We start from the raw sequence: 72,089 nt of genomic DNA, 5'->3' as shown, positions 1-72,089 counted from the left end.
ACAACTGGGATTTACAGTAATTCAATTGAGAAGTTAATGGTGATATGCCAGCAAATCCAACATGTTCACAAAATGCTTCCTGAACTACAAATGTTTATATGTTTGTTTGAAATCTATATTTGAGCATGTAACTCTAATGCAGATTATGCCAAATAAGTGCAGTGATCACTGTATTGTACAAATGGAATGGGAGTTATTATCTGTTGTTATATAAATGGGTAATGGTGTTTTGAACTTGGAAGTTAATTTAGGGAAGAATAGATTACAATGGAATGTTTCTATTGTTGAAAATTTGAAAAACCTTTTTTAAAAGTAATCAATGAGAAATATGAAAATACATTGTTTTCTACAAAGAAATGTGTCCCTTTGTTAATGCTAATATATGGAATCTTTTCTTCAACTAAAAATGTTCAGTATAAACATAAACATGTGTTTGACACACAGATGTTAAACCAGAGCAGATTGAGGAGATCTAGTATAAGGGCAATAATAATAACAGATTCCCTTGTAAAACATAAAGAAAGTAAGAAGTTTAAAATGAAATATACCAACTGGTTAAAAAATCATAAGGCATCAATTTTGCAGAGCGACTCAGAACTAATGGTAAATCCACTAACTATGAGGAATACTGTGGAATTATGTCAAATTCTTAAAAATATGAGCAATAACCAGCAGGTGAATCAATTAAATTCAATAAGGGAATTGATTGGGTTGTGCATTTTTCCCAACTATATGCTGGGGGAGAAGAGTCAAATTGTTTTGATGAGCAAAAAATGTCTGGTCACTTGAATTCCATGAGGACGATATTCAAGTATTAATTGTACAAAGTAAAAACTCTTGTACCTCGGTCCAGACAGGCTTTCTAATGAAACACTTAAAAGTGCTCCGGAACTTTGGGCTGATATTGTATATCAGATTTGTTTTTTGTACCGTGGTGCAAAAACGAATTCACCATCATGGAAAATGATCGGCCTATCACGTTACTGGACATGCCAGGGAAGATATTGCTTCCCTTGTGTGACAGGAGTTGAATAAATGGGCAATTCAAAAAGGTAGGGTGGATCCCTGCATGGTAGATTTCGTTAAAGGTTCTGGCACTTCCTTAAATGGTTATATTTTAAATTTGTTCAACATGAGAGCAATTGGTAAAAAAGAGAAGATTTATTTGGCTTTCATAGTTTTTGACTTCGCATTTCACAGTGTTGATGGTTCTATTTTACAGTCAAAATTATCAAAGTGGTCGTTCCCAGCTTATTTGATAGAAATGTATACAAGAATTCCATACAGACATGTGTATGTTTGTCCCATTGAACCAACAAGACAGGTTATCTTATTCTATGCCGACATATCAGGGCATTAAACAGGGTTTTATGTTAGCTCTGTGACAGGAAACCCCCTCGGTCCCGACACTCAGGCAATATTAAGGCTCATTTACGGGCTACGTTCCCTATCCATGGTTTCCCTTCTCGTTTACACTCTCAGTGTATTGCGCCACGTACATCTCACTCCATGAGAATCCGCTGTTTAGCAGGTGAACGGCGTTGGAAGTTACCATGAAGACGCGGCCCTTCCACGTTCATTCAGTCACGTGTCGTTTCACGTTAAGCCTTGGTGCACCCTGTAACATGACTAATGTTTCCTACTTATGCCCCGCCCCTCCTTCAATCCCTGCTTCTGAATTTGTTTTCTACAGCCATTGCTACCTCGTTTGGAACTACTTTCTTGTTACATACTCGGCTACGCTCCACGGATTCGTGTTGTCCTGCTCCTTGTCTGTCTGTTCGCAATATCCAGTTTACGACCTTGGAACCCTTTTTGATCCGCTACGCTTGCTGATTCTGTACCTCTCTCTGCCTGCACGGACATCGACCCAGAACTCTTGACCATTCTACTTGCTCAGCATGCAGCTCTTGCACTCATCTATAACCCTCCCCGCACAAACTTACCTTGTGACTCTTTCCACCGTGTGTGCCTGGACTGCTTTCAGGAAACTATTAGGCGTCCTCGTGCTGGCGGGTGTTAGGAGGATCATTTCTTCGCTGGAACTTGGACTGCTTCTGGGAACTCTGCTAGGCGTCCTCGTGCTGGCGGGTATTAGGATCATTTCTTTGCTGGACATTGGACTGCTTCCTGGGAACTCTGCTAGGCGTCCTCGTGCCGGTGGGTGTTAGGAGGAGCATTCTTCACCTCATTGGTAGAAGGACGGTGTAACAGAGGATAGGTTCTTCCCTCTCTTGGACATATGGTAAGGTGTTGTCTTGCTTGTTTTGTTTTGTCATACTGCTAATTTCCTCAGTTAATTCAACCCAATTATTATCCTGTTATCCATTTCATAGTATACGCCTGTTACTTATCTCAGGAACATAGATCTTAATACTGGAACATTACCTGCTACCTAAAGGTACTTTTCCTTGATTTTGTCCTGTCAGTTGTTCATGTGCATGCGTTGGTATTAATCTTGACCTTCCTTTGCAGGTCAGTGGTGTCGCGTGTCGGCCATCCATCTTTGGGTCAATTAACTCTTCAGGCAATTGTGTTTGCATCCCTGAGGGGTACATTGGCAGAAAGAACTTGTCGGCTTCACGACGGGTTCAACTGCCGGAGCAGAACTCCAACCAGGAATCCTACAGAGTTCTGACATATTCAGAAGCCTCTTTCTGAATGGACGTTTCCACAGACCCGTTGACCACTCTGGCCCAGATAGTAGCAGACCTAAGGGCTGATATGACAGCCGCTCATGAAGCCATGCAACAAAATCTTCTCGAATTTTGCGCCAGTATGCAACCCACTGGGGCAAGCACCTTGGGGACTGCAGCTCCCTCAGCTTCTGCCTCAAGCAGTCCTCCCAATAGACAGGAGGGGACCCCTGTGTTTATGGCTGCTCAGTTCCCTCTTGCTCCACCGGAACGTTTTCATGGTGACCCTAAACATTACCGTACCTTCATCAATTAGTGTAAACTACACTTTTTGTGCCGACCTTCCTCATTTCCAGAATCTACCACCAAATTAGCTTTCATTCTGTCCTGCTTAGGTGGTACAGCAGCAGTTTGGGTCAATCCGTTCCTGGAACAGGAAAGTCCATTGCTGCATGATTGTGATGCATTAATCATGGTCATGTCATGGGTATTTGATGCCAGATACAAAACCCAAGCTAATGATCTGGAGCTCTTGTCTTTGCAGCAAAGGGACACCCCTTTGCTGGCTTATCTTGCTCATTTCAATCAATTGGTCAAAGAGACAGGGTGGCCTGATGGAAATAAGGCCGCTTTGTTTTATAAGGGTTTGTCGGACACGTTGAAAGACGTCCTAGCCACGGTTAAGGTGGTGCCCTCCACTTTCCCTGAATTATTTGACCTTGTTTTGCAATTAGACGCCCCGGAGGTCGGAAAGGAAGGGGGAGAAAAGAGGCGTATTTCTCCCTCCGCCTCCTGTTCATGTACCATCCGCAGTGGAGGGGGAACCCATGCAGATCGGGGCAATTCGGGGTCCTTTGTCCTCTGAGGAAAGAGAACAACGCAAGAAGAACAATTTATGTTTCTATTGCAGTTCCGCTGAGCATTTCCTAAGAGAATTCCTGAAAAAACCAAAGAAGCAGGGAAACGCCAAAGCCCGGCAACAGAGGGGAACGCCTTTGCCGAGCAAGAATCATCAGGGTTCCTGCTTATCAGTACCTTTTGTTTTACATGCTAAATTGACAGTTCAGTCTGGGAATTCATTGTCGGTTCAGGCTGTTTTGGGCTCTACCGGGAACTACGTTGATGCACAATATGTACAAGACTGCAACATCCCGGTCACCAGCAAGGACCATCCTGAGCTTGTCAGCGCTGTGGATGGTACCACATTGTTATCAGGACCGGTCACGGAACGTACCATCACGTTTGTCATGACCCTCGCCTCAGGGCATGTGGAGGAGATACATTTTGATGTTATTGCGGCACATCAATTCAAACTCATTCTAGGCTTGCTATGGTTGGTGCTGCATAACCCCTTGGTGGACTGGCCATCCGGTGTAGTCAGGTTCACATCTAGTCATTGTGGAAATCATTGTTTTGCTTCCAATGCGCAATGACCAGTCCATGTTTTCCGTTGTTGGATGCAGCTACAGTGATCGGGTGTTGCCTCTGTTCCTCTACCCAAGGAATACGAAAGGTTTTGGGACGTCTTTGATAAGGTAGAGGCAGATAAGTTACCACTGCATCGCCCTGACGACTGCCCCATCGATCTTGTGGAAGGGGCCAGGATTCCCTCAGGGAGGGTTTATTCCCTGACACAAAAAGAGAATGTGGTTCTGAAAGAATATCTGGACAAAGCCCTGAAAAATGGTTTTATACGTCCATCTCATTCTCCAGCTGCTTCTCTCCTCTTCTTTGTGCCCAAGAAGGAGGGGGATCGGCGTCCATGTATTGATTATCGGTAGCTCAATGCTGTGACCATACGTAATCAATATTTGATACCTCTCATTTAGTTTTTGCTAGATCAATTGGGTACCTTAGAATACTTCACAAAATTGGATCTCAGGGGTGCTTACAATCTCGTCAGGATGAAGGAAGGGATGAGTGGAAAAAAGCCTTTAAGACCAAATATGGCCTGTTTGAGTACTTGGTTATGCCATTTGGACTTTGTAATGCCCCGGCCACCCTCCAGAGGTTCATAAATGATGTACTGAGCAACATGCTTGATAGATATGTAGTTTTTTATCTGGATGATATCCTGATATATTCTCCATCATACCAAGAACATGTCCAGCATGTACCTACTGTCCTACAACGTTTAAGAGAAAACTGTCTGTATGCTAAACTTGACAAATGTTTGTTCCATGTTAAAGAAGTGGAGTTTCTAGGATATGACATCACTAACATGGGGATCAAGATGAGCGATGTCAAAGTGAAGGCTGTGTTGGAGTGGCCAGCACCTATCTCAGTTAAAGCCTTGCAGTCGTTCCTTGGTTTCGCAAACTTTTACCAGCGGTCATTTTTAGAAACCGTCACTCCATTGATGGCATTAACCAGTAATAAATGTCAGTTTATATGGAGTAAGCAGGCCCAACTAGCTTTTGAGGCCTTGAAGGTGGCCTTCACTACCGCACCAGTCTTACAACACCCTTTTCCCGGACTTCCATTTCATGTGGAGGCTGATGCCTCGGAAGTTGCGGTTGGGGCGATACTCTCTCAAGTGTGCAACGATACTGGTTTGTTACATCCAGTAGCTTATCACTCAAGGAAACTAACACAGTACGAGCAGAATTATACAGTCACTGAACGTGAACTCCTAGCAGTTAGGGACGCGTTCGTGGTCTGGAGAGATCATCTCCTCGGGACTGTTTCTCCCATACAGGTGTACACTGATCATCAGAATCTACTTGCATTACAGTCATTGAAATGCACCACAGCCCGTCATGCCAGATGGCACGAATTCTTCTCCATGTACAATTTTGTGTTAACTTACCGTCCCGGGCAGTTGAACTCTAAGGCTGATGCCCATTCACAGGTTCACGGTTCTCCCTCCCGGTCATGGAATGGCACCTTGCTACTTGATAACCAGGTGGTCTGTTCTTGCACCCTGCAACTTACATTGAAAACATTAATACAGGAGTGGGTGACTAAGGACCCTAAGGAAATCCAGGAATACAACATGGAGGTAATCAAGAAACTACAATATGTCCATGGCCGTGTCTACTTTCCTGATTCGGTTACAAGACATGTGGCCTTACAATGGTGTCACGATTCTTTGGTGGCCGCACATCCTGGCCAACGTAAAACCCTAGAATTACTACAACGTTGGTGCTGGTGGCCCTCTATGCACAAAGACGTATCCGCCTACATATCCTCATGTTCTATATGTGCCCAGTGTAAAAGTACTACAACCAAAGTGATGGGTCTCTTGCAGCCGCTTCCTATTCCTGAACGTCAGTGGTCCATGATTTCAATGGATTTCATTGTGGAACTCCCTCCGGTCATGGGGTATGATACCATTTGGGTGGTCATTGATTACTTTACCAAATTAGGTTTGTTTATTCCTTGTAAGGGAATACCTACCGCTCCTGCCTTGGGGGACCTGTTTCTACACAACGTCTTCTGCCTATTCAGTCTTCCGGATGTGATAGTATAAGACCAGGGGATGCAGTTCACCTCCCGTTTTTGGAAACACCTTACCACTTCTATTGGTATTCAAGACCGCTATTCTAGTGCATATCATCCCCAAACTGATGGTCAGACTGAACGTCTTAATGCTACTTTAGAACAATATCTGCATTGTCTGACCCTTCAATACCAGTAAACCTGGTTCTCGGTTCTTGTTCATGCTGAATTCGCCTGCAACAACTCCCTCCATGCATCCACTGGTACCACACCCTTTCATGCTTTGTACAGCCAAAATCCACGGACCATTCCCATGGACCTAGTCCCAGACAGCACCAACCATGCTGTTCATGCCTGCCTTCGGGACCTCTCTGCTGTGCATAAAGCAGTCGGTGTTCATATGACAGAGGCCCAGGATAGATCTAAAGCTTATGCTGACCGTCACCGCCAGGAGGCTCCTAAATATTCCATTGATTCAAAGGTGTGGTTGTCCGCTAGAAACCTCTGTATTCTGGGTCGTAAATGCCTATTGCCTCGCTTTTTGGGGCCATTTCTGGTACAGGCATTGATTAATCCTGTGGTGGTCAGGTTGGAGTTGGCTAAGTCTTGGAAAATACATCCTGTATTTCACGTGTCATTACCAAGCCTTGTGTGGACTCCACTAGATTGCCTGTTCGCCCTTCACCTGTTATGGTTCAGGGTTCTGAGGAGTACGAAGTTAATGCCATTCTGGACTCCAAGGTATCCAAGGGCACTAGGCTGTTTCTGGTGGACTGGAAAGGGTATGGTCCGGCAGATCGGACCTGGAACCCGCTTCTAATATCCATGCCCCGCTTCTCATGTCCTGATTTCTTGCTTCAAGTAGGGGGGTGGCATCATTAGGGGAGTATGCTGTCAGGAAACCGCCTCGTTCCCGACACTCGTTTACACTTTCAGTGTATTGCACCACGTACATCTCACTCCATGAGAATCCGCCGTTTAGCAGGGAAACGGCGTTGGAAGTTACCATGGAGACACGGCCCTTCCACGTTCAATCAGTCACTTGTCTTTTCACGTTAAGCCTTGGTGCACCCTGTAACATGACTAATCTTTCCTACTTATGCCCCGCCGCTCCTTCAATCCCGGCTTCTGAATTTGTTTTCTACACCCATTGCTACCTCGTTTGGAACTACTTTCTTGTTACCTACTCGGCTAAGCTCCACGGATTCGGCTTGTCCTGCTCCTTGTCTGTTTGTTTGCAATATCCAGTTTACAACCTTGGAACCCTTTTTGACCCGCTACGTCTGCTGATTCTGTACCTCTCACTGCCTGCACAGACATTGACCCGGAACTCTTGACCATTCTACTTGCTCAGCGTGCGGCTCTTTCACTCATCTATAACCGTCCCCGCACAAACGTACCTTGTGACTCTTTCCACCGTGTGAGCCTGGACTGCTTTCAGGAAACTATTAGGCGTCCTCGTGCCGGCGGGTGTTAGGAGGATCATTTCTTCGCTGGAACTTGGACTGCTTCTAGGAACTCTGCTATGCGTCCTCGTGCCGGCGGGTGTTAGGAGGATAATTTCTTCGCTGGAACTTGGACTGCTTCCTGGGAACTCAGCTAGGCGTCCTCGTGCCGGCGGGTGTTAGGAGGAGCATTCTTCACCTCATTGGTACAAGGACGGTGTAACAGAGGATAGGTTCTTCCCTCTCCATTCATCCCAAGTCTACTTCACCCTGCAGTACCCACTCTTGGACATATGGTAAGGTGTTGTCTTGCTTGTCTTGGTTTGTCATACTGCTAATTTCCTCGGTTAATTCAACCCAATTATTATCCTGTTATCCATTTCATGGGATACGCCTGTTACTTATCTCAGGAAGGTAGATCTTAATATTGGAACATTACCTGCTACCTAAAGGTACTTTTCCTTGATTTTGTCCTGTCAGTTGTTCATGTGCATACATTGGTATTAATCTTGACCTTCCTTTGCAGGTCAGCGGTATCCTGTGGCGTCCATCCATCTTTAGGTCAATTAACTCCTCAGGCGATAGTGTTTGCATCCCTGAGGGGTACATTGGCAGAAAGAACTCATCGGCTACACGACGGGTTCAACTGCCGGGGCAGAACTCCAACCAGGAATCCTACAGAGTTCTGACACTCTGTTGTTGTTCAGTTTATTTCAGATATCCATGATTCTTTGAGCAAAGCCAGGTGTTCCCAGTGTTATAGAGGGTTTGCCGATAAACCATCTGTTGATGACTTTGTGCTAATGGACCAAACCCTGATAGGGCTTCAACGCCAATTGAATGAATTCGTGAGATATGCAGATGAAAATGTTCCCTCTATTGATGTTGCTAAAATTAAGATTTTAATTTTTAATCCTTATTGGAGGCGAAGTTTAAAACAGTATAGTTGGTTTCCACCTCGGAAGTGATAGAGAGAATGGACGTCTTTGTTTATCTTGGATTTAATATTACTGGCACTGCAAACTTGTTTTTTCCTGTTGATAAGCTAAAAAATAAAGCTAGGTGTTTGGCCTCCCAAACATGTCTTATGAACAGGAAATACGGTAAGTTTTCTTTGATGCCAATAGTTCGGTTTTATAAACTAAAGGCTGTGCCTGCCTTGGTTTATGGTGCTGAAACTTTATTTGTGATTGATTTTGCCCTCTGGGAATCCCTAGAGGGAATGTTTTTGAGGAAAATGTTATTCTCAAATGGGGTCCTGACAAAAATCAGATTTTAGCTGGGTCTGTTATCAATGCTTCACCCGCACAGCACCATCATATCTATCTGATTCCATAATAATTTCCACCTCTACACGACCTATCAGGATGCGTTACACCAACCAAATACATACCCCCCACATCAACAAAGCCAGAGCTGGAGGGTTAGGCTTCCCATACATAGCCGCCAAGCTGTGGAACTCTCTACTATCTGACACCAGAGCTGAAAACTCCCTCTTTGCTTTCTGGAAAAAAAGCTCAAAACCATTATTTTCACCTAACCCACTACTCCAGCTGCTCCCCACCCTGCCGGCCCTGAAAAGAAAATTCCAAATGTTAACGCAACTGTAACGAAGAAATAATTTCTGTAACTAGTGCCACAATGCCTACAGACTGCTGTGCGCTTAACAAATGTGAATAAATAAATAATAAATTCAGCCGATGATTGAATGGACAATGTTAACCTTGTTTCGGAAAAGTATTCTTGAAGCTCAAGAGTCTGTGTATAATCTTTAATATTGAACAATGAAGGAGAAAACTGATAATTGTCTGGAATTGTGGATTCAATCTGTTTTAACACTGTTAAATAGGCTTGATGGGACCGTAGATATTTTAATAAGTGATCCACTGCAAGTAAATAAAGAATTGTATTGGATGCACTGGATTGGCACTTGTGCAGCAGTGAAGCAATATAGATTTGTTTATCTTTTAAATAATGAAGTGAAAGCTTTTAATGTGACTCCTAACTATTTAATGAAGTGTCCTTGCCTAAGGCTGCAAGTCACATTTCTTAGATTTAGATTTCATTCATGTTTAATTAATGAAGTTTTAGGTGCTCATACTGCTATTCCAAGAAATCTGCGCTTTTGTAGATTCTGTAATCAAATGGATTTGGCCAAAATGTGTTTTCAAAATGCTTTATATCTGGAGCCTTTCTTTGAACATGTCACTTCTGTGTCCACGAAGCAATGGTGATTTATGTTATTGAATGCATCCGAGACGTCTTTGATCATTTCCATCGTAAGATTTTTAGATATGATTTTTAATGTTATTCTACTGTAGTGGACATGTTAATGCTGTGATTTGTGTGATATGTTAATTTAATATTTTATGTGTAATGTTGAAATATATTGTTTCGTGAAAGATTTGTTTATCAAGTCAAACACAAAAGACACACGCCTTACTAATGTGTTCTTCATTTTGTCCAGGTAATGTTGCCATGAATTCATATGATTGCCAAACACTACACTGTAATGCCACTCATCTAAGCATTATTAGAGGGAGGAGTGGCTGCAGAATATATTCATTAATCATGAGTCTACCTCCGCCCTTCTGGCCAGCCATAATGGCCCTTTTGAGTTTATTGCTTACCAACTCAAATCATCGTACTAGGTGATCTTAATCTGGGTCTCCATGACCCCAACAACTGTGCTGTACTCGACTCAACAACTTGCTTACCAGTACTGGCTTTACACAATATATCAATGAGCCAACACACTCCAAGGGTAGAATCCGCGACTGGATATCTGGCCTTAACTGTGTAATAAATATGGACTCAAACCAACCGTGTGTTTGGACAGACCACCATCTAGTCACATTCAGCATTTCTGCTAAAATCACCTGCACTAAACCTGACATGCTATCTCTACTAGAAACAAGAGAGACATAACTTGCGAAAAATTGCTCCCGCTTATCCTCCCCATCCTCAATGAACACGCCTCGACCTACACCGACCCAACTGTCATGGTAGATTTGTTTAACCAGACCTTACTAAAAGCCCTAGACCAAATCGCACCCATTAAACTCAGGAAACCTAAACCTAGGGCCCACCTCAACTCCTGGTTTACACCACAGTTGAGAGTCCTTCGCAAAGATAAACGGAATCTAGAAGCACGTTGGTAAAGTAACCCCACTGAAATGAACAAAGCAAGTTTAGCATTAGCCACCTTGAACTATAAAGAAGCCATACTTCAGGCGAAAAAAGATACGTATAACAAGCGCATTGAACAAGCTAAATCGAACACCAAAGAGTTATTCACAATTCTAAAAGAACTTGAATTCCCGGTCACCCCTCCTGATACCTGTACAAAAGACAGCTCCTGGTGCACCAATATACAAAAGGCACTCCTTGGTAAAATAGCTACCCTCCAAACTAAAATTAACAAAACAAAAAAATCAGCCTGCAGATCAACCCTCAAGATAATTCTCACCAGACCAGCACCAACACCAACTTCCATGCCCTGAAACCATTTACCTTTGCGCCCCTCACCATCTCTGAAGTTAAAAATATTATCAACAACCTCAAACCTTCTAATTGCCAAGGCGACTATTATTAAGGAGGCTGCTTATAACTTACCAACATTCATCACTGCATTCATAAACTCCTCTTTCAGCTCTGGGATTGTCCCAGATAACCTTAAGGATGCCTGGGTCATCCCACTTCTTAAAAAACCTTCCTTGGATGCTAAAATACCTACCAACTACAGGCCTATCACTACAGTGCCCTACTGATTAAAATTTCTTGATCGAGCGGCCTATCTGCAGATCCAAGACTACTTAGAAACTAACAAACTCTTGGGACTTAGACAATCTGGGTTCCGCCCGCGTCATGGAACTGAAACTGCATTGATTGATCTTAAAAGTCAGATAGAGGAATTCAAAGACAAGGGTAAACTAGCACTTCTTCTCCTACTTGACCTCCCCGCGGCATTTGTCCTAGTCAATCACCAAATCCTCTACCGACACCTCAAATCTACGGCCCATTTCTCAGACAGAGGTACGGCCTGGATTAGCTCCTTTCTGGACAGTAGGTCCATGAGGGTTTTCTCCCCGTCCACTTCTGCTGGGCCGGCCCCTGTCACATGTGGAGTACCACAAGGATTGTGCATTTCACCTACACTTTACAATGTGTTCACAAAGCCACTTTTCGATATCTTGGATAATCTGGTTGTCATCTACACTAACTATGCAGATGATACCCAGATACTCATACCTATTACTGGCAATCATTCAGCTGACACACGCGCCATTAATTCCATTTATCAAGTCATCCAAGCATAGATGGCGCAACATGAACTCTGTCTAAATGACGAAAAGACAGAGATTCTTATTCTAGGCACCCAGCAAAGACTCAACAAACTGGATCTATCATTTAACTCTTTCGTAATGATGGTACCATCATTAAAGTCACAAAGGACACCAAAACTTTAGGCATCTACATTGACTCCACCCTGTCTCCCTCTAGATAAACTAATGCAGTATCTTCTGCAGCAGTTTACACATGCAAGCTCATCACAGCCTGCCGCCCCTTCTTATCTCCAGTCAACTGCACCATAATAGCCAGGACACTAGTAATGTCCAAATTAGATTATTGCAACGCCCTCTATTTTGGCATCAACCATGGGAACCTCAATAAGTTACAGATTATTCAGAACAATGCTATCAGAGCTGCTCTAAATATACCCAGGAATCATCATATCTCCGACACGAGAAAAAGTCTCTGCTGGTTATCAGTTTCTCAACAAGTATCCCTAAAAACTCTTGCTCTCACTCATAAATGCATAGCCAACCAAGCACCATCCTACCTCGCCAACAGATTTACTATCCAAACCCCTAATAAGACCCCTCAGAAGAGCACAGTCTAATTACCTAGCTATACCCCATTTCAACTTGCAGCGATCAGGGGGGTCTAGCTTCCCTGTCCTGGCAGCAAAATTATGGAACTCAATACCAAACCCTCTCAGAGTGGAACCATCCTTCCCAGCGTTCAAAAGGCAAGCCAAAGCATGGTTGTCTGACCCCATTCATCCTTGATTTAGACTGATTCCCTTACCCTCTTGCCCAGATCCACTGTCTTTGGCCTGCTATACACTCGTAAATTCTAATGTGTATTTATATGTAAATGCTACCTGTATATTAACTGTAATTGCTCCCTGTATATTAACTGTAATTGCCTATTATGCCTGTATATAATCTGAAAATGCCTCCCTACATATTAACTGTAATTGTTGCATTTGTCTGTACATAATGTGTAAATGCCTCCTTGTATATTAACTGTATCTTCCTACTATGCCTGTATCCCAAATTATGCACCCGGAGGTCCTCGGCCAGGTGCGCTTTATAAATAAATAAAATACAAATACAAATACAACTGTGGACATTATCTATTCAAAATATACCTACCTCAATGTAATTTATGGAAGCAGCCTCAGCATGACCAAATGTAATGTTAAACTGTCTCAGGCCTACACTTTAGGCTTTTCACAGATACGTGCCTGCCACATTGTAATGTCATAGGCCTCAATGTTGCTAACCTCCTAAGGATGAAATCCAGACCCAGCCATGTCTGTCATGTGTTTGACTCTGCAAGTCTTTCATGAAATCTCACAATTACTTTATTACTTTCTTCAACTGAACATATTTGATCAAATTCAGAAGGATAGAAGGTTGAGTAGTGCATAGCCAGATTCAAACTTGGGACCTCCACATTGCACAAATAGGGCACTGAAGCAGGTAAAATACATTTTAAAGTAATGTTTAACCAGATTGGGGTCTTGGAATATCAACTTATGAGTGTCCTGTGCCTGGAGTAATGTCATCTGCTGTGTGAAGGTAAGGAGGCTACCCTTTGCTCCGTATTGTAAATTCAATTGAAAGAAAGGCTGAGCCTTCTTCACATAGTAGGCAGCGCCATTAATAAATAGTCAACACGAGATAAAGTTATAGTAAACGTGTATTTTTATGCCCTTTGTGAGACACGTGTTTCGGCAATTTCTTTGCCTTTTTCATTTATATGTTATAGTGAATTATAATGGCAACATAAATAGTGGTTGTGCAAAATACAGATAAAAACCAAGAGTTGAAAATTGAAGTGAGTTGCATCAGAAAATACATTTTTACAATTTATACATATACGTTGGTACCACAGAGATTTGGGAGGGGGGAAAGGGGTGAATGCTTTAAGGAAACAGAGAAGAGAAGCAAAATAAAAATGGGAAAAATAAAAGAACACAAATTATATATATTGGTCATAAATAGAAAGGTATTATTTGGTTGTCTTAATTTCAGTGCACCCAGAAAAAGCCGATCCACATCTCCCTAGACTTGACAGGTCTCCTCTGGCTCCGACTCAAACACTAGGTTCACTGAACTTAGCATCGTTTACAAAGCCTTTAATGGCACAGGCAATTTATTTATTCATGTATTGCATTTTTGTAACGCCTCAACCCATAGGTATCACAGCGTTTGTTCCAACATATATGAAGACAGAGTAAATATGACACTTCGCACCATGGGGAGACCAAAGTCAGAGAGAGCAGTGTGGACGTGGCGCAGGCTTGAAACATCTTCGAAAACTATCCCTCACTACATTCCTCCCCAGACCCTTAGATCAGATCATGCAAACCTTGTTGCACAACCTAGCTTTGAACAAAAAAAAACATGATGATACCGTGTACATACCTATACAAACTTCTGAATCCCCATATGAAAATCCTTCTATGCCTGCATATCTTTCAAGCTACACCTGAAACTATCCTCTTCAAAGAAGCCCCTGGGACGCACACCTGCTAAATTTGATCCATCCCTTACAAAGAGAGACTGGCCCCTCCACCAGCTCACAGGATCCTGCAAAAGCCATGGCTGCCAAGAAGACCATAGAGTTAAGACTAGAAGAACTATAAATGCGTTAACTCCCCCAATGAGAGGGCCTTCCACAGTATCTGGATATTACCCACTTTTGCCGAATTGCATTAAGCCAAATTTCTTTTTTAGCTGCATTTTACCACTTTTTTCATGGAAATGTATAGGTGGTTGGGTTGGGTAACGTATTTGGGAAGCGGTGTGTGAGAAGAGGGGTAAAGGGCGAAGGTCCTTCTGTTCCGATAACACCCCTGTTGTTCTGGTAAAAAAAAAAAAAGTGAAACCGGCAACATACAATTTGGCTAAAAGCAATTCGGTAAAAAAAAAAAATAGTCAGAAAATCATCTGCCCCTTTCTCTGCACACCCAACTTTGCCAAGTGATCTTAAGTCGTCATATCAGCATGAACTATAACACCCACGAAGGAGAATGCATACACATACTGAACGGCACATTTGAGCTCGCTTTGAAAGGAAATAGTTTGCTAGCTCTTCATGCAGTACACAAGGTCAAAAACAAGTCGAACTGATCGCAGAAACAATGATTTTCGGCCTGTATTACATGTTTTAGCCGACATTGAATGGAACCATGGGAGACTTGCACATTTTGCTCTTACGAATGCACTCTGGGGCGTCCGGCACTCACGTGGCACAGTACAAAGCACAGAATAAATAAAATAATATAAATACGAATGGGTTTCTCACAAGCGTTTCACGATGGGCGGTTACGCGATTATTGCAGGTTCTCAACATGCCTGTCAGCGCTGCGTTTTTAGCAGGATTTCCTCCTAGAGCGCGAGAAGAAAGGCCTATGCTAATTGGCGCCGAGTGCGCGAGCACCCGGTGATTCACTCCATCAAGAATGCAAAGTCTCAACGAGACCCAGCGACATTTGATTGCGCAACCAGACGTGGAACTGAACACCCGGCTGAGAAGGCAAATGTCAAAAGATAAATACTTCCTATTTAAGTACTTTGATATCACAAAATGGAGGCTAAAACAATCAGTTCAAAACATGCCGGGCAAGAAATCTAAAATAGGCTAAAACGATTTCATTTTTGGATGCCTGGCCTTTTGTTCACATGGCATCAATGAACGAGTGTATGAAATCATGGAAAGTGATGGAAGGATGTTTCGAAGGGCAAATTGAGTAGGTGCACTTTGTCACACTGTAATAAGGTAGGCCAAGAAATTGCTATATAAGAAGGTATATATATGTATATATATATATATATATATATATATATATGTTTTAAATATATATATATATATATATTTTGTGTGGTTCATTTTTAATGAACAAACTATATGTATGCTTATAATTTCTTCATGCTGAGGCTCCCAGGATTACATTGGGCTGGTATAAGTGAAGTGAAATATAAGTACAAGTTATTTATGCAGTGTATTCCTGTTTCACTAACTCCTAAATCCTGAAATCCACAGAAAAGAGAGACAAAAGATCTGCAAGCTAACCATGGTGATCCATTTGGTAGATCGGTCAACCTTAAGGCGTAACCCTGCAAAATGTTATGGGAGATGAAAGAAATAACATACGCATCATCAAGGGTAAAGTGGGAAATAAAAAAAAGTAATGAGAAAGTTTTAACTAGAAGCTAGCAAATAACGAAAAGAAGCAATAGAACCCCATCAAGGATGAAAATAAGCATAACCCGCTAGAGGGTTTAGAGTGAATGTCCACTAGAAAAGGTTAATTTAAGTAGCTCTTTAAAGTATGCAGTAGTAGCTGTATGTTGAGCAAAATAAAAGTCTATGCATATTCAGGAGCTGGACAATGGGCCTCACTACGAGTTCGGTGGTAAGGCGAGTTGCCGCCAAACTCGTAACACTGTTCCAACGCCTGTTATCCCGGTGCTACTGGGGCATTACAAGTCCCGGCGGCCCAGGATGACAGACAGGGGAAAGTGTAAATCCCCATTCCTGTGGAGACCCATAAGACTTCATGGGAATGGGGACACGGAAGCACTGGCACTGTTGCTAATGGTGCCGGTGCTTCAATGAACACCATGCCAGCAGGGGCCGGTGCCCCCGGCAGGTCAGACCCGCTGTGAGCAATGGCCCCTGCAGGCATAGTTTTAGTCTGGTGGTCCAGAAAGGGGGCTGGTACGTTGCTAACGGCACCCTTATTCCAGACCGCCAGACTTAGAATGAGGCCAAGTGTCTTGAGAATGTCTAAACGTTAATGGTAGCTGTTGGGAACACCTAGCAAAATTGACTTTGTCATTAGACATGCTTCTCTTCAAAAGGAGCTCCATGCAGAAAACAGCTAATTCATTCAAATTCCATGGACCCAGTGGTCAGTTATGCGTGCAGGTGATGTTAAGGAGGGAATGAATGCTCCAGACGGGGGAACTTGCTGTTGGTAGCTAAATGAGGATGGCAGACTAATGGATGAGTGCAGAGGTTGATCCCGGGAAATGCTACATAGGATCCAGAGAATCTCTGATCTGTTACCTGTGCACAGCTTTATCTGGATGGGTTCCATAAATGTTGAAATATAATACAATATGCTAGCAAACTGATATAGGTCAACACCAACGTCAGATTATAAAGAGCCTAAAACAGACAGGCAGATAAACCAACCATACAACTGTGCAGTAGTATTATGATATAAGATATACCTTTGGGAACTTCAGAACTCCAATGGGCCCTTCAATGGACTCAGACAAGAGAAAGTCGCCCTGTGTTGCCAACTCACCCTAAGGCAACGCTAAATGCCAAAGAAGGTTTCAACGTCGCACCCTAACACAACATCTTGCCACTTCATCATAATACTCAAACATTCTATGCCCATCATAACAACCTGAAACCTCAGAGCCCATATCCTGCCTACACATTGTTTATGGGCCATCATAAATACTCACACTTCAATAACTGTCAAACACTTCATCCGGGTAATAAACAAACAAACCAACCAAACATTCTGGAGCAGCTCTTCCAAACCATGCTTGCTTGACCACCTCGGATACAGACCAAATTCCACTGGACCTAAAACATAATTGCCCTACACAAATAATCTGGGTTCTTCCTATCAGCACAAATCAACACAGCACAATACATCACAGCACTAAAGCAATCTTTCCCTAGTCCCTCTGATCACAGTAAATCAACCTAACTGAGCACTGTATAGGGTCTAAAGTGCCAAGAGGCCATAAAATGGCAAAGTTGCACTATAAAAGACACAACAAAGCAATATAATACACTAACAAAAAACATTGTTGAAGGGACATTATGGTTAAGTTGTACTATTACAAACCTCTCCCCTTTTCTGCAAAAACTATGCTAATGGAATGGTCTGGTTACAGTAGCCCACTAAAAACCTATCAACTTCAGTGAAAACACATTGGTGAAGGGACGTTATGCTTCAGTTGCCCTTAGAACAACCTAGCAACTTCAGTGCAAAAACTCTTGTTACAGGAACGTTACAGCTACTTTGCACTAACACCAAACTATCCATACTATGCTTCCAAGTAAAACCGAAAACCCCCAGAAATTTGCTAGTTATGGTAAGCTAAGCAACCATAACTCGCGCCACCACTGTGCACTGCTAAGACTAACACCCATGACATCAAAGATGACGTCACAAATGTCATTGATGACATCACTAATGCTTCTGTTGATGAGGACCCTTCTTCCTGGCTGGGACAGGAATCATTGGAATAGTCCCATACTATTCTCGGTGGCATACATGAGAAAAGCACCTTGGCAGTGGGAAAAAGCGCTGCACTGCTTTCATCATCTTCAGTTGATGGTACACAGAGGAACAAGGCATGGAACCCAAACAGAAGGCTCCAAAGTGCATGACCACATCATGTACAGTTGCAGAGGTGGCCATACGTCGACATTCTGCAAGCACTCCGCCGAAACAGCACACTTTGACACTGCACCACACAGCTTCCACTCCCTCCAAATCTTAATTGGCACAAAAGACTTTTTGGAGGGCATACAGGAACAGATCTTCCACAAAGGCATCACCCATGATGAAAACTGTGTGAAAACTGTGTGTCTTGCCATGTTTGCCAGCAGCACTACACAAAGTAATGAAAAAAATATTGCTGCCCTTTCCTGTGAAGCACACCCTGAGCACCTGATTGGACAATCCCCACAGTCCCATTTCCATTGGCCAGCAAGATGAGGAGCGCAGAATGTGGCACGTTCTCTTCCACAAGAACCGCGAGGGCCGCGCCCCAGTGAAGCAGGAGGAGTCCTTCTCCCTATTGCTGCCCTTTCCTGTGAGGTACACCCTGAGCACCTGATTGGACAATGCCCACAGTTCCATTTCCATTGCCCAGCATGGTGAGAAGCACAGAATGTGGCACTTACGCTTCCCCAAGTACAGCGAGGGCCGCGCCCCAGTAAAGCAGGAGGCCTCCTTCTTCCCTGTGCACTATTTCTTGTCCATCACTACCTCATTAGGGACTGTTAAATAGGCACAAACCCATCCACCAATGGGATTCAAGATGTTAGCACCTTACACTGTCACTTCTGTACAACACTTCATATGTACCGTTGCACACTAAGCCTCCAAGTGGCTTGTCATTGCAAAGCACGTCCAGTAGAAAGTTCAGTAAAATAATGCAAAATATGTGCATCAACATTCATCCATGTGAGGACCCATCACCACAAACAGGAGGTACGAATATTATTTCAGCAAAATGTGTACAACTATGTTATAAGTACCTTTGTGCATGGTATGTGCCTCTGAGCGTCCATTACGTCCATAAAAATGTTACTGTTTTTTTTCTCCCATCCACTGCCATGAAGTGACACGTCAATTGCATATGCTTGCAACATTTCCATTTACCCATATCAACCACTGTTATATCGCAACAGGAACTCTCTTGTTTCCTTTCCGACAATAGTATGATTTTTTTCCCCCACTAACCCATTTCTTACAGAAATTGTAAAAATGTGGCTTCAAAACAAGAAATGAATGTGTGGAATCAGAAAAAAAATATAATATTACGGCTGTTACACCAAGCAAAGGAAAATACACTGACAAATGCTTGTAAAGATTACCAGAATCTTTATTACAAAACTGAACAGTATTCAACAAAGTACACAAATAGCTATTTGGCCATCAATACATCACAGAGACCACCAGCAGGGTTAAATGTGAGCGGTGAACAGAATTTCCTAGCTGGACATCGACGCATTTATACCATTTGTAAAAATGATGTCCAGCCTCTTACAGGTTAATAATACACTGGTCTAGGGTCGCGCCAGGTTCATTTTCCTGATTTACATATCTCGTGCATGCGGTTTACTTTTGAATACATTTACTAACGCACTCCATTCTTCTTTAATTTAATGTTACACTCTTTACATACTGTTTTAATACATACCAAACAAATGTTTCACATATTATATTCGGATAGCATTATTGTTCTTGTATACTTGTAGTTTAACATTGCTGATTCAAGTAATCCCCTGCTCCCGAGGTCAACAAAGGACAAGGTCTACATGACCCTAACATGTAGCCTGAAGGCAGGTTGGACATTAACTCTCCTACAGAGGTTGGAGAGGTTAAGGCAAGAACAAGGGCACACGAGACAGCCATTTTAGATTACAGGGTGACTTTGTACAAAAACCCCAAAATGGCGGTTCTAACCTAAAATGGAGGCTTGATTCAAGATGGCGGCTTACATCAATTTCTAAGGTCAAGACCTTGCCGTAGAGAGTCATTTGCGTACAATATTAAGCAACTTGGCATAGGCCAATATACGTACAATCGCTACAATAGGAGGCATAATTTACTATCCAGTTGGACAAATGTATATTAGCAACGTAAAGCAGATCTGAAAACCTCACTGTCTCCACAGCTGTGGTTCTCTGTAGGCTGAACTATTTCAACAGCCTTGGTCAAAATGTGCCTCCTTCTACTCTACACCCTTGCAACTCATGCAGGAGAGGACTGTGCACTTGTCCTTGCCCTCAAGCCCAGGGATGGTATCTCCCAGGGACTGAAATGTCTGCACTCGCTCCCAGTACCTGCAAACAATACGGTGAAAACCCTCTTCGTAATGCACAAGGCCTTATGGGCCTTGGGGCTTCAATACCTGCAACTGTCACTTCGTAAATATGTGCTTGCTTGAGCTCTTCCATCATTCGCCTCCAACTCCCTCAGGATCACTCACTTCTGCAAACAACTACTTGGTGATAGATCTCTTTCTTTGGCTGGCAATAGCCTCCCTGGCTCCCTGAAACTTGAGGAGAACCATCACCGGTTCCAGAAGCAACAGAAAATCTTTCTCTTTGCCTCTGCTTTTGCTTCTCCTCTCCCCTGCTGACTTACTGCCTGAAACTGATTCTGCACTTGTTACCTGGCCACCCTCTGATGTAGCCCCATGTCTACCTCCCCCTGCCAGTTGCACCTCTGCACTGCCTTTCTGGCAAAACCCTCACTTGGGGACAGTTTGCTGTATCCCTAACAGTTCCACCACCTCAAAATGTCTGCACTTATCCTTGCACTTGCCACCAACGGGCCGTATTGTCACTTCTTGTCATTTTTTATTGTTCCCATGTACTGCACTTTCACCTCTCCCTCCTCATGCACTTGGGTTATCTGAGTGGCAACTAGCCTAGTAGGTTTGTTGTCTCTGTCTCCCCCTCTGTTCCCCCTTCCTTGCCTCGTTGCACCTTGCCCAGCTAGTGTATAGGCGCACTGTAAATGGCATATCATAGAATTTGATCATATCATATCATACCCACATTGCATTCATGACAACAGGATGCCTGCCACTTACCTTGTGCACTTCATCGTTTTTTTCTGCAGTACCGCACTTACGACAATTGTTAATAAAAATATTGCACAAAAGAACCACTGAATGCATGTTACCAACTTATTTAATTTAGTTTAGTTTAGTTCTTTATTTATACCACGTGCCGAACCCCGGGGTAACTGGGTGCCAAACAAGATACAAACAGCATACAAACAGGATGCCTGCCCCTTACCTTGCACATTTCCACCATAGGCTTCTGCACGTCTTTGTACAAAGGGACCTTCTGCCAAAGTCTTTGCTTACACACCACAACCACAAACCTTACTGAGCAATGCCTTAGTCTTCACAGTCCCATTTCCATGGCTCCCATCCTGCAAATAGCTGGATATGGCACATGTAAATCTGAAACTACTGCAGAATCCACAGAGTTTTTGTGCTAGGGAGATTTGGGGGGAGTATGAAACAGGGTAGGGGTTTGGGTCTTTTGTAATGTGTCTGAAAAGATGTGTTATTTATTTACTTTTTTTGTCCTGTTTTTGGTATGTATGTGCTTGCATACAATTTTTCTTTTTATCTCTTTTGATGTGTTTCTGTTTGCTTTTCCTCCTGACATTTTTACCGACTGAAGGTGAACGCTTCTCTTACAGTTCTACCTGATTCTCTGCAACTCTTTGTGCATAGTGGCAAACAAAACAGCATTGCCAATAGAGGTAAAGAAAATGCCATTTCCTTGAAACCACTTCAAATCTTGCTTGTTAATGCTGTCATAGTCGGTGCAGAACATCCCAGCACTGCGCACAAAGTCACACATGGTTCTGTTTATGAAACACATCCCGCCCGACCTCTGGCTGTGACAAATTACACTGGCATGGCCCCATGCTCCTCTTGTTGGTATGGCTGAGAAAATCAACTTGGCAGTGGGAAAAATCTGCATCACTGCTGTCATCAACTTCTTGAGGTGACGGAGCAAACATGAGCATGACATGTACCCCAAATGTAGTCCTCCATGATGCACGATGACTACATCAACAGTACCGACAGGGGCCACACATGTACAAAGGAGAACCATAGCACCGAAACCCCACTCATAGACTGTGCCCCAAAAAGCCTCCACTCCTTCAAACTGAAAGTTAGCAACAAAGCCTCTTTCCACAGCATACCTGTGCAAATCTTGCGCAAAGGTATCACCCACGATGAGCACTCTGCATCTCTCCATCTCTACCAACCTCACTGCATCGACTTTTGGGGAATGATATCACCCCCCCCTTCCTGTCAATCACACCCTCGACACCTTATTGGTTAAATCCCACAGCTCCATTTCCATGCACACCATCCATAAAAGGGCAGGATGTGGCACATGTGCGTTTCCAGCTACAATGAGTTCCATGCCCAAATAAAGCAGGGACAGTCCTTTTTCCCTTTCCACTCCAGCCATGCATGCAAGGTACTGGGCCCTCACCACAGAAAACACACCATAGTGCACACTATGTTTAAATGCTGATGTCATGTGCACTGCACTCCCCATCTGCAATTGAGCCTGCCAGCTTTCACCCTGGGCACATATTTGCATGCATGGCTGCATAACGTTGCGTTGGGTGTGCAGAATGGTATGTAGGAGGCTGTGTACATTAGCCATAGTTTACATGGTTTCTGCTGAGCACATCCTTTCATGCTGCAATATCTTAAAGCACTCCCTAAAGCAAGGGGCTTATAAGGGCCAAACCATAGGAAATGTACATGGTGGCATGTGGCTCCCTATTGTGCAACAGGGGCAATGATGTACACCATATGCTAATGTACACATAGCAGCTCACTTCTGATGGTCTACCAAGTCTACAATGACCCCCACAACCATTGTGTAAAAGTCACCAACTTCAAATGCATGCAGAGTGACAACTGAATGGCTGCATTATGCTGTGGTGGCTGTGATGAAGGCCAAGCCTGTTGGGTGCAGGTGTGGTGAACGGTATGTAGGAGGCTGTGTACATTGGCCATATTTTACATATGTGCTGCTGAGCACGCCCTTTCATGCTACAATATCTTACAGCACTCCCTAAAGCAAGGTTTTTATAAGGGCCGAAACATAGCAAACTCAAATGGTGACATGTGGCTCCCTAGTGTGCAAAAGGGGCAATGATGTGTACCATATGCTAATGTACGCATAGCAGCTCACTTTTGCTGCTCTATGAAGTCTACAATGTCCTCCACAATCATTGCGTAACAGTCACCAACCTGATATGCATGCAGAGTGACAAGTGCATAGCTGCATTATATTCTGGTGGCTTTGATGAAGGCCTAGGCTGTTGGGTGTATGGCCTACTGCCTATGGACTTCAACCATGCAATCAACAGTCTAGGCTTTGCCCACACCAACCCTAACATAACAAAGACATGCAGGCGAACATGTAGGCATGTGTCACAATTCAGAAAGGTAAAATAGGCACCAGCACTTCTACCCAACCTCTTAACCCTAAATCAGGGAAGCAAGCACACATGTTCCACTTACCCTAATGCACAAGCATACCACAGTGTTTGGCACCATTACCCTCTTCCAATCAGAAAGCCTTGTAATAATGCCAACCAAACAACGCAATCTTCACAACATTGGTCCTGCTCCCCACACTCTACTAAATGCATACAACCAATACTGCATAGTGCACTGCAACACTTACTAATCTGTGCTATGCAGACTACGCAGGCATATATGAGAACCAGTACAACCGTAAGTTCGTCTATATGTACACTATTCCAATAGTGCAGCCAGTGGACACACTGCAGGACTGCTCACTGCAGCATCTCCACCCATACACTGACAACTGTACGATGTGCTAACAATCACCACACCCATGCAACCAAAAATGTCTGCAATGCAGCCAAATCAAACACACAAAGGAACAATGTGGCACCTACTTTCACCCAGTGGACATTGCTTTTCAACCAGTGGACATATTCGTCTGTGCAAGGGCTGCAGCCATGCATCGAAAGGGGCTACGGACTTACCACACACAACACCCCATAGTACACGCAATGTTTAAAGGTTCATGTCATGTGGAATGCACTCTCCTTCTGCAATTCAGCCTGACACCACTCAACACAGAAAGAGATTGCAGCTGGAGCTATAATGCCACAACAAAGGCTGCCTGCAATCACCACACAAGGTTGTTGCCTGCTGAGGTAACCGTGAACTGGCGTAGTATGCACGGAGACCTCTGCCACATCATCGTCTTCTTCTATTGAGATATATCACATGAAGCACTTCTCACTCCCCCACCCTTTCCATCCCTTCTTCCCACCACCAGATGCCGTAAACTATGTTTTCCAGGCCCTTTCGCAACCTCATTGTCCTCAATACAAAATGCCAGCGTTATCGACAACTATTGATGCATAACACGGCACTGCACACTGCAGTGCACTCAAAATGTTGTACGTGCGGGGACAGGGAAATTGGACGCCGGGGCAGGGGCAGATATGACTACTTTTAGCTGCCACACTATTTCATACAAGAAGCCCAGCCATTAACACAATGCCTTAGGGGCTTGGCATACACAGCACAACACCATACTCTGATACACCATGGCAGTGATTCTCAAAAAGCTTTGACGCAAAGCACTTCTCTCCAGCCAACCACCGTCCACGTCCAAAGTTCTTCGACAGCACGGCGTACTGCAAGCCAATGAGCCTGCTGTTTGCGGAGCGAACAGGGAAATGGGTCTGCGGAGCGGAGCCAGATATCACTAATTTTTTTAGATGTACATTTCAGTTCTTTGAAACAAAAGTACTATTTAGATTTCCACCAAACACACAAAAGCACTCTTTCTGACCCAAGCCCCCGCTCCTGCCACAAATTTGGTGCAAATCCATCCAGCTTTTCGGCCTGTAGCCGTGCACAAAGTCTTTCACCATTCCGTCTATGGAAAAAAGAAAAAATGTGAAACCCCCTTAACTTCGCCCCCCTGCACAAAACCTCACAAATTCAGAGCAGGCTATATACTTCTTTTGCAAGGTTTGGTGAGGATTCCTCAAGGGTGGGCAAAGTTATAAGGTGCTGAAAAAGTGGTCTTCATATCAGTTTAGCAACTCAAAAGGTGCATGTGACTGCTTTTGCAAGGCTTGTAGATGGCTTTCAGTGGCTATCCCACACCAGAAGGTGACAATGTTTTTCTGGTTTATGGCTAATGATTCATCTCTTCTGCAAGGTACTCTGGGAATTGTAGAGCTGTTGGCCTCCTCTCTCTCCTATCACTGAAGGTAATGAAACTCTTGCTTCTTTGGTGAGATTATGCCCCTCTATTCAGGTCACGTGACTTGGACTCTGGCAGAACAAATGTTGTTTGTGAGTCATGATCCCCTGAAAGACATTTGCTTAAGTGAAAATAACAGGAGGTATATGTCTCTTTTCCTGGCTACACAAAAGTCTGACACCCTGAGTGGGTGTTCTTGCTACACTGGGATTGACACAGACATGAAAATGAAAATGATTCATGTATAATTAATTTTGCACCTAAATTGCATCTAAATTACCCACTGCATGTATTGTATGTATTTATTTTGACAGCATATTTCAGCCGACCCAAAGCCTGACACCAGCAGGTGCAATTCCAATTGTTGACCTGATGTCCAAACTAAGAATCACAGAAGGTAAGACACCTCAAGGTACAACAGAATTCTATTCAATCTCTTTCAATGGGTTACACTGATTTAATATCAAAACTCAAAACTAATATTTGTAGAAGCATTTATAACTGCCATTCAAAAGGACATGGACATGAGTCAAGCAAAAGTAGCGGACCTTCTTCACTCAATACTTGATCCAATCATAAAGGAAAACAAACGTCTATCTAGACTATTTGAATCAATCGATGCTGAGACTAACACAATACATTAGGCTGATCGCTTGATGGATCCTTTTGAAGTCTCAGGACGCACCTCATCAATAAAAAATATACCACATAAAAACATCACTGATCAACATCTTGGTAACACTATGCCATCAGCGGGGACGGACATAATCCCTGATGTAACCAAATTGCCTAAAAAGAAAGGAACAACTGAAATTGCTCCTTCACCTGACATGGGCACTACTCAAGTCCCATGTGAGAAATCACCTCAACAATTGTGCTCTATCTTTGTTAAAGGAACCACAACATCCAAACTCAAGCCTGTAAAAACCTCATTGAACTTCAAACAAGATCAAAAAGCAAATACTAAAAAAAAGAATTCAAAATAAAAAGGAACTGAACAACCAGAATAAAATTGAAGTGCTACCAGAGACGTGCTCAAAAGCAATTGACAGTTAAAAGCAGACAAAAGAAAGATCAAGGAGCACTGAATATTGAGCCTTCAATGAAATCGCCACGAATTAACCAACACACGAGAATACCATCAGAATCGACTTGTGATGACCCTCAACATAACAGAAAGAATCCTGAAGACCAAAACTCATTAGACAATCATAACCAGGCATCAGTTACGAAAAAAGATCATGAGTTGAAACAGTCTGTTGATGAAAATAATATATTGTCGATAGATTTGCTGGATCTTTCGACTTATTCTATTGATACAGCACCATGGGTGTCATTACGACCCTGGCGTTAAGGGTTTAACGGCGCCGTAAAAGGTGTCGGCGCCGTTAAACCCTTAACGCCTGATTACAAGGTCCCTTTGTGGGACCCGACCTTAACGGTTGGTTTTACCAGCCGTTAAAGTAGGGTGCCGCAAAGGGACCTCGGTGCTAATTACGGGACCGCAATTTATGGTACCGTACTTAGCACCTTCCCCAGCCCCATTGAGCCCTATGGGGCAAAAATGGGAATGGGGAAGGGCCATGGTGAAATGGGGAAATACCACCCCGCCAACCTTGGAATGGGGCGGTATTTCCCCATTCCACCATGGCGGACTCGTTACATCACCGGCACCAACCATGGTGCTAATAGCGCCATGGTTTAGCGCCGGGGTTGTAATGAGGGCCCATGTCAAATAAGACTTGGAAGATGACAAAGAGGCGAATGTCAGTGCCTCTTCAACTTGTACAAACAATGAAGATGGGATACCAGCACTCGATACTAGACCACACTGGAAAGGTGTACCTAAAGGTCCTCTTCGCGTTCATATAGAAAAACTCACACCAAATCTCCAACTCAACAAGGAAGTCTTAAAATCTAACAAATTGACCTCTGAGCTAATGAGAAGAAAAAAGAGCGAGTGATAATTAATGAGAAAACTTCAATCAATGGCATAGAGAGAAAATCTACTTTCTCTAATCAGATCAGAGAAACGGATACTGAGCCAGATGTGAAATCAAGTGATGACACATACCGAATTTCACCACTCAAACTACCATTACCTCTGAAAAGCAATAATGAGCACAAATTAGGAAGAAGATCAACCAACTTTAATGAATATGAGGGTGGCCTCCTACTAGAAAGAATTAGCACAGAAGAGGATGGACTCATCATGAATCGGGCTAATGTTATAAGATTACTACATCATGTACCCTCACTTCGATCACTAACCTCTTGTGACCTAGCAAGAGTTGAATTCCCTGAAGATAACTCACTTGATTGAGTACTCATCTATCCAATGACTCCAATGATCACTCAATCATTGAAACAAGACATTTCTCAACTGGGATCTTTAGGCTTTGATCTTACTGAGCCAAAAGTTGTCTATGGCTCATTAAACACCTTGCATTCTCCTTCGGAGTCAAATCCAAAATCTGTGTACAAGTCAAATTTCACACATAACAGCAAGTGGTCCTCACGAACCAATGGAATGGATGAAAGAACAACATTCACTGACATCTATGACAGACGTCCACCTAGAAACGAGTGGCACGACAGGTCTCGTCGACAACCAGATCGTCATACATCACATACAGAAAAAACTGGTCATCATAGGCATCCTAGCAGGCGGGACGAACCAATGACACCTACATATGGGAGAGCCAATCGCCATGATAGATCAGTAAGTAAGCAAGATCAAAGGATGTCAACAAAAGGAAATGAAGAAAACTGGAAGTTACTTATGGGCCTAGTGGCTGATAAGATCAAGATGCCATCGGACGGGCCTTTACCAGTTGTAAAGCCCCTTACAATCGCCTCATGGAATACAAGGGGCTTTACTCATCTATTCCAAAGAGAAAGCAACCGAATTGAAAATCACGACATATTTTGCCTTCAAATCTCCCCTGTTGTTGAAGGTTATTCCAGTCATCTAAATCTTGGCATCAAGGGAGATACTGGCAGGCCAATGTCAGGACTACTCATTCTGGTCAAAAATCACCTAGACTATACAATAGTAGAAGAAATAAGACCATCCTCACTAATCCAGATCATGGTGGGTACCCTAAAAATCATACTACGAAAACAAAGAAACCGCTCATTGTCTTCAATTTATACTGGAATCCAGCATCTATTGCAAGCTTGAGCTTCTCAGAACAAATTGAGAAGTGGATTGTCCATTATAGACAGAAATGGCTAGATCCATGGTTCATCATCTGTGGAGATCTGAATTCCAAATGTTGGGACGAGAAAAAAGGGATCATCATACTTAACACTGCATCTGCCACACCTGCTGAGAAAAGAGGCTATCAGTGGAACATCACAATGGACGCTAACAACCTGAATATACTTAATGGAAACACTGATGGGGCTACACCAGCAAACATCATGAGAAAAGGTCAAAGTGGTGGTCAAATCTTGGACTATATATACATTTCAACTCATATGATTTCAGCAGAAAATCAGATGATTGTTCAACAAATGGTTACGAGTGATCATAATCTGCTTCCAGCATAATTGTTACCAGTTCTCAATAATGCAGATCATACAAGTATGACCGCTGTGGAAGTCAGCATGGGAAGAAATCGGATTAAAGTTCAATCCTCTAAATTACCCTCATTGACTCAAAAATTAAGCAATCTTGTGAAATGTCTGCACTCAACAGGAGGGATGAAACCAGTGAATTACCTCAGTCTGTTTAGAACATTCGATAAAAAATCAAACTCAATGTCATTTAAGAACATCTCCCATCGTCATGTCCATGATGACCAAATCAGACTCTAAAAAAAACTGGAGACAACATTTGAATGACTTGAATCGACATTACTCAACAGCTGCCATAATAAAGAGGAAAACAATTTATCAATACTATTGTAACTGGTTACGATGATATAAAAAAGCATTACAATGCAATGATGCGGAAAGAATGCTAGACATCATGAAATCCTCAAATACAGCAGAAATGTGGAGACAGATAAATCAGCTGGAGATGGATCAAGACTCACTCTTGATGACACCAGTTCCTCCTGCCACGTAGATCTCCCACTTCAATTTAACCTTCAATCAGGCATCAGATAACATGATACCAACAAGAAATAACGAAGAATGGACTCTACTAGATATATAAGTAGAAGCAATCGAATCTGTCATTAAGAGCTTAGCTAGATTAAGAGCATCCTGATGGTTTAAGCAATATGGCCCTTAAAGAAAACCCAGAACAATTGTCCAACTTTCTTTCTATTTTATTCAACTATATCGTGAAAGTACAGAAGATACCCACCTCATGGAAAGAGTCCATAATCATACCCATCTACAAGAAGGGCAATCGAGCAAATCAGCTAATTATCACCCTATAGTGTTGCTGGACGCTCCGGGTAAGATTTTTGGAACTCTTATATTAAAATCACTACGAGCATGGGCTACATCATCTGGTCATGTAAACCCATGGCAACCAGGTTTTGTAAGAGGAATTGGGACCGCATTAAACATCTTTATACTGAACTTGCTTAAAAGTCGCATGGAGAGAAGGAAAAGTGCAAAGATACTTATCGATCTTATGCAAGCATTTGACAGTATTTCGCATACTCGATTATGGACCAAATTGACGGGTTTCCGTCTTCCATTATAGACCCAATTAAAGAGTTCCATCAAAATACCACTCTGCAAGTTCGGCTGAACAAAACTGGTCTGCTGACTGTACCCATTCCTACTAACAAAGGTGTAAAGCAACGGTGTCCAGTGGCCTTCGGAATATTCAATCTATTCATTTCAGACATAGACTCTGCAACTGAAGATGTAAGATGCTTTCCTCCATCCATAGCAAACACCAAAGTTGGACGGCTTGTTTATGCTGACGATGGTCTTCAGAGACAGCTAAATGCTCTACACCTATACTTGACCAAAAATTGACTTATAATTAACCCAAATAAAATCTGCTATACTACCTCTCGGCGCTCAAAAGGGACAGCTCACATCGAAAACTATGCAATGGTCCCTATAAGGAACAAAAATCCAAATAGTTCAATCGTTTGTATATCTAGGAGTATGTCTGAACTCCATCTCAAAATGATGCAATCTGGGAAAAAAACATCAGTAACATTGGCTGTGGTGAAATTCTCAATCGCCATTCAAAAGAAACTAACATCACTGAATGAATCATGAATCATTTTTTCAAAGGAAATGTGCTTTATTTCATTTTGTTACCTTTTATTAATGAAATTGTGAGTAAAGTTTGTCAATTGTATAACCATAAATCACATTAAATAAATAAAAAAATAAAAAAAATATATCAGGTATCAGGCGGCAACATTGGATACCCTGAGCAGGTGCATTTGTCATAAGACAAGACTTTGTAATTGAGAGCTTGGTGCATAGCACTAGGTCAGAATGGGGAAATGAAAGAGCAAGAAAAGAAGTGCAAACTAAAATATACAACATACATATAGTGCCTTTATTTTTACAATATGTGTGCCAGATTCATTCGAACAGACATTTAAAAGTAATTCCAACTAGGTAGGAAATGCATTTTATGTTTATCTGATGCTCCTTTTCTCTAGTTCAGAGTTGTTTTTACATTGACATAACTCAATTTGGAAAGCTGTAACATGTAAACTAACATTTGTCTGCACAAAGGAGTCTTATTTCTTTTGACAAAAACAATGCTACATGGATTAGTACTTGCAAAGCGATTGGGCCGTGGCTGTGCACTGATGCTTTGTGAGAAGCCTCCATCCCAAGACAACATCCAGGAATACTCACCTTGGTGGGCACCATTCTTGCTAATTGACCCCACTGCAATAGACACAGAAAACCCATCTCCGGGTCTCTCCGATCATAGAACTGTGCATTGTCTCAGTTTGTTCAGAATCCAATACACTGCCTCGCAATGCATTGTGACTTGCTTGGATCCTCTGGCTCCCTATTATGTTTGTGACCATCCTAATCCCAAAAAGACATACGCAGGTATTTTGAATTTTGCTTCTTTCGAATTTTCTTTTTCTGTAAAGTTTAGCAATTCTCATTTAATTACACCCATCTCTTTCTTTTGATAGGAGCTTTCCCCTCAAATGCCTCCTTGGCCTCCCCTCACAATGTTCAAACTTTCCCCCAGGATATAGGATAGGAGATGTCAGATGGATTAGCAGAAAACCATTGAACGATAGTGCTAGAAAGTCCTACTGAGGACGACTAAGACAGGCGTATCTTGTGATCCACCATGTCAAATGCTCCAGAAAAGTCTAATAAAATAAGTAATGATGAGGCATTTGTCACGGGCCTGCCTTCCTGGCGCTTGTGGTCCTCTTGGAGATTACGCCGCCATTGAACTTTTCGGCACGTTTCATTACGCTTTCATGTTAAAGGTCTAGTGTTTTGCTTTCCCTTCCTTCACTTCCTACTTTAGCGCGCTCTTTCTTCGCTCTGTGCGTAGCAACCCCATTTTCTCGCTTTTTGCCTTGGGTTAATGCTGCCTAGTTTTCCGCTAGCAGTTGATACTGCCTTCTCTCCTTGTCTCTCCCTCCTTTCTGGCTTTCGTCCCCCTCTGAACTGTTTTACCCTCCGCACTGCGGTCTTAGTCCTTCCCGTCCTCTGTGGCTCTGTTTTCCTGTTTTCGCTTGGCTGCCCCGCTTTGCTTTTCTCCGTTGTTGCCTTCTTCTACTACTACGTGCTACTACCTTGGATCATTCCTAGGCTCAGTTATTCGGCGCCTATTTTCACTGGTTACTCTCTGTTGCTCTGCGATCCTCTTCGATATCCATCGGATCCACATCGGTCCATCCGAGAGTTTTTTTTAGCCTTTGGCTTTTTTCCTCTTCACTTGGCGTTCTCAGGAGACGGTCCTGTGTTCGCCGGCTTTTGTCGGCTTCACAGTGGCTTCCTATGGGGGACGACCATACCTCTATCAAACGAAAAAGACCAACAGACGAAAGAGAGGCAAAGGACCTGAGATCACATCAAGGGATTCAGGTGAGGAGGAGGGGGAGATGACAGACACTGAAGATATAATTATCGACAAACCTCACACAGTTGACAGCATTGCAATGGCAAGGACAGAGAAGAGAATCAGTGACATAAAAAAGAGCAGATTTGCTAGAATGAAAAGGTCACAATCCTTATTGAACCATAGGCAGAATAGAATTGGCATCAAGAAATGATACAATTTGAGAAAATTATACTCATTGTAGAATTTTAAAAGGACATGGCAGCAAGGATACCTGCCCAACACTGGGAACAGTAGAAGAATAAAAAGGTGTCGTTGGTATAGGAATGAAAGTAGTGTGGTTATAAATGGAAGGGAAAAACAGAAGAGAAAGATTAAAAGCAGTATTTAAGTATGGAACTAAGAATGGATAGACAATTGGTATAAGGACTGATGGAAAGGAGTAAGAAGGAGCAGCCGTCAGGTGGGAGCACTTTGGGAGTGTAGTAGTGCCTTTCTTTGTCGGATAGTAAATAAAAGATGATAGAGGCAGAGGACAGAGTGAGGCAGAAGGACTATCAGTAACAACAGAAGGAGAAGAAGGGAACTGCAGCATTTCAATCTTAGAAGTAAAATAAGAAGCACAATCAGCAGCAGAAAGAGTAGATGGAGAGGAATGATCTGGAATAGGAAGATACAACACTTTATTGACAATACAAAACAACCGGTGAGGATGCACATAACAATAAGATTTACATAGTATTGTTTCTAAATCTGGAATATAGAATCATCATAAATATAATAAATAGAAGAAAGAGCCTCATGATCAGATGGGGTTTCTAATTTCTTCCATGCAAACTCCACATGTCAAAGAAAACAAGTGCTCAAAGTGCAGGGCTAAGCCAATGCTTGTGTGGTTATGGTAAGGATCAAAAGACCTAGAAGGATAAAGAGGGTCAGGTGTAGTGCATATAGTAGGGCAAAAGGTAGAAGAAGCTTGATCAACAAAGAAGGAAGGGAAATAGACAGAAGTAGGAGGGAAAGAGGAAGAATTGAAATAAAGTTCAGGAACTCAAAAGCACAGCGATCTTGATGTGAGAAGGTAGTAGACGCTTAGGAACTAGACAACTGTTTTCCAGAAGTCAGAAAAATGGACAACAGAAGGAGAACTTGATCTGCAGAAAGGATGGTATACGCTGAGACACCTAAAGGGGTGCTCAAAGTTACAAAAAATAGAATCAAGATAAGATCCAGAGAAATGAGATGGAGGAGTAAGAGTTTTGAAGAGCCAAAACGAATCAAATAAAGGTGAAAGGGAAGAGAGGTGTGAGAAGAGTGGAGATGAAGATTCATATCTCCCAGTAGTAGATTAGTAAGTAGGGCATCCAAATCATCATAGAGCATGGAGAGTGGTCCAGGTGCCGTGTAAACAATGAGAAACGTCACTGAAAAAGGTTCGGACAATCTATCATAATAAAGTTCAAAAAAAGCAAACTAAGGAAGGAAGTGATTTAATGAAGGGAACATGAACATGGATAACAGTACAGCCACCTTTGCCACACAAATTAGGGGAATGAGAAAAGGGCATTGAAATAGACACAGGGCGTAGCAGCATTTAGAGAGATCCAAATTGGAAGAAATTGAAGAAAACATTCCAAAGTAAAGTAAGCATCGTTACACCAGGAACAAACATACCAGGGAGCTACTGAAAAAGTAGGGATTGGGGAAATAGTGATAGGAGGAAAGGAGTTATTCGTAGGATTGTGAGTCTGCTCTGAGTACCTGTGGTAATAAGACGTGCAGCAAACTGGGGAAGAGCCCGTTAAAGCAATACATTAAGTGAGAGGAAAATACATAAGCAAAGTGAGAATAAGAAAAACATAGAGATGATGCAGATTATCCAAAATGTGCAGTCATAGGCCAGGTGTCACAGGCCTAAACTGCCTATGAAATTCGTTTTGAAAAGAAGCAGAATCCTTAGTGAAAATAAGAGAAGAAAAGGCAAGAAAGTTTGCCAAAACATAGTGTAACACAGGTATGAAAGCAGGATATAACAATCCAGAAATGTAAGCTGGACCGGGCTTCCCAGTGCAAAAAGCTGAAAGCAGGGCTATCAACATTGCCCTTTAATGTTCTGCCTTCAGTGGAGAGAAGCTGCCTGTGACGCTAGCTGGATACACAGCTTGGACACTGATGAGCCCTAGAGAACATTGCTGAATTAGAGATGGAGAACTGGTGCTATGTGGCCTTCCCACAGGTGGTATGTGATGGATGGTCTAGGAGGAAAGAAGTTTGTTAAACTCAGTGTCATGTGTCAAGTCACATGACTGGGCTGCCACACTAAATGTGGTTGGGGCCAGTGCCACTAGCTGTATACACGACCGCGAAACTGATGAGACCTGGAGCAAAATGCTGTCACAAAGATAGAGAGCTGGTGCAGTAAAGCCTCCCCATAGGTGATACCTGAGGGAGGGTCCAGGGGGAAAGTACTATTCAAAAGTCAGTGTCAAGTTGCAAGTCATATCACTGGCCTGCCGCAACTGATGGATACACAGCTGGGAGACGTATCAGCCCTTCAGCACAATGCTGACACAGAGAGTAGGTAGAAGGGAAGGTGGAGATGGTGAGTGACTGGGAGTCAGAGTTATATTTATGGCTTGTTTACCTTATATAGTGTTGTGGGATGTAGTATGTGACTTCAAGTGTTTGAACAACACAAGTGACATCTGCAGAGAGAAAAATAATAAGAGGAGGAAACATTGCAAGTCAGTGCCCATTTTTTAAAGCGAGTGAACAAGTGTGGCATATGCTCTCTGGTGACACACTGAAGGAGCGAATGGAGCCAGGAATCCCTAAGAGCGGCTTATGAGAGAGTCATGCTCGCTTAACTTTGGTCGGAGGGAGCACCAGACGTTGAGAGAGGCAAGTGATAAACCAGTCTGTGTCTTCAAATGGGTGAATTAGACATGTGCCATCAAGTGAAACTTAGGAGGATGAGAAAGAGGAGCCATGAAGAAGATTATGTGAGAGTCACGTGCACCTGATATGTGGAGGTAGGTGACATACTAGTCAGTGGGCCTCATTATGAATGCGTCAGAAAGGCAACAACGGCACCGGTAGTGCTACCAGCGGCGTTGTTACCTCTCTGCCACATTACGAGTTCTGCTCGCCGGTGCCGGACTGCACGCATGGTCTGACCACACGTGCAGAACTCGTGATTGCACCGGCAACGGTGACGGTGCAACCATGCTCCCGACCCAAATTCTGCCCTGATGGGGCAGAATGGGGATCGGGAGGCCGGCCATACCGGCACTCGCAAATGGGCAATTACCGGCCCATTTATCGCGTAATGGGACGGTAATGGCCCATTCGTGGGTGCCGAGGCCGGTAGCGAGTTTGGCGGTAGCCGCGCCCCCAAACCTATAATGTGGCCCAATGTCTCTTGAAATGAATGGACAAGAGAGACACATGCCATAGTATGACACCTGGTAAGAGGAGCATGAGGAGCCAAAAATCCCAGAGACCAGCTTGAAGGAGAGTCACGTTGGCCTGATTTTGGTGGGAGGGACCTGAAGAGATTTGAGAAGGTGTGTGACACACCAATCAGTGTGTATCTTTTGAGGTGAGTGTATGAGACAAGTGCCATTGGGTGGCACTTGGGAGGAGGATCAGCATGAGACGGGAATCACTGAAGGCAGCTTGTAAGAGAGAAACACTCACCTGGTTTTGGTGGGACACCAGAGATTCCTAGAGGTGGGTGACATAAGAGTGATTGAGTGAACAACACATTTGGATGAACATGCCAGAACCTAAACGAGCCAAAGGACGGGAGAGAATTGCTGCTGGCATTTGTTTTATTTCAGTAGCAGCACTCGCTCTGTAAACTAGAGAGGACAGAATTGCACATGGTTACTTGATGATCTCATACAACTCATGTTCTACACCCCCATGCAACAGTACAAGTGAATTCATGAGTATTGCACCATGCTGACGAACATCCACTCAGACAGACAGAAAAGGATGCACTTTTGTTTCCGTCCACTATCTCAGGGGAAGAAAAGAGAGGTATGCAGAGATTATCTACCAGAGATCTGGGAAGAATAACACCGGAAGAGTTGAACAGCAAGAGGTGAGTGAAAAACCAGAAATGCCCATTTCGCTCGCAGGCCAGTTTCACTGAATCCCGTTTCACTGCAGTTTTTAACCCACATTTTGCAACAAAAAAGTTGATCATGGTTCAGGTAAGGTATTTAGAAAGGTGTGTGTTTGTGTGTAGGGAGCATGAAGGGGGGCTGAGGTCTCCCCCCACATTGTTTGCAGTAAAATGTGGTTTAAAAACAGTGAAACAGGATTTGTTGAAAGTCCTGCAAGCACATAACACAGAACCAAACAACCCAGTTCTCTACTTCTAACGACCCTGCCACTGATAAGTCAGACATGAATGATGATGAGTTGGATGATGATAAAGACAAGGATTGTGATCCATCAGGGCCTAGACAGGGATGTTCATTACTTCTGGATAACAGTGATACTCAGGAGGATGAAGGGAATGACTTTATATGCAGGGACTGTAATATTAATAGGAGCTCAACTCCCACCTGCAAATAGTCTCTTTGGTAAGCAGTCTTCCTGACACTAATCAGAAAGATCACCCATCATCATGTGCATCCAGATCATCACTCCAACACCAACAACATAAGGTTAATCATGCCCAGATTAGCCCACACTCTTTGTTGTTACTAGCCTACAATGAAATTCAAATGTGTGGAAGTACTTCACTCAGAATAAACAGCAACACAATCTGGCCACCTCCACACTCTGCCAGAAATCTTTAAGCCATTGGAGGTCAGGGGAAATGTGGGTAGACCACCTATGCTGTTCAATATGCTGTGGCACCAACATAGGAGCAAGTCAAAGAGCCTGAGGGGAATCCCTCCCCAAATCCTCATCCAAGCAGCCTACCATCAGCCCAGACAGTTTCCCCTGAAAATATTGTAGCAGTATTAGTGCTTGGGAGTGTGACTCAAGATTCTTCCCCCTATAGCATATACCAATATCAGTGTTACCCCATTGTGTCATGCCCGTTTTGTCGAAAGGTTTGAGAGTGAACACAAATACAACATCTGGGGGTCTGTCCAGGGCAATTGCTATTAGTTAAGATTCCTTCATAACCTTTCAACCCTTAGTGTTGCATTTGTCACCCGAATGGTATGGTATGGTATGCCCAAAATGGCTTTAGAGCCTGCTCTGTCTAGAAACACAAGCTACACCTCACTACTGCCCAATGAGTCTGAAACATGTCTGTGGTCTTACGCAAAACATATGTTACTTATCAGTGTGGACTGAACTGACCCTTTGGGTGGAACCAAGCCCGATATGTATATGGCCTTTCCCCTTCTGCAGTTAAATGGCAGGCTGAAAATGATGGTCTGGAAGGTTGCTCAGAGCAATTGCCAGTGGTTAAGATTAATTCATCACCTTGCTGTCATCAATCTTCGCTATTGCAAATGTATAACAAATCACATGACAGACTGCACATGCTCAATGCTAACCTGGCTATAATGTTGGGAATAGATCTCTTGAAACCCCAGATTTCAGTGGCTTGTGAAAAAAAAGCCTAGCACAACTGGGAAGTTCCCAGCTGATGTATTTTCCTCTCGATTGTACAAGAAGGTTATGACTAGACTGTGGTAGATACAAGAGCTTTCCACAGGTAAAATCTCCAGCTCATCATGGACATGTGGAGCAGTGGTCAGAAAATTGACTACATGACAGTCAAATCTCACTGGGTGGCCATTCCTTCCTCTAGAAGAGCACAGGGGTTTGAGAGTAATTTGCGGGGACAACAATTCGACATACAAGGGTTTGTGGGCAAAAGCCAGAGGACAGCTGACATCAGGGTGATGGTGGAGGAGGTGGCAGCACACTGGCTTGTGCCTTGTAGTTTCATTTAGGATTTTCTGCCTTACACATTTCCAAGAAAATACATGTCCCCTGATTGTCCATGTTCTTCAGCTTGTGTCACACACTTTAGCAGCATTTGTGGCTGTGGCCCAGAACATCAGCTCACACTTTAAGTGTGCTTACCATGCCCCAAATGCAGGTGCTTCACAAGTTGCCAGTGTAAACCTAAAAAGTCTGTATATCTTATTTGGTTGCAGTTTGATGACACTTACTTCTTTCAAGTGTTTTATACGAAACAATTTCATTCAAAAAATGTTTTTAATGTATAAATACATTTTTCTTAAAATATACAATACCATCCACTTCCATTAGTTCAACAAACCAATCAGTAGATTCCTGTGTTTCACTTTATTCAAACACATATTCCCTCCGTGGGAGCATAGCTCTGTGGCACCGTGTGGGTCTTGGAAGCAAGACCATTCTGAGCAAACACAGGTTTGAATCCCAGACCCGCCCTTGAAAGCAACACAAAAAAAACAAAAAACGAGTGCATAACCTACCCTTCCACAAAGAAACCAGTGCCTAGATACCTGCAAAAATACAAATAAGTTGTTTTAAACATTTCACAACATTCTGATCCTACTTGTTCTCAGAGTGATTACCTCTAACCATACACACCATGCACCGTATACAATATAAAGTACGCTGGGTTTCTAGTTCCTTGCTCTTATGTGAATAATCACCAAGTTACAGGCTTTAGATGCTCAACAGGGCTGGTCTCACTAGTTAGATACAAAACTTCATAGACTCTCCCCTGCCAGTGATTTTGGCTACAATAATTTGGACGTGTTTCTACTGAATGTCCACTGTCCATTATGTTTCTGTTCCCTTTGCTATTCATGCGGAACATTCACCGGGGCCCATATTTAGCCCATCATAGGACTTGTAGTCATGGTCTCGAGCATTCCATTATTTAAGTTGCCACTGCACAACCTGCAGACCTCAGTGTCCACCCATTGAGCTCTGCTATGCACATGTTGGGCAGGCTACATGAGCAGTGCAGTGCTCTAATAGATTACTGCAACACTTACAAATAGCTCTAGATGGGGCATTGTTAATGCTGTGTCAGTGGCAGTTGCATTCTAATGTTTAATTTATTCTGTATGCTATAAACGTTTGAAGAGGCTACCAATATCTGTCAGAATGCATCCCTAAGTGAGGCCCACCTTCTGTTCTGGTGTACCTACTTGATCTAAACCTGACCATGTCTTGGCAGGTGATGCCAATGCAGCACAGCTGGTGGTGGACATACCTTCAACCTTACATTGTGATCTTGTGATCCATGGTTAGTTGAGTTATCATTGAGTACCTGCTGGCTTTTTTAAAGACCCATACTTCAAAGAAAAATGCTTGTTCTTTATGCACATGTGTTGGGGAGGCAGAGACACTGTGTAAAATATGCTTTTCTGCAGTGCTTGCAACATCAATTGAGAGAGAATGCAGGCCACATGTGTTCAATTGACCGGAATTCGCTCAGGATTGATGGTATCAATTGACACTACATTGGTGACACCTGTTAAAAACTTTGTGAGCAGCACAGGTGCAGCCTACAGGGAGGAGAATCCATGACGTACCTCCTCAATTACTCAGGCATCTTAAATAAATATAGATGGATCATGAACAGGAACATACAGCAGGCCATCAGGTGCACCAACGTTTGATGCCTATCTTCTGGGCATTTCACCCTTGAGAAGGAAGATGACCCATTCTCGTATTGGTACAGCAAACTGTACTTCTGACCAGTGGCACTTGTGTGAGTTGCAGCTGAATTTCTAGCCCTCCCGATGGATGTTTCATTTTTTTTCACGCAGCCAGGACTACTATCAATAACTGTAAGGAGATGGCTTTCAGTGCCATATGTTGGAGAAATGACATGTATAAAAATGAACAGTACCTTTGTTGTGAAAAGCAATTGAATGCCTTTCTGTCTATAACCAACACACAAGTTTGGTAATGGTGATAATGTGTTAACCCAGAGCATGTCAGGCACTGAAAAGTGGAACAGTGTTGTTGCAGTTGCTCTCTTGCAAATGTTGTTGTGCATTGGGTGATTCATGTACTGAAATCCTTTATTCTCTCATAATCACACGACTTGTGAAAAGGTTGCATCTTCTCTCAAAGGGTGCAGTCACCCTTTAAGGTTTGTGAGCTATTTTACACGGTGCAGCCACCCACTTAACTCTCAGGTTTTTCCATGGGGCACAGACACCTGCTACAGTTCTCAGATCCTGTCACAAGGCACATTAACTCACTTCAATTCTCGGGTTCTTTCACAAGGTGCAGCCCCAACTAAAGTTCTCATGTTCCTTCAAAGAGTGCAGCCTTCGACTAACATTCTTGGGTTCTCCCACAGTGCACAGCCACCCCTTAATGGTCTTGGGTTCCCTCACAGGGTGCAGCCAATCAGTAAAGTTCTCAAGCTCTCTCACAGAGTGTGTCCTACTGTTTTCCAGCTCTCCCTCAGACTACTGCCACTTTCACGGGTGTGGGTCTTCATATGCAGCCAGTCCCTCGCTCATTGTCATCCTCCTTTCTTCCCCTTGAGCAATGCCTTATAGTAGGGAAGCATGGCTACTGTTTTTGATACCACGGGCTATAATGGGGTAGGCTGGATGGGTGTATGTTTTAAAAGGGCATACCTTCTACACCCTGTACCTTAAGTGCTAGGACCCTGTCCCTTCTCACCACCGCTTAAGGGGTGGTGAGAAGGGACAGCCAGACCACCCAGTGTGGACAGGAGATTCCATCATCTGGTAGTTTTACTTGTTCCAGCAAGGAATGTGGTTCCAAATACTTTTGTTCCCCAAGGTAAGGTCCTTGACATTTCTGTTCTGCCCCCACCCCACAGCCCTCCATCACCTTTTTGACTCCCTCTGCTCATTGCTCTTCCTCCCATCCTCAGACAGATCCACCACCTGCTACAGAATTCCCACAGGCTGATTGTCCCTCTGAGCCTCTTCCTGAGGGTACTTCCCTGTGTTCTCGATAGCTCCCTTGCCCTTATGGGTGTTGACAATTAAATCCTCGATACCTCCAACTCAGAGAGGAGCCACTCCATGCTCCCCTTCCATAGTGCCTGCAGTGTCTGCCTCCTACACGAAGAACACCCCTTCTGGAACTGCCTCCATTTACCTTGCATCTGTGGATGCCTCGACTAAAGGCCTTGCCTACTGTGATTTCATGTCAGCATTCATAAGAGGCCCTGCTTCCCCTCCCTCTTTGTCACTGGTCAGGGCCCCTTCGAATAACCCGAACTCCTCTTATACTCTTCTCCTGATATCTCTCCCAATGCCTCACCCCGGTGCCACACATATGGGTATTGATAAAGCTGCATGTCCCAGGTCTCAGACCTGGCACCAACAAACATCAATGGATACAACTCTTTTCAAACTCCATCTCCGATTTAAAGAAGAAACAGAGCTCCTCCTACAGCTCTTCTTTCACCTTCTTCCCTTCACAGTGTTGCAGTTTTGCCATGACTAATCTAGAGAACTAATGGTAAACTCATGATACCTGAAAAATTTGAAGCACACCCTAAGAACCCAGAAGTGTGAAACCAAGCCACCTGAGATTCTAAGGACCAATATGCACAGCCCCTGCGTGGTTGTGAATGAAGGATGTCACTACTCGGATGATGCAAGGAACCCTGGACATGTCAGAGGTAAGTGTGTTCCAAGTGTGTCAGTTGTTCCTCTGATCTTGGTGAATTGATATCTGGTGGGTGCTGCTCTAATCTTGATCTTCATTATGATGCCTGATTAACTGTCATGTAACTATGAAGAATCCTTAGATTAAATTACATTTTGACTCCTGTGTCTATTGGCTCCATCTTGGTCTCTCTTACAGGCAGCTTTGGACTGCAACAATTTGGCAAAGAGGCAAAAAGGCTGCTGATGGAGTAAATCAGTAAATCTTAATGCACCAACCTCCCTCAAACCTCAAACTAAGAAGAATACATCCATATTGACAGCTCTCCTCGGCTACCAGTGACAGCACCAGAAGCCTGTGTATAGCAGCCCTTGGGCAATGTGATGGTCAGTCCATTTATGCAAGTATATACTGAGAGTCCAGTGGACCTTTTGAGCCAATATGAGATGGATCCTAGATGCAGCTGATGTACACTCTATGTCCCTCAGTGCCTTGACATTGTATGGCAAAGCCTACCTGCTGCATCATGGGGCACTAGTAATTGTGCTTGATGATGGTGCGGAGGAGGCGTGCAGATGGATCATGACCTTCTTTGTCACCAATGTACAGTACAAATGCAGTAAAATGCCATTAGGAGGCAGATATGCCATTAGGGCCCCTTCTAAGAGATTTAGTCATCTCATTAGAATTTGTGAGATATATTCCCTTCCTCTTTGTGCTTTTGGATATCAGCAATATTAAATTGACAAGATACTGCATATTATATTCAAACATATGCCAGATTTCCACCCCCTACAATATAGGTACTGCATTCTAAATTAAGATCAGGAATTATTAGTAAGATGATTATCTACATTTATGCATACATCACAGCCTTTCATTGCTGTGGTAAGGGTTTAATGAATTTCTGATACAGTTTTACTTTCTTACTGTAAGTATTGGACTGAATTAGTCAATTGAGGGGTCTACAGATGGAATACAAAAATCACAACCATTGTTTTGGCAGCAACTACATGGAAAATTGTGACCTTGAGTTGTCAGTAAATGTTGCTCTGACCCTATAAATGAATGTCAATTCACTGCCAAAGATAACCATATAAATCAGCCAAAAGGTTATCGCTTGCTTACCAAATTCAATGATAGGATGGGGGTTAAGGAAAGAAGATGTAGGCATTTATGTTCCTCTCATTCCCCTTGTGTTAGGGACATTTTAGGATTGTTTAGGTTAATACCAAGGGCATTGACCTGCCTCTTTGCCTATGAGCCTTTGCTTTTGCCTTTCTACCTAATGCTCCTGTGAGTACCCACTAGCTTGCAAATTACTGCGCTGTCTCTACACACTGTGGTACTCAATTATAATGTTTTCACTCCTGTTGCTCCAGCTGGTGCTCCACCTCACTTCTCCCTGCACTTTCTCTAATCACACTACAGCTTTCTCCTTTCCTATCATAAAACTCACATCTCCAAACTCCCACTACTCCATCTCTCTTTCACCTACGTCCAACAAACAAAACCAAAGAACTAACCATTGCTCCCCTAATACCTATCCACCTCACCTCTCTTTCTCTGTGCCTCAACTTCTCTACTCTTCCTTACTGCATCAACTGAACAGAGCACTCGGAATGTTCAGTCTGTATGCAACAAAACGTCATTTATTACTGACTACTTTCACACCAGCTCTCCTCACCTAGACCTGTTTGCTATCACTGAAACCTGAATTTCTCCATCTGAAAATGCCACTCTAGCAGCCCTACATGACTCCAAACTATCCTTCAGTCACTCTCCTCATCTGACAGGCAGAGGTGGAGGCATCGGACATCTACCTTCCTTCCACCTCAATGCTTGAACGCCACCATCTGTACTACTGCTCCGCTTCATTCAGTTAACATCATCTGCATGCATTGCCCGCCTGGTCCCACTGGATCATTCATTGACAAACTTGGACAACTCCTTGATTCTATGTCCACTAAACATCACCTCATTCTCTTAGGTGACTTTAACCACCAACCATTTCTCAGAAATCTGAACTTCAGTCTTTTCATAGTGACCATGCTCTCCACTCCACCCTTAACCTACCTACCCATAGTGGGGATAACTCTTGGATCTCTTATACATCTCCTCCCTCCTCTCACTCATCACCTAAAACTACTGTCACACCATTCCTATCTGATCACGCCATTGTTTCCACCACCATCTTCTTTCCACCCTCTGTCCTCCCCTCACCACTTGTCTCACCTATTACTGAAAGGAGATGTAAACCTTCAGCCATTCTTCCTTTTCTTTCTGACATACAGTATTCAGTCTCTTCCTTCACACCTGATGACTCTTCCACTAACATTGCCTTCGCCAGTTACCATATAACTCATTCTCCTCTAACTTCCATTGCTAACTTTCACCCCTAAGTCTCAGCATCCTCAGCCATGGGTCACTTCATTCATACGCTCTATCTGCACATACATGCTTTGGCTACTGTGCAAATGGAGGTTTAACCCCTATCATGGGGTCCTGCAATTTTACCTCTCTGCCCTGACCTTTCTCAATTCTGCTCTTGATAGAGCAAAAAGAGAATTCTAATTCTCCCTCATTGACTCTCACTCTGACCATCTCCACCAACTACAGGGCACCCTAAACTCACTCATACGTCCTACTAAACCTATGACTATCCACTCCACTCTCACATGTAATGACCTAGCTAAATACATTGCCGCACATTTTTCCAAAATTAGAGTATGTCTTCTGACCTTACACTCCCTTCTCCTACATTCTACACGTTGCCTACTCTACTATCATCCTCTTCCTGTATCTCCCACTTTAGTCACACTAATACTGAAGTAGTCATATCTCTACTGATGAAGACTAACCCCTCTTGTGCCCCATAAGACAATCTTACTCCTCAGTTAGTCAAGCCTATTGCCCGTTTAGTGGCCACTCACCTTGCTTAACTCTTTAACCTATCCCTCAACTCAGCTTACTTTCCCTCTATTTTCAAAATGGCAACAATTATCCCTCACCTTAAAGAGCAAGGGGCTAACCAAAACCCACTGAAACCTACCAGCTAACTTTCACCCTGTGTCTCTCCTTCCACAACAGTGTTTGAAAGGTTTGTGTTCAACCGTCTTACCAATGTCATATACTTTAACAACCTTCAAGACCCCCCACAAGCAGGATTCCGCTCCTGTCACTGCACAGAAACCTCTCACACAAATGTCTCCAACTTGATCGCCTCTGCTAAGCACTCCAACCTATCCTCTATCCTAATTCTCCCTGACATGACCTGTCTGCTGCCTTTGACACAGTCAATCACTCTGATCTACTTAATACTCTGCTTCTTCTTGGCATTCATGATCGAACACATGCATGGATTGACTCCTACCTGTCACCCTGCCAATTCTTTGTCTTCAGGGGCAAAAAGCAACACCTCTCAACTCACTCCTCTAACTGTTAATGTTCCATAAAGCTCAGTTTTAGGTCCTCTCCTCTTTACTCTGCTCTTGGGGCACTATTCTCCTCGTTTGGGTTCTTGTGCCAACTCTACCAACAGAGGTGCTCTTCTTCCCTGCCAAGTGCTCTCATCTCCTTATCTGCCTATCCAGTTGCCACCTGGTGCTCTCCCCTAGTCTTCTTCAGTTAGAAACATCATTGTCATATGACCCTTCTCGCACCTTCTCTGCTTTCATCTCCAAAACTGCAACTGCAGCTTCATCAACCTCCTAGATATTAGGAAAATCATGCACCTCCTTCCTTTCAACACAGCCAATCATCTCTTATCCCCGCTTGTCTTCTCTCAACTGGACTACTGTACGAGCATCCGCTTTTATCTCCCCAACTAAGCTTTCTGTCCTCTCAAAAAGATAATTATCTTCACAACCTGGATTCTCTTTGAACTCCCTCACTTCACATCTACTTCCTCCTACCATCACCAGGCCGGATGGCTGAAGATGCAAAACAGGGTCCGATTTAAATGTTGTCTCCTTGTTCACAAATATATCCACAGTAAGGCACCATCATAGCTATCCTTCTCTATCAAACCTTCTTATAATATCTGCTCTGCCTCCGCCACTACTTTTGTGGCGCCTTGCCCTCCCAGTGCTTCCTCTTGCTTGCAATCTATCTTTATCTCCTCTTGCTCAACTTGCATGGAATTGTCTTCCCAGAGGCATGCAAGAAACAGTCCACGCATATTTGTTCAAAAGCAAACTGAAAGTCTGCCTCCTCACCTCTGAGTTTCCCTCTTAAACTACCTCTCATCTGTCTTCAAACTCATATTTTTCTCTCGCCTCTAACCTGCCTCTCTGCCTCACTTTCTCTGCCTCCACTCTAGCACTTCATCCATCATGGTCACATCCCTAACACAGCTGGCCATACCGCCAACCTGCACTTACGTATGTCTAGTATGGGTTCCTTAATCTATGTATGTCCACCCTATTGTCCCTGGTGACTGTTCCATTTTCTCCCCTCCACAACCTGGTAAGAATGTCACTTGAGGTCACCCCTTTGCAAGAAGCTCAATACTACCTGTCAAATCTGATTTCATAATTATTGTACATTCTTTTGTAACCAATAGAGCATTATTTGTCCCTGTATATAAATAAATAAATACATAAATCACACTTAAACAGATAATGTGCTTATATAGCTTAGTCTTGTGTTGGAATAATTCCATAATGACAGGAAAATGCTGTGGTTCTTGTTTCCTCTGTTAAATACTCATGACCGGCACAACTCATTCATCAGTCCTTTCCTTAAATGCCAAATGTCAGAATTTCCTGGCTTATTGGACAAAAATCTTAGATAACTGTAAGACCGTAAGAGTAAAAAAGCTGAAGTTTTCATGTTGAATACATATATCTAAACTAGAAGCTGGTAAACTGAAAGATCAGTTCATTGAACTTGCTGCTTATTCGTCGGTCAGTCTCAGAGTGCCGGCAAGATCCACATAACCCTCTATTCTAAACAGCGGACAGGAGTTGGTGGTATATTTGTTCATGTCAGAATAAAAACTGGAGATCCCTTATGAGTTTAGAGTGTAATTAAATCCCAACCCTCGATGTACCTCCCTTTTCGAAAGAGACACACAAGCAAGAGTACTAGAACTCAGTAATCAATCTCTGGTATTTGGAGAGGACTTTAACTCATTGGCAAATTTTCTATTAGAATCTTGTGTCAAAGACACACAGAACCCCCTGATCTTAAGCAGCACTTAGAGTATTAATGAAACACCAAGCTTGTTGACCCTTGGAAACTCACAACCCTACAAATAATAGATTATATTACCACATTCATCATCCTAATCCTAAAATTCTGTATATGCAAGTACTGGCCACGATTTGTGACAACACAGTAATTGCATTGCAGATTAATACCATATGGTCCAAAGACAAACATACAAAATGAATGCAGAACCAATGTTCTTTCCTGTGCACTCTCAGAACATTGAAGTAATAGGGTTATGTTTCCACTTCAATGATCCTAAAGATGCACTACTAGGCACTAATTGGGACCATTTCAATTCTAGTATTGGATGAGGCGGACATGATTGCACTCATGGTTCAGGGCTATGAAAGACTTAACTCCAAAGTAATACGTATGAAAAAGACAATGCTAGAGTTGGGCCCCTCAATGCTACATCAAAGGTTCTGTTCTGTAGCAAAGAGGCATTTTTCAAAATCTCAACTCTGAGTGTAATATTATTATGACTATATTGATGGATCGTGCAATTGGTAATAAGAAAGACAAAAAGCTTATTGGAACACATAAAGGAGGAAAAAGTCTGTCACAGTAATTGTGAGTGAGAAATGAGGAGACTCAAATCAAGGCATTCATGTACCCAAATCATATTTTTCAATCTTCTGGGAAGACATTACAATACATTTTGAAATTCTATGAAACACTTTATAAAACTCCCCATGAAATCTGCCCAAAAATAAAATGCCTGAATCGTTGCCTATGTTATGTAAAACAGTAGTTAGTGCTGAACTAGAGATTGTTCACTTCTGAAGAAATAGCATAGCCATGTGTGGGATACAACCTAACAAAACACTGGGATTTGACAGCATGCCTGCCAAGTTCTATAGAGGGTACACATACTGTTTCCTCAACTCCAAGTACCTTTTATCCTTTAGGGCCTCAGACCCTGTGACTAGCAATTGAAGGGATGTCTTCATTGTTGTCTTTTCTAAGCCTGCTAGGGACACACCTGAGCTGCAAAATCTCTGCCAGAATACCAGCCAATAGAGTCTCTGAACTGCACAAAAGCTTCATAAATTCAGATCAAATAGGTTTCAATAGAGACATGCGCTCTGCAGATAACACAAGGGCTATCCACCATAGCATATCTAATAATCAGTCTCCTGGGGGCTTCATGTGACTGTCAATGCTTTTGTCTTTGGTAAGATGTTCTGTAGCATGGCTTGGGCATTGTGTAACTTCCTTCAAGCTGTTGTTCTTGTATATGTCTCTCAGATATCCTTCTTCCCCCATTTGATGTGACATCAGAGAGGGTGCTCGTCGTCACCTCTTTTGCTTCTACTGAAACCTTTGTATTATGCTTTTAAATGTATCATGGTAGCTATGTTGACATACACACACCTATATGTCTCTGATCCAGAAGTGTCTGCACCCATGAATCTAGAGATTATAAATTATCAATCAATATGTAGAATGATAGGATACGCTCTGAAATCACAGTCTGTGATCAATAGTGTCCCACACATATTTATTTTTCTAGTGCAGCTTTTTGGCCACTGTGATGATTTGTCAGGATGTTGAGCTGGATTTCATGTATTGAAGGTTCTTGGAACCACCCTTTTGTCCCGGGACATCTGAACAGAGTTTCAGACTTTCAGTGATTAACAGTTGCTGAACCTTGGATATTGCAATATCCTCCACCTATGTGGATGATTCTTAAAACTCAATCAACACCCTGAATATGCTTGTCATCCTTAATGTAAGAATGTGTGCTTTCTCAAACCTTCAGACATCTTCTGCCTTCGGGATCACCATTCTGTGATCACACTAAAAGCAAGTGTCACTTCCCCATAATAGCCACCTAAGTGTCCTTCTCAAACTGCTATAACTGTCCCATGCCCCTGTTTGTAGGTTGTTAGTGCCCAACAGTTTTGAGCATCAGTCTACAGTGACTTTTGGGCTTCTCCATCGATCTCTGTTTCTTTTTCAGAGGGTCCTGTTCTGGATGTCCTCTCTTGGTTTGCAGGAGTGAATTGGAATTTATCCCCAATCCCCTATAGTGCTCATGGATTTGTTCCGTGTTGGCAGACGACTTCAGGAGACTAAACATTCTGCTTTACCAACTTCTCCTTCCTGTTTCCCGCCTCGCACTACATCCTCTCCTTTCTCTCTTAGGTATCTCTCCTTACCTTCACAGGAGTTAGAGATTCCTTTATCCAAGTGTGTTCTCCTATTTTCTTCAGTTTTATTACCCTCCTCTTTCAGCAAAAAAGGTTTCACTTTTCTCAGCGTCCCCACCTATCCCTCTTTCTGGACCAAACCTCTCACTCCCATACAGCTCCATCTGCTGCTTCTTCTATCTATTCTTATTTATTCTCACCTTCATCTTCCTTCCACATTCCCATAGTCTTTCTTTCTACCACTTTCTTGCCTTGCACCTCTTGTATCTCTTTCGGGAATTTCTCTCTTGATTCTTGCTCCCTCCTTTGTACTTCTCTCACTTTGCTCCTCTGCCACCTTGCGGCTTTCCTGGGATATACTCTCTTTCTCTTTTTTCTCTTTGTACTGTCTTCTCCTTTGTGGCACTTACACCATCTTGTGATTTTTCCTTGCTTTACTTCTTTGACAGATCTCGCTGTTTTGCTAGTGTCTTTTCTCCTTCCTCCTCCTCTTGCCATCTCTCTGTCCTCTCATTCAGGGGGCACTCATTCCTTTTACTGTTCATTTCAGTCCTTCCTTTTCATCTATTATTCCTTCGTAGCCGCGGAAGGAGTTTAAGCTCTTTCATTCTCTTTTCTTTCTGTATCACCCCAAACATAGCCTCAGAGTACCCTACTTCATCCCTGTCTCTCTATACTAGTTCTGACTTTTCACTCCTCTTTCTTTCTTCTTTACCCTCACCTTGGCTCAGCTCTCTGCCCTCCAGCAAACCATCAACAGGTCAATATTTTCCTCTTTCCTTCTTTGTTATTTGTTTTCTCTCCCTACCTACCTGGCTGTCCCCTCATTAAGAATCACCTGTGCTGTGCAGTTGTGCTGTGTCTGTGATTGGTGCAAGGGTCCCTGATGTGCCACCTTACTGCAGAATTGGCCCTTCTTCTGTGTTGGCCCACAACTACAAGGTATGAGTTTTTTAAAACACAGTGCTGCCATCTTGAGGTCAGGCCTCCCAATTCTTGTGGACGTCTAACACATTTCTAATGCCAGGATTTGAAGAGGACAACGTCCTTTCATCGCAGGACGTTTTTCTCGCTGGGTTTTTTATCGCAAATATTTTATCGAAAAAACCCATTGAATTGTTTTGGGGGGGTTAAAAAATCATATATATGGGATGTGGGTTTTTGGTAATGGATATAAACTGAAACGGAACGGGGGTTGGAGGCGGAACCCCCCCAAAAATAAATTTTGTAAAAATTGTGATTCGTTTTTTCAATAAAAAATGTGCGGTAAAAAAACCCACGAAAAAACATCCCACGATGAAATGACATGGAACCGATTTTAAGTAGATCCATTTTCATGCCATTACTCTGGGTCTTCCCTCACAAGCTCCTCTCCATGGGGCCAAATGTTCAGATGGATTGCTAATGCCAGGATTAGTTTTGTCACCCATACAACCCTCACATGGATTTCTCCTTGCACCTGTTAGTGAATCACCCCCCCCCAGCTGACAGTCCCTATGCACCAAAGGCTCCCTCATCCCAAGTTGGAAACTCTGGCTGGCATATGATCACTGTGTCCATCTATGTAGATATAACCTTAAGTCTGTATGCTACAGTTGGGTCAAATCTCCAATTTAGGAGCTGTAATTCTAGGTTGTCCAGCAGAGACGTAGTGTATGAAAAGTGTACGTCGAGGTTGTCCAACAGAGAAGCAGTGTATGAAATATGTACGTTTCACTGGAAACACTTTTTCAATTCTCTGCATCATCCACAAGGCTGTCTGGGGCCATGGACCACGCTATCTGCAACTTGCAATCACTAAATATTCTCCCTATAGACTGCTACATTCCTCTGGTACTAACGCTCATTTTGTGAAGCGTTTTGCTAAACAGAGGGCTGTGACCAATCTCTTGCTTCAGGAGGCTCACTCTTGTGGAACATCCTCCCCCTTCCTCTTCATCTTCAGCCGACCTCCTCAAATTCCAGAAGCTCCTCAAGACTTTCCTTTTCACTTCCTCCTTCGGTTCTTCCGTCCTCAGCTAACCTCACAGTTGCAATGATTGGTGACCAGGGACCTTATGTGTTCTTGGGGCCCTGGCCTCCCATACCCAATCGCCTCAGCTTCTGCTACACACAGCACTTGCTTCGGCACCCACTGGCCTACCCGACTGTAGGCCTGCACTTACCCACTTACTACACTTATAACACTACACTTGGCACGTACATCTGCCGCTCGCCCATGAGCATGGACATTCCAGCAGTTACCCCCAGGCCCTCCTCCCCCCTCTTCTCTATCTGCACTTGCACATACTGAATACTCACAAGGCCTAGTAGGTTCCTCGTTATCCTCCAGTGTATATATTGTTTAAATCCCATGTTCCCTCCCTGTTGCAATGTGGGCACTTTGAAACACAATTTACTTGTTGTATAACTGCCTAACAAATGGACAATAAATAAATAAAATAAATGGGGACTCTTGTGTCCACACTGTATAACTACACCCAAGGAGGACAGGCATTCTCTGAGTTTTTGGTTGTTGCATAACTAGGGATAGTGTGCGGCTAGGAGTGGAAGCAACCATATCACTTGTGAATGCCCATGAGCTATCTAAAGTCTTTGTGGAATGTAAATCATCTTGCCTTATAATCTGTTCTTTTTTCTTTTCTTGTTATGCAGGAAGAGAACCTCATGTTTACTGTCCACTCTGGAACATATGACACAAGAAAAACAGCTATGCTTTTGTTTTCATGCTGCTTTACTGCAGATAGTTATAGTCAGCTAGCAATGTAAGTATGCATGCCACTAGTGTACCTCTGCACTCTCCCTATTAGCCTATTGGAATGTATTGCTGCATGCCATTTCCCTCATTTAATACTGTGTCTTTTGTGCACATCTCTGTTCATTGCCTGTCCCGAAGGACGATTTGTGATGTCAACACTTATGTCAGCACAACACAACGCAAGGAGAAGAGGTATGCCAGGTTTTTGAGGGTAGTGTGTTACCAGTGGTTGTTTTCCGAGACTAGTTGGTAAGAAAATAGGCAAATAGTGTACTTCCTTGCTCTCGCTGTAGGCCTATTCCAAGGTATTGTGGCAGGAGTTTTACTTGTGTATATACTGTGCAAGAGACATAACACAAATTGAAGGGACCCACTTGTGAGCCCTGCTGATGTCAACCCCTGCACCTCAAAACAGTGTATTCTGCAACCCAGATTCTCTGGCCAGCCTGGGCCCCCACTCATGCCTAATGATTATGATGATCATGCTGCCGTAGCAGCGTGATGGGGACTGCACTAGGTGAAAGATATGAGGTTTCAAATCAAATCTTACATCTTACGTCTAACATAATAAAGAAAGTGGGGGTCCCGTCAGGAGGGAATGGGAATTTGGATTTTCCCTCTTCAGAACATTTTATTTTTTTGTTTTCTCTATGTACATAATGTACACAGAATATCCTTTTCTATCATTTTGCATTCTTTTTATCATCATATCATAGCATGAGACTGTTTTGGGCACATTTCAGTTCTTCTTGCGAAACACATTAAAAATAAAACAAGGGTAATTGCATAAGATGATGAATTTCTACAGTTGAAAATCCCTTTTTATTTCAATATTGGCTGGTATGACTGGGTTAAACTGGATTTTCTCTTATTACATACCATAGGTAAACAATTATATACAGATTGTATATTATTGTATATAATCGAAATACAAAATATTTTACAAAGTAATAACACAACGCTGAACTTTTCTCTACCTTCTCTTGTAATGGAGATCTAGAAAAAAAGAAGAACAGAAAAACACAGAACACATCACAAACAAGGTATGCTGGATGTCAAATGATGGTGATTTGGGAATAAATGTTGTTTCAGAAACCTATGCTTAGACCCTATGTTGTCATTAGGAATGCCCATGTGCAGTGACCAGAATTTAAGTTGAACACCACCACTGAACCATGGAAGGTAATGAAAGACCATTGTTAATCCACAACATGTCCTCCTTATAGACCAATATCAACAGAAGAGTTGCAAGAAATCCTAAAAGAACAAGTGACAAAATTAACACTATCTAAGGCTTGTGCACAAGATTCCGGTTGTATACTAATTGACCTTTTTACAATTGACCTCGGGAGAATTGACCTCGGGAGAATTGACCTAATTTAGAAGGTCAATTAGGACATATATGCAGGGGAAACCCCCCGCAAACCCCACCCTATCCAAAATCCCTCACAACCCCCACCCAATCCCCTTATATCATTTATAATCCAAAACCAACCCAATACATATATAAAATAACTAAAATAATATAAAGGTAAATTGTGCAGAAGGTCAATTAGGACCACTATAATTAGGTCAATTGTTCAAAAGGTCAATTGTAAAAGGTCAATTTGGGTAATACCCAAGATTCCAAGTTCATTTGACAATTTTTGCTGATTGCATCACATCCACCCAATGTATCTCTTTAGGAAACATTTGAAGCTCTTTCAGAGATTACTGATAACAAGGGCACAGAGCCTAACTAATGCATGTCAAGTGTGGAGGAAATTACCATCATATTTGAAGCTGATAAAAGTGACTTGCCTGACTAATAGCTTTTGTGGAAACCAAAATATATAATATTTGACTGCTGCCAGCTGGGCATTTTAAAGATGCAGAAACTCAATACACTGAGCTTGGGTTACAGTTGTGGCAACCATTTGATACATTTGGAATAAATGTGACAATTCAAGGTAGCTTTGAGTACAAACACTGCAGCCTTTCATGGTCTGCTAATCCAATACTTGGGAATGTTCCAGTGGGCAATTTGATATGGTCATGCGTACCCTTATTTAATAACTTTACATTTATAAAAATATATAGTATTTGTAAATGTTTTGGACTGAAATTTATTTAGAAGATGTCTTACTACTAATGCCAGTGGAATTGCTTATTCCCTGCAATACATGATGCTTGGAATCAAGAGCAGGTACCACTGGGTTATGCGCTCATAGGGAAAAGACTTGCTGGAAGATGATAGAGAGTTTGACAGTCCTGGATTTAGTACTAAGTATTGAGCTTAGCACAGCTAGGATTTGGATGCTAAAATAATTGTTAGCTCTGTGGTGGTGGTGTAGGTGACTGAATGTACATCCTCTGTTGGCATGGAGAAGCATGGTTTTGTGAAATCCATTGAACGTCTTCAATTCATGATTACAAGTTGAATTGCCTAGACAGACATGTGGGCATTGCCAAAATCATGTGAGAGAGGTTCCCACACATCTGGCATCAATTTGATGTTTGGCATGCATCAAAGTCTGTTGCAAAGATAATACATCCTGCAAGGAAAAAAGAGCTGAAAAAAAGTACTGAAACGGTAACAGTCTATAAGTAATCACTTTTGGTGGAGTTCTTGAAATTGTGAACATTCTATAAACATACTGGTGGAAAACTGGCAATAACTTCTCCATTTTGCTAGCAACAAAAATTCAAAGGAGGCCAAAACGCATTATCATGCCTGTGCTAATCCTCTTCTGAATGAGGAAGAGAAGAGGAGGAAGTAGGGGCCGGTAACTGGGTCACTGCCTCAGACAGCCCTTGTGAAGATAGTGTGCAAAGAAGGACACAATAGACGTTTGAAGGGCCTCTCAGATTTGAGCCACACTGGGGATTTGGAGGTGTTCCAGTATGTGTGCCTCAAATACCTCTTCAAAAGGTTGTATTTTTCGCATCGATGGCATGGAGGTGAGGACACAGCTAGTAGTGCCTGCTCACAATGAAAACATAGGTAGCAGCATGCTCGAAATGCTGGTATTGCAGGCCAATTGCATTACAGGTTCACCTTCTCTAAAAGAGAAAGAAGACTGGGTCACAAAGCCTGTCTTCGAAAGAATACAATTTGAGTTCCTGCGAGATGTCACTTTGACCGTCTTGGTCATGGAAACATATGGTCTAAAAACGGGATTATGCCTGCCTGCATAAAGAATGCAGGAAAACATTGCACAAGTGGAATGTCCTCTAAAGGCTGCCATTATTACCAAACTAACTAGCAGATTTAAATAAAATAGTTGTGTGGTCTATGTTAATATTTCAACCATTTTACTAGTACCATTGGCCTTGAAAAAGAATTGTCATTTGAACAAAATGTATTTAAAAAATTGTGTCTGATATTAACTTTTGTGCTCCCTTCACATATCAGTAGTAATCCATGGGCATATATTTTAATGTAAATTATTGGATTTTTATTGGAAGTAATCACTAATAATCTAAAGCAGCTACTGATGAATGAGGAAAGAGCATTTCTCTCAGGAAAGACTATTGGATATCATGAGTGTTATTTATGTCTTGACAATACAACATATTAAGTTTAATGTATTGCATTGTAGTTTTCAAACTCCTTGAAAGTCTTTTAGGGTGAAAAAATTGAACAGGAAATCTGTCTAACAAATTGTGAAACAGCTTCAAGTGGCAGCCCCATTGAAAGATGTGAGTTGTGCATATTTATTTATTGATTTATTTATTGGACATGTGTATGGCACCTGTACACACGTGTTTACAGGCACCAGAAGATGATTTGGAGGAGGGGAACATGGGAGAAAGTAGAACAACAGAAAATGGTTATATTGGCCTTGCGACAATCCTATTGTGCAAGTGCAAGACAAGGTGGTAAGTGCAGGGGTGGGGGTAGAGGGAGAAGTGCAGGAGTGGTGTGACCAAATGAGGGGGTGTGGGCAAGTGCTGGGGGGGCCAAGAGGCAAGTGCCAGGGGAAAAAGAGAGGGTGAAGGCAGGGTGAGTTAGAGAGGGTGGACCAGGTTAGGGCTAGTTCGGGGATGGGAGCCCACAGGTAAGTGTTGGCAAGGGATGCTGGAGAGACTGGTAAGGGTGTGGTTTGGCCCCTGTATGACTCTGAAGGGACCATCCCCCAGTCGCAGCAGCAGAGTGGATGGTAGCAAGGGAGGGTGAGAAGGAAGGAAGAAGAACAAAGGAAAGTCTTGAGAAGTTTCTGGAACCTAAGAACATCTGGCTCAAGTCTGAGAGGGGCGGGGAGGCCGTTCCAGAGGGAGGAACCAGCCTAGGAAAGGGATCTACCTCCCATTCTCTGCATGGAGAAACGCTTGACCTGCAGAGAGTTGAAGCCAGAGGACCAATGTTCTCTGGCAGGGAGGTATTTAGGGAGGGAACCAGGATGTAGAGAGCTCTCAGGCCCCTGACAGTCTATATTTTTGAAAACAGGGATGGCTTGTTGAAAATATTTTATCAACATTGCTTTATATATTAGGACGCTTAATGTGGGATGATGATTGTTCATACACACATTTGAAAATGATACACTTTGCCAGAATGTTCTTTTATGCTCCCAGTATTACTATGATCATGATAGACATCCCATAAGTGTTATGGCTAGGAATACGGACTAAGAAGCCAATATCAGAGACTGTTGTCAAGCATATTTACATACTAAGTTTGTTTTCTATAATAATAGTCTGTATATTAAGTCATGTGTGCACTTGTCTACTAGAGAGTGTCTACATTTAGTTCAGTAAAGTCAGTCAAACACAAATATTGCATTGCAAGCTCTATGACAAGAACTTTAAAGCATTTCAGTGAGGCACTGAAGTTCCACAATGCCCTCAAGTGTGAACTCCAAATAACAAAAAGGTTTTAGTTTGTGTTCTACTCAATTCACTAGTCTACTTCTAATTCAAGTAAGTTCATCAATATTGTATGCACAACCGTGTGATTTAGTTCACAGAATACTATTTCAAAAACAGACTAGTTATTTTTATGGTGTATATAGTTGGTTCACATATAATATAGGTCAAAGTCGAAAAGGGCTTGTGGCCTGTTCCATTTTGCCAGCTTTATGGGAAGCATTCCTGTCCAACCTATAATCAAGGCTTATCAAGCCAAGACTATCGGGATTGGCAATTACAAAGCAGGAATCTGCAGTATTATTTACATTCGGACACTAGTGGTATTGGAGGACACATTTTGTTTGCAACACTCTTAAGAGTCCCCTAATTGATTACCTTCTATATCCTTGATAAATAACGAGGGTTTTCATATATTTTGAAGATTGTCTGAAAGTACAACCTCTCATTTAATGGTGTTCAATTTGGACCAATCCGAGGCATACCTAATTAGACATATTCTGAATAACCTTATGAAATGTGCCGTAGCGGGTTGAATACTGTGGCTGTCTTACATAAGGAAAGGTTGGTTATTCAAGGATTGGTTTGGCTCTATGAACAACTTTTGACACCACCAAATTATAAATCTCTAGTGACAGGCACATTTCTGATTTTACAAATGAATAATAGGGAAGACTTCTGCCTAACTAAACCTACAATCAAACGATAAAATCCACTATAAATAACACTGGGACCTTCTCCGACTTGATTTGAGTCAAGCTTATATCTGCACGTGCAATTTTGGCAAAATGTAGACTTAATATTAAACCACTTAATAAAGTGAAAGCTTCCTGGAATTACTGTACTATAGAAAATATATTATACACTTGCAATTTAGCTGTACCAGAAGATTGATTGCACTTCATGTTTTTCTGTCCAAAATATGCAAGAATACAACATTTCACATTCCTGCCTATTTCAAAGAAATTTGGTTTTAGACCATGCCTAATAGCAGTTATGTTTTTATTACTATTAAATGAGCCCCTGGTGTGCAATTGAGAGATTTTTAATATACGCATTGCCAATTTGTGATTCAGGATAAAATTCGTCATAGGTGACATCATACTACGTGGCAAATAAGAATATCCTATGAGAGATTGTGATAAATTCAAGGGGAACATCTAAGTATACTTTCTATCAGGTGTTGGGCTGTGATTGGGTCTCTACTGTCAGGTGGACAACTTATGCCCACCCTCTAGTGCAAGTCATCTTCAACATTTATTAAGTACACATTATATCATTGGTTCTCAAACTATAAGGCCCTCTGTTATATGGCTCTCAATAATTGGTTGACACACTTGTGCCCTTCTGGAACATTTGGCTCACTTAGCAGCACGTAATTTTAACCCCAGGTGCCAGGAGGTGTGTTACGCTCACCTAGTATCAACGGGGACACCACCCAGCCCTGGTTGGATGATTTGCGCTCTCGAAACCTCTCCCGGTCCCTTGGTAAGCCCTCTGGTTAAAGATGGGTCTGCAATATAGGAGAGCTGGATTCAATACCAGATTGTCTTTAGGTTTTCCCACCTCCCTTGGCCTCAACTCCTGCCTCCCCCTTGGGCCTTCTCCTTACCGTAATATTGTAAAAGGAGGATTCTCCGTCCTGCTCCTCATGGCAGGGGCACATAGATGTGGGGGGCGAGCAGCGACCAAGTTACTTCACTGGTGCAGACCCCCCTGTGGGAATCCAGGCCTGCTGCGACTCCATAGGTTTGCTGCTTTACAGTCTTTATATGCAGTTCTTATGTTCCTCTTAGTTCGAATAATAATGTCTTGCTTCTTTCCTTTTAGGTATGGAAAGGTATTTTGGTGTTGTCATGTAGTTTGAAGATGAGCATGTGCCGGTAGGCGAAAGCGCAGTGTGCGCAATGCTGTCCGGTGAGTAATGCGCGATGTGCGGCGTTGTTTCACCTTTTATATTGCTAACCTGTGTCTTTTCTCTCCTTGCAGGTTGCTATGTTCCTCGCCGAGCATCGTAATGTTCCAGCAATGCTACTGACCAGGAGATGACTACCCAGGTAAGAATTGTGTGGCTTTCTTCATTCGGGAGGAAACGTGAGTAAATGCTTACTAATGCTGTCTTTCTTTCTCCTCTTTCCAGGTATTCCAGGATGCATGCAGTGACGGATGATGGAGTTCAGGTGAGTGGAACTGAAGTCAGCGATGGATTGAAGACAGGATACTGTTCCAGGTAAGTTTCGTAGTGTTCTTTCTCTCTCTGCAGGTCCTTGGTTTTCGGGTAAGCTGGCCTCAAAGAACTCGACACGGTGAGCATTACGCTGCCCACAGCAGAATAACACAAAGCATGTTCTGCTGTTTGGGTGTGGTTTAAATAGTCTCAGATAAAGAAGTCCAGGTAAAATAGACCCAGGCCTGCCACACCCAAAGTAGTCCAGGCAAAGTAGTCCCAGGCCTGCCACACACAAAAGACTAGACTGCATAGCTCCGTTCCTTGTAACTGAGCTATCTGTGTGCCTCCATGTTGGCTGAACCCCCCCAAGTTAAATAGTCCCAAGTAAATAGTGCCATTCTAATGTTGGTCTTCATGATGGTTACGAGCCTGGCGCCAAAGGTGCCAGGACTGACTTCAAGAGAGTCTTGGATGAGGTTTTAAGGCCTTTGACCTGGCCCTAACTGGAAGGCTGTCTTGTCAGTGAGGGCCAGGACAAGGATCATGACAGCTGGACATGACGATACCTGCCCGTCCAATTAGCCCATCATCTATCATCACCCATGCCTTCTGCCATGAAGATTGTCTTTGAACTTGGCCTTGCAAAGTATCTTCATGTCTGAGAATATAAGGGAGTGTGAGCACACACTATCGTTATTCTTGACCTCCAAGCTCGAACTCTATTTTCATCCTTGGCTCAAGTGACAAGAGACTACTATTTGGTCCATTTTGCAGCATTTAATTGTCTTAAACGAATAAAATTTGGGATGCATGGTGTTCTTACTTTGCACCTTAACAAGGGATGATTCAGCATCTCACTGTTAAAACCTCCAAGAATAGATAACCAGTCTTGCCTGCTTTTGCTTTGACACCAGGCCAGACAGCCCTTCCAGACTCTTCCACAATCTCAGCAAATTCATGCTCCGACACAGCTTTCGGCTCTTCTCTCCATGGGTTTGAGCTTACTAAATTTGTGACACTGATGTCCTGCATCTATATAATGGCGGCTTTGCCTGCAATCTGTTTACTAATTATAGCCAGCTCCTAAGATTATTTGATTTACTTGTGTTACAGCATCTGTACATTTATTGAACTGTTTATATTCTCTGCAGTGATCTTCAAACGTGCAATCTTCTCTTCGCATATGAAAGTTTACTCAATTCTCAACTTCGTCATCAGTTTCTGTATGGTCCATACGTGTTTTTCAGCCAGTCTTCTCCGGGCGTCACTTTGTTTTTTGTGATGTCACCAGCTCCTCTTTTCCTCATTTTGATATTCCTTCGGGAAGTTCCTCCCGCAGATTGTCATCTCTTCGGGGATACATTCGAAAGGGTTTCCTCAATAGATACCTTCTTTCAAATATACATCGTGGAATTGGCAGAACTGTTGGTTTTAAGCATGACACAATCTTAGGTTTACTGCATATAGACAGTAGGGGGCAAGACTTCCTGTATAGGGAATTAGCTCCTCCTCTACGTTCCCCCTTCTGGTTGAGTCATCGACAACACCTTCACTGGTCTCCACATTTTGATATCTTTTCTTGAAGATGTTCTTCTTCCAGAGTCCAGATCTTCATCACCCTCTTCAGGGTGCTGGCTGATTTAGCATGGTCATCCATATGCCAGGTCATGTAGCTGCACTGTCCATTCGAATTACAATACACCCCACCATCCTACATACGTCTTGTGATTCTTCGGATACAGCAGCTTTGTTCCCTCAGGTCCTACAATGCTGGCCTCTATGTATTTTCTGACATCTTCCTCGTTCAACTCCTTGGGTCCAACCCCTGACTCGAAATCGATCATGATCTTCATTCCTACAGCTTTCTTTGCTCTCGTCTTACACTGTATGATTATTATCCTGATCACACAGAATCCAAACATCATCATCAAAAATACTGCTCCAAGAAACTTGAAGATGTTCGCCATCCACTGTGGAACACATGAGTATATGGACCCAAACCAACTATCATCAGTAATGTCCTCTGTCTTGTCTTCCATCTGGTTATGCATGTTCATCAACTGTGTTAAGGCCTCTGTCAAGGTGCCATTCTCGTCATCATGAGAAGGTCTGAATATGCAATATGATGGCTCAATTTTGGCACAAACTCCTCCTTCCATCACTGTGATCATGTCAAGAACATATCTATTTTGCATAGTCATTAGTCGTATGGCTCACAATTCTGCCTTGATAGTATTGACTCCCTTGATGGTGGTGTTGATGGTCAGCAGAAGCTCCCATCTTATAATCTGCAACCATTTAGCATTGGACATTGTCGGAATCCCAGGCATAAAGATAGTTGTGAAGATCGACGCAGTCTTGCTGAACAACCTATGTTCATAAGGAATGGCCTCATATGCATCTATTGATTTAGCTGAGAAGTCATTCACTTTCTTGGTTCAATTGAGATCTCTTGCGATATTCTCTTTCTTCAGTGGGTATCTACCTTTGGAAATTCACCAATGTTCAAATCATTCTGTGGAATCACCAACACTGGAACATAAATAAGCACTAAGGAATACATCCCTCCCCAATCCTTAAGCAGCTTCATGTAGGCCGTAGGCTCACAAGCCCAATATCGATCCATCAGGACGGCTGTCCCTGCTCCCATTCTGGAAACGTCAACTGTAGTTTTGCAGTTTTTGTTATCTCCCACATGATTCTTTCTGTGTCTTCAGAAGCATAATGTTGCATTTACCAATGGGACCACAATCATCAGGCCTTAATAATCTTCTACCCATGTCAATAGCTTGGCATGCTTGGCCCACGACTTCAAACATCCATTGTTCACTCTCTGCACCTCTTGTATATATTCTGACTTCAATAGATGAGCTGTGCAGGACTTCAGTACATCTTCCCACCCCTTCTTGGATTTTACTTGTCCATAGACTAAGACTTGAGTTTGTTCCCAACATTCAGGCCATCCAACTACTTTTGTCTTATCACGGTAGTTCAATCCCTTCATCTCTGCAATGACCACCTCTTCCTGTCCATCTGCGGGATACACAAGCATCTTGCTCTTCCATCCAGGTTCCTTTTCCATCTGTGTAGTCTTAATATAATCATCCTGGTATGGAAACGACCATTTCAATCTCCATCGCAAGGTAGCCCAACTTCCCTGGAACTGTCCTCTGGTCATGCATGCTGCAAGATGAACGAGGCATCTGGCATTGTGTTCTGGGATTTCTCTTGAAATGAAAGTTTGCACTGTATTCATGGCCTAGGGTGCAAGAGCACAGGCATAGCAACTCTCCCACCTTTCTCATGTGTTGATAACACATGTTATTACCTAAGTGTGCTCTATTGTCTAAATAAGCATTTATCCCAGCACTATCTTCCTTTAAGTTTTCCGTTGTCTTACCTCTAAATCAGCGCTTGTATAATGCTCAGGAAGAAAATCAAGAAGAGTTCTCATAGAGGGGAGAGCCATAGGAGCCTCTACCCCAGTGTAAGTAAGTAAATCAAAGGCATTTCCCGTAGTGGGAGGGACCATAGTGGCCTCTATCTTAATAGGAGTACAAACATGATGGAGACTACTAATGATGAGGAACAGAAAGACAAAAAGAGTAAACGTCCAGGCATATATCATGCACCAAACCATTGATCTCCACCTTTTGTGGCATCCTGGTACTGGCTGTGCTTTTAATTCCCTAAAATCGTGCTAGCTTCAGCATTCCTCATTTCTACTATGATGGTAAGAAAATTTGTTTACTCTTGCAATTGCAGGATCTGTTCTATTATCATGATATGGAGCCTTCTAATCACAGGGCCATTTTTAGAATCCTGTAAAAAAAGTGTGAATATCAACGTCTCTTCTGAGAAGAGCTTCACTTTCCTTGCTCCCAAACACTGGAACGCCCACCCCACAACCGTTCGAAATGAGACATCTCACCAAGCATTATGCAAATCTCTAAAAACTGAGCTGTTCAAATAGATCACCTGACAACTTCCGTCCAATCACTCCTTCTTCCCGGAGAAGGTCCCCTGCCTTCTTTGGCTTTCTGTTGTTACCTGAACCATTTTGCCTGTATCTCTTCACACTCTGCTGTTTCTTTGTTAATGTAACATTCACCTGTCTAGTATCTGGCTCAATGTAACTAAGAAACACAGACAGGTGCTCATGTCTTCTCTTTGTAACCAAGTAAGCACTGCTGTAGCAGCGCCACAAAGCCCCAGGGCCGCCTTGCACGCTTTTTAAATGTTAAAAATGAATAAATAAATAAATATATAAATAAGCTTGCCGGATAAATACAAAAACAGCAAACACACATCGATGCACATCCCTGTCTGTGAGAACCATGTGTTTATCCAAACAGGTATTCAGTAAGAAATGTATCTGGATATTGCTCTTGTTTCCAATCTCTAATCTCAAAATCACATTCAGGCATAACTGTGATACGTCAATGATTTTTCTAAAGTCCAATTTTGCCTACTAAAACTCTCTGCAAGCCTTTGTACTTGTGCTAAAATATCTATAAGGAGTATCCTTCAAGTTCTAGTCCGAAATAAAGCTGCTTCATTCACTGGTCGTTGCTTTATCGTCCTTCTCCTCTGTCATTGACCGAGTCTGTACACGCTGAAATTCTTCTTCTTGTCTTTCTTCAGGATCGGCACCAGCTGGAGGGTAGATCTCACCTTTGTAAGCATTTGCGTCATTCAAGTGAAGCCAAGCTCGCCTGCCTCGGTCTTTCACTGCTGAAGGGGTTATATCTTAAACACAAAAGGGGCCATTAAAACAGGGCTTATGCCACTTTCGCGTGAAATTCTTTATAAGGACAGAATCACCAATATACAACTTGGGTGCCGATAAGAGTTGTGGTGATCCGGTTGCTGAATTATCTTCATCTGTGTTCTGAGACCGACCCGCCTGGTGCTGTACTTGATCTGAAATGAGAGAGATGCTAGAGGTCATACATATCAAATATTCATCCAATTCATCACCTAACATTTTGGCTACACTCTGGGCATCACTTCTACTTCCAGACGCAGGTGTGAGAGGCATTCTCATTCGCCTCCCTGTCAATGTTCCCCCTAATTATTTTTATCTAAGTGCGGAACTGGTTGACTTTCTTGCGCACTTTATTTTCCATGTGCACAACTGACTCACGAGGTAATCCATTTTGTGAGCATGCGTAGTTAGTGAGCTAACATCTCCGAAGAGAGTTTGGAAAGGAATTGCCACTTCTAAACCACTCCAATTCTTTACTAATTTCCATAAAAGGTTCATCTTACAATACTTTTTCCAAACACATACGTTAAAAAAATGTTTATTTTCTATGTGATTATAAAGAGAATGCATCAACCAGTTCAAGACCTCAAGATATGACACAGTAGCTAGCAAAAGTACTCCTGTGCAGAGAGACATGTGTGCTTTATGTCACTGAGAAAACACTCAAGTGCATTACAAAAAAACAAATATCGCTTTTCATAATTGATGTGTCTATCAAAAATCAGACCGGATACAATATTTGCAGATGGAATAAAGGCAACTAAAAGGAATGTGTCAGAAAACATGCCAATAGGTGTTCATGTGCAACTTTAATGAAGTAATTCAAGGGCCATGAGAACATGCCTCTCATAATTTGTATAAGCATGATAATTGCATCAGAATAACTGCACCACAAAATATGATAATCAAAATTCCCTGGCTTCTGCTTCCTATTCACATAATGTTGTCCTTTGAGTCCCTGTCACTATTTCGTGAGGGGTGAGGTGATTGTCTGAACCAGGCTGATTCCGAGGGCATATAAAGCTAAGGGCAGGCAATATATCCATCCCTTCTTCAATGTCAAATTAATCCTGCCAATTCTTTCTTTAAGGAGGCCATGCAGTCTCTCACATTTACTGTTTGCTTGCGGGTGATAATCCTGCCAAAGAGGTGTTGTGTATGTACTGTAATCAACACCCAGACTCTAACATAGTTGCATAGCCTCAAAAACAGTAGCATCGGTTTCACTGTGTTTGGCTTTGTGGTTTTCATAATCGCCTCAGCCCTTTCAGGTGTCACCTTCTTTCCTTCCTGTGAAATCAAATGCCCTATGTATAGCACCTCGTCTTGACAGTATTGTAACTACTCCTTGCCTACCTTGTGTCCCTTGTCTGCTAGAAAAGTAATTAATTGAATAGAATCTTGTCTGCACTCATCTTCCGTCATGCTGTGGGATGTCTTGACCCACTTTTGCTCTGCCATGCAGCATCACTGTGTTCTGATGGTGCCAGAAACACCAAAAGGGCCGCAAAGCCCTTGTGCGCGCCAAAACCTCTGAAAATCGCGCTTTGCAAAGCACAAAAAGATGGCTGCCCAATCTGCCATGCATGTTGTCAGTGGTGGAACAGAGATCTCACTCCTGAAACAGGTCACTGGGCTCCACAACATGTAAAAATGTAGCACAGAAGGAAAAGCAGTGTTTTGCTAAAGGAAACCCCAAATCTTGCTTTAAATCACTTTTTCTTTTTTGCTGAAACTGCAGAATGTCAGTACAAAACACCCTCAAACATCCAAGATTCTTGCTGGGTGCTACAATTCACTTAGTTCAAGAAATCATTGTGAATTTACAATGTCCTGAAAAGCTGAGAGGATCAAGGGATTTCCACAGCAAAGTGGCCTGTCTGTGGAGCTGTCAAAATCTGGGTGCAGTACCCTGGCCCGCCTGAATGACAGCTGTCAGGAAGCTGTCTGATTAAACTTTAAAGATGTATAAACTGAAATCAAATGTTTGCAATCTAAGTGGCCTGTTACTGAGAGTAACCTATGTTGTAATTGTTTAATCCCATGGTTTAAAACCTAGAATGGGAATTCTAGCTACTATTTTGAAATCACAAGTTTGGTTTAAGCTAAGGAACAATGCCATAGAATTAACATGTAAATTTAAGGCTGGCTAAAGCCAACCAAACTAGAATAACAGGTTTCCTCACAGAGGCCTTCTTCCTCTCCAGATTGCGTGGGAAGAACTTGGCTACAGAGGCAAAAGGAAACAATGAACAGCTGCAAATCAGGAAATATGAGGTGTGAGGACCATCGTAAAAGGGACTCTGCCAAGAGAAACAGGGAGGAGATGCTTCTGGACTGAAGGGAGACAAAAAGAGGCAGAGCCAAACAGCCATATTTGGCTGAATATTCACAAAGAACATTTTGTTTAAATACATATAACTTGCCACTTACAATTATCAAAAATACAAAAGGAATATATTTGTAAACCTAAATATTGGTTGCACTTTTCAAGAGGTGGAAAGATTGTGTGACATGTTCTGGAAGGAAACGCAGAAAATTTGATTTTACGCCAAATGTATTTCTGCTAGAAGTATGAAACTTTATACACTTATGCCCATGTTATACGTGCACAGTTGTAGAAATTTGCTGATAAAATGGACATTGTGTTCCTGATGAAAAGGGCGGAATTCGGTGAAAAGCAGACACAAGATCCCATGGCGACAGGATTTTGAGGAGTAGCTGCTACACAAAATATGTAATCTGTATATGTGATTGCTATAGAGGTTGCTCACGTGTAAATATGTATTGTGTCAAAAGTAGATTTTGTGTTCAAGAGGCTATGGGTGGACTCTAAGCCTCAAAACCCACACCATAAAGGTGACACACTGTTTTTCTCCTCCTCTCAAGGCAGAGATGAGACCCTGACCAACCCCTGTCAAAGGGGCGAGCTTAGGCTAAACCAGCATACACACCCCCTTTATCATAGCATAAATAGAGACAGCAGAGGGTAGAAAAGGACAGACAGATTCACCCACTATCCCGATGCTGGCGGTGCACCCTGCTGCAGAACTTTACATCTTCCTTGCTCCAGAGTCCAGAAACTTGGCAAAGCAGAAAGGTCCATTGCATAGCTGAACTATTTTCAGCAAGGCCTCAAATTCCAGAACCAGAATCCCACAAACCCAAGGGGAGCATCAAAATACACCCGGGCTGCGCTGTACTGGTTGCCTGCTGAGAATAAATTTCATCATAACCAAGAAGGGCAGATCCATTCCAATCCTGTGCCGTGCTGTGACCAGAGTGCCTTGCAGATCCGATCCAGTCCTATGCCGTGCTGTGACCAGAGCGCCTTGCTGATTGCAGTCCAATCCGATGTGCCCAGCTGTCCGTCCCAGGACCAGATTCCCTTCCCTGACCGGAATTTGGAGGGCTCAGAATCCTGACGGTTCCGTTTAAAAACATATCTAGTGAGTATCTATAGAAAGAACTGTGTCACTAGCATATGTACTGTCCATAGTTAATCCCTATCTTAAACCCATCCTATATTGTCTTCAAAACCTGATATTGTCAGGAGTACTTTTGAATTGTCTGAACTCTCTATCCAATCCCTCCGATCTTCCTCCTGTGCTAGTAATGTTAAAACTATCTCTGCACTATCTTTTCTCATCTGAAGAACGCGGGACCACTGCAGGCAGTCACCCTGATCAAGTGGCTGTGTTCTTGTGTGGTATTTGTTTATTCATAGTCATCCTCTAGCGTAAGAAATCCTTTTTGTCATTTTAAAAGTGCATTCCTGTTTCCCATTCTTGCGCCTATCACGAAAAAATGACTTCCACTAAAACATCCATAACTTCCTCAGTTTTTGTGCTTTCAACTTCTGCTTGTAGCTTTAAATCACATCTAAAAACGCATCCCAAATCCATATGGTCCTCCCGTTATTGCGAATATCACGCAGTGAAAAGTTTGCCGCGAATTTCGTTTTAGGGAAATTCCTACACGTGTAAAACAGCTTATGATTGCTCCCGACCTTAATTTTAAGATTTCAAATTGTTTCTTAGTATTAGATCATTGCTAGTGTTTGTGTGCAACTATCCAAAGCAGCTCCCATAAGAATTATTACAATGTCAGCAATTTAAACCATATTTAGTGTTTTCACCCAATCCATTCTAAGATAACTTTAAAAACCATTCTGACAGCTTGCCAGTCAATTCAGTTTCTCTCTTGTGTTTGCTGGGGGAAAGTGGGATTGATATTCTGTTTGAATTCTGCCATTCCTGAATACCTGCTCTCTCCTCCTATCACTTTGCATTGTCTATTGAGGGTTGAGGGGTGTGCAGGGGGAACCTCTAACCACAGTGCTATCTGATCTGCGCACATGCACAAAAGTATTATTTCTGTGCTGAATTGTTTTGCTCACTATTACTCCTTGTGTATTAAAGAGATTATTCTGTGTTACATCACCCCATTGGTGATTATTGTATGCCCATTAAAACATAGTGTGATTAAATTGTGAATACATAAATAAATATTTTAACTTTGCAACAAGCCTGATTCCTGGTTTAGTGTGACCAGATGGGTTCCAGGAGAGGGGCGTGATATGAGTGGTATATCGTTCAGAATAAAGAACTTTTAGACAAAAATAATAAGGATTTCAGTTGTGCATTACATGCTAGGCGTTGACTTAGGTGTATGCCGGATTTAAATCACTTACAATGCTGCAAATTAGAATGTCATCTACGTACTGTATCACTGCACTTTTCAAATTAAAATTGCATAAATCCATCTGTAGGCCTCTGTTTAAAATCGAAGAAGACTCACAATACCACTGGGGCAAACAAGTATGTTTTAGTCGGGTTTGATGGAACGTAAAGGAAGTCAAGTCTTGTGAGTCTTTATGAAATGGGATCTGAGAAAAAGGGATTCTTCAAATCAATCACCATTAAATATCGAGCTTCCACAATACTACATAGTATTGTGGCCGGATTAGGAACTAAAGGAAACTCTGCCTCTACAATCTGGTTAATCAGTCTCATATATTTTATAAATCTCCACGACCCTTCCTTTAATTTTTTGATAGGATACACTGTGGTTTTGCACAATCATTACGGTGGCACCAGAATCCCTTGTTTCATTAGTGCTGAAATGGTCAGAAATATACCATCATCAGCCTCTCAAGACATGGTGTACTGTCTTGCTCGAGGTAAAATTGCCCCTGGCTTCATCTTAATTTTGACTTCCTCGATTCCCTTTAATAAACCTACATCATAAGGGCCTGTGGTGGTCCAAAGGACACTTGACACCCTCTCCGAGTCTTCCTGAAAGAATGCTGGATGCTGCCACATTATTGCCATTTGCTGCGGGACTTCCCCCTTTTCTATTCTTATCCAGTATGAGATGTTCATAAAGAACACTACTTCATTGTCTTCTTGATCTTCCCTAAACATGTCATCATCAGTTATGTCAGTCAATCTGTACCCTTCCTCAAGAGCTAATACTGTTCTCCATGGTCTACGCTCATCATCTGTTCCTTTGAGCATTGTCATTTGCCTTCGTACTATGGCTGTTTCTAATTCTGTAGGGATAATCTGTCTCCCCTCTTCATCCATCGGTATGTGTGGTCTAAACAAAAACTCATCAGGTATTCTCACAATCTTTCCCACTAAGCCAGGTAGCCATGTCAACAGAATGCTAATTGCCCTGTGAATGCTAGTATAAATCCACCCACATTTAAATGGTTTATTCCTGGTGTGGAACACACTATCCCTTGATCAGTAAATGAAATCGGCATGTTAAGTTTTGTCATCAAATCTCTTCCCAGAATATTCACTGGTGTCTGTCGTGAATATAACAAAGCAACAGACATGTCCACTCTCCTATAGAGACTGGTAATTCATCAGTAAAAGGAACTCGACATGTAGCTCCAGAGAGCCCTTGAGCATTCATGGCAATTCCTGAGATTGGATATTTTCCCTCTCGTATACATGAAAGAGTAGCCCCAGTGTCTACTAGAAAAGAAAAAGATGTGCCTCCTATCTTCACATCAACCCTTGGTTCCTGTTGGGGGCCTGGTGTCACAGATAGTATTTAACACATCAAGTCACCCTGTGAGCTGTCCTATAATGGGTACAGGCTCATCCCCGTTCATGTGAAAGGATTTCCTACCACCACAGTGACACCTCCTATTCTGGGTGTCAATGCTTGTCCTATGGTCGCGTACTGCTGTGTCTGCATGGGGGCTTGTTGCGACTGCCCTTGTGGTGGATTCATTGGCACTCACTCTTGCTGCTGTATCTGATGTACTTGTGGCGCTTGTGTCAGACTTTCCCTCGTCAGTGTGCTATATGGTGGAGGATAAACTATGCCCCCTCTTGAAAATTGTCCATTTGTATGTTCCCTTGGCTCCCACATAAGAGTGCAATGTGCCCTGTCATGCCCAAGTCCAACATATTGGGGTTGCTTGTCTAACATGTCCCCCTTGGCTAGACCCCCCCTGGGTACTCTGATTCTCGTACTGTGCATTCTGAAACCCTCCTTGATTATTTTGGAATCCACTGCTTCCTCTTATATAGCCCATACCGCTGCCTCGTGGCACAAACCCATAACCACCCTGATCTATCGGGCACTGATTACTCGCCTGCGATGTACCCACTGCTTCCTGCATTCCCAGTCCTTCTCCGCTTGTCAATACTGCCCCTTCTATGGCAAATTTTTACAATTTCTTCCGAACTAACTTGGCTTCCTCGACTTTCCTTGCCTCATCCTTCTTCTTATTATTCTCTTGTAACAACCGACAGTGAGGCACTATTGTCAGCTGTATCTCAGACCTTGGTTTTGCTTCCATCCCCACTAATTTCTTCATTTGTCTCTGTACCTGCTTAGGCAACCCCTGACATAAAATGTGGTAAAATAATGCCACCGTTTTTCCCACCTGTAACCAATAGGATTTTCATCTCCCTTCAACTTATGTGTCATGATTTAACTCATGTCAGATGTATCGGGGTACTGTACCCTTAGAGCGCTCCAAACATCTGCTCTGCAATTAGTAAATGGCACTCCATTGTATGCTGTGTTTACTATGTGGTCTCACTTGAATACCCTGCTCTCCTCCATATGTCATCAGCCCTTTCCCCAAAATTAGCTGCCAGCAGACCCTTTATGTCCCCTATGGCCAGCGTGTTTCCTCCTGTCATTTTCTCTAATTTGTATATCCATTTCCCAGCACCCGAATTCAAACTCGGGAGCTGACACCTTACATATCCTTTTCCATATACGGCTATGGATTATACTGTGGTTTCACCCTCCCTTTTTCTAATAAGGGATACTGCGCAGTCGGCTTCCCTCGTTAGCCTATCCATGGAAGGGTCAATCATGCCTGTCGTCTCCTTGTTGGTAGTGACTATAACCTGCTCACATATGGAAGTGATTATCCTTTCTCACTACACAAGTGTCCTAAGGGACACTCTGGGTATGCTATGGGATCTGGCGTCCTATCCTTAGGTTGTTCCAGATCAGAGCATGTTACTTCCTTGTCTATCTGCAGGCTTCCTTCGGGGGCACACGCGCTTTCCCCTTCTTCTCCAAGGAAGTATTCTCTTTCCTCGTCTGATATGTCTTGTCCCCAACTAGTATGTCTTTCATCCCTTTCACCCTTATCTTGGTTCAGTCTGCACATGGACAATGCTCTATATCCAAGGCTGAACAGATTTTCTTCTTCGCTTCACGCTTGCAGTGCAAGGGATGGTTATCCTTTCCCTCGACTTCCATATTTGCTACATTCCTTTAATTCTTGCTCACTGCATCAAAGTTTCCATCTTCCAATGCTATTATGAATTCCCCTGACATTGCTTCCTTTAACGGAAATAACTCCTCTGTTCAGTCCCATCGTATCTCTGGCTCGGCCTTATTGGTTGTTTGTAAATGAGACTGACATCAAGACCCCGCTGTCTCCTCCTTCGTCCTATTTCTTCATCTAATTCTCTCTGTTTCCTTGCCTCCCTTCTAATTCTGTCCTCCTCTTGCCTTTGTCCCATTCCTTCCCTCCTTTCCCCTTCTTCCTTTCGTCGCTGTATCCTTTTGTTAATTCTTGGGCTTCCTCCTCTTCTCTCTTCCTTTCTATTTTATCCCTGTCTTCTATCGCCCTCTGTCTGTCGTGTTGTAATATTTTATTTGCTCTTCTGCCTGTTCCTCTTTTTTCTCTTGCTCCTCATGATACATCTTTTCTATCGTCGCT

The sequence above is a fragment of the Ambystoma mexicanum genome, chromosome 7q (assembly GCF_040938575.1).
Source record: "Ambystoma mexicanum isolate Mex_15411 chromosome 7q, UKY_AmexF1_1, whole genome shotgun sequence".
Classification (NCBI taxonomy): Eukaryota; Metazoa; Chordata; class Amphibia; order Caudata; family Ambystomatidae; genus Ambystoma; species Ambystoma mexicanum.
Note: the sequence above shows the minus strand (reverse complement) of the source record.